The sequence below is a fragment of the Rattus rattus genome, chromosome 14 (assembly GCF_011064425.1).
Source record: "Rattus rattus isolate New Zealand chromosome 14, Rrattus_CSIRO_v1, whole genome shotgun sequence".
In the NCBI taxonomy this organism is placed as follows: domain Eukaryota; kingdom Metazoa; phylum Chordata; class Mammalia; order Rodentia; family Muridae; genus Rattus; species Rattus rattus.
Genome location: NC_046167.1, coordinates 17,597,817 through 17,669,441, shown reverse-complemented (window position 1 = coordinate 17,669,441; position 71,625 = coordinate 17,597,817). Strand labels below are relative to the sequence as shown.

General features: G+C 44.8%; 1 protein-coding gene and 1 pseudogene across 2 annotated transcripts; both read left to right on the top strand.

Moving 5' to 3' along the window:
- Positions 1-29,049: 29,049 nt before the first annotated feature.
- Positions 29,050-30,151, top strand: LOC116883948 (annotated as a pseudogene).
- A 3,746-nt stretch (positions 30,152-33,897) lies between these two features.
- Rbm17 (RNA binding motif protein 17) lies at positions 33,898-51,362 on the top strand. Of its 2 annotated transcripts, none has more exons than XM_032884808.1 (12): positions 33,898-34,051; positions 36,079-36,216; positions 38,282-38,398; positions 39,856-40,022; positions 41,029-41,126; positions 43,766-43,822; positions 45,719-45,860; positions 47,389-47,552; positions 48,961-49,034; positions 49,792-49,890; positions 50,901-50,973; positions 51,077-51,362. In XM_032884808.1, the coding sequence occupies exons 2-12, from the start codon at positions 36,094-36,096 to the stop codon at positions 51,178-51,180; spliced, it is 1,218 nt and encodes a 405-aa protein (XP_032740699.1). In that variant the 5' UTR covers positions 33,898-34,051; positions 36,079-36,093; the 3' UTR covers positions 51,181-51,362. The 2 variants fall into 2 exon arrangements, with proteins under 2 accessions (XP_032740699.1, XP_032740700.1); XM_032884809.1 differs by lacking the exon at positions 33,898-34,051 and adding an exon at positions 34,086-34,107.
- Positions 51,363-71,625: the final 20,263 nt, after the last annotated feature.

The window sequence follows — 71,625 nt, the reverse complement described above, 5'->3', positions numbered from 1 at the left end:
GCCTTGGTTGTCTCAGAACTTCTTTTGTTTTTGTTTTTGTTTTTTTTTAAGATTTATTTTATTTATATACATACTCTGTCGCTGTCTTCAGACACACCAGAAGAGGGCATCAGATCTCATTACAGATGGTTGTGAGGCACCGAGTGTGGTTCCTGGGAATTGAACTCAGGACCTCTAGAAGTGCATTTAGTGTTCTTAACTGCGGAGCCATCTCTCCAGCTTGTCCGGAACTTCTTATGTAGACCAGGCTGGCCCTTGAACTCACAGAGATCTACTGCCTCTGCCTCCCGAGTGCTGGGACTAAAGGCATGAACTGCCATGCCCAGATTACATCTCTCTCTCTCTCTCTCTCTCTCTCTCTCTCTCTCTCTCTCTCTCTCTCTCTCTCTCTCTCTTTCTCTCTCTGAAATATTCATACAAACGGTTTTGACACAGGTATTTTGTAGACTAGTCATCTTCCTCTGGTTCTGGGAGGCCCAATATCCCATTTTTAAAAAGCTGAAAACTGTTCTAATATTTTTCTTTAACATTTTCAAAAAGTTGGTCCTTTTGTTCCTGTTTGCTTGGGCTGGGGTTGGAACCTAGGGTCTCACATGTCCCATCAATGTTAGGTCCCTGCTCCATCACTAAGCCAAACACCTCCAGACCCAAAGCACTCTTGTTTGTTTTTGTTTTTGTTTTTTTTTAAAAACATTGAAAGACGTTTACACTCACTTATGAGGGGCAGCGTCACACATCAGTACGTGTGTGCAGTGTGTCATGCGATAGTCTGGTGATCTCATCTCCATCTTCTTTAGTTTTTTATTCCTGCTAATTGGGAGCACTCAGTTCTTTCTCTCATAAAGCTGAGGTAGACGACAGTTATTCCTACCATGCCACAGAAGGGTAGAACTACTTTCCTCCCCCTAGCTATGTTTTGGTACCCATTATCCACCATTCAAAGGCACCTCCTGAGGGACTGGAAAGATGGCTCAGGAGCTAAGAACACTAGTGGCTCTTCTTGGGGACTTGTGTTTGGTTTCCAGTACCCATGTAGCAGCTTACACCCTAACTGTAGTTCTGGGGCATCTGTCTCCCTCCTCTTTCCACCAAGGATAGTGTGCGTGCACACACTGCATATATATATATATATATATATATATATATATATATATATATATATATATATATGGCTGGAGAGATGGCTCAGTGGTTAAAAGCACTGGCTGCTCTTCCAGAGGACCAAGGTTCAATCCCCAGCACCTACATGGCAACTGACAAATATCCGTAATTTCAGTCCCAGCGGTTCTGACACACTCACTCAGACTCACATACAGGCAAAACACCATAGGTCATAAAATAAAAATAAGTAGGTCAGAATAAAGAATTACCTTTTAAAACAGGTATCAGAGGGATTATTTTATCACTGCTTTCAGTTGTTCAGACGAGGTTCAGGATGGGGCATCGGTCAGTAGTAGCGTACTTGGTTAGCACGGATGAGGCTGTGACGCCCAGCGTTTCTCTGTCTCTTTGCCTCGCTCACATGTGTAACCTGTCAGGGAAGGCTTCACCAATTAGAGATGTGGGTTTCTCTGTGTAGCCTTGGCTGTCCTGGAACCCATTTCTTTTTTCAAGAGTAAGAATATTTCTGTTACAGAAAAGGTGCTGAAGGGCTGGGAGGTGGCTCAACGGATAAAGCACTGGCCACAGAAGTGTGAAGACTGGACCACAAACCTCCGAAACCCAAGGAAAAAGGCAGCACAGTGGCTGCTTGTAACTCCAACACTTGGTGGATGGGAAAGGCATCCCCAGAACAAGCAGGCTAGCTAGACTCTATGCATCAGAGGAACTCTGGGTTCAGCAAGAGACTTGGCTCAGAAAATGAAGTAGAAAGTGACCAAGGAGGATACTGAATGTTAAACATGCATGTGCACGTGTGCACACACCTAGAAACTCAGATACACACACGGAGCAATATATACATTTGTGCACTCCAGATAGATAGATAGATAGATAGATAGATAGATAGATAGATAGAGATAGAGATATGCGTAGAAAGTCAATTAAGAAAAAGAAAAAGAAATGTGGTGGGTGGACAGTGTTGAGATGGAGTAGAAAGCCTAGGGCAATTTTGGGGGCACAATCAAGAGAGTAAAAGAAATCCAGAAAAAAAATGGTTTGGTGGTGACATGTGCCTTTAATCCCAGGGGCAGAGGCAGGTGGATCTCTGAGTTCTGCGTTCAAGGCTAGCCTGGTCTACAGAATGAGTTCCAGGTCAGCCAAGGCTACACATACACAGAGAAACCCTGTCTCAATAAAGTAAATAAGTAAATAAATAATCTTAAAAATCATTTGACAGTAATTGTTTATAGTTCCTTTTGTGGTAGTAACCCTTTTCCTTGACACTTGGAAGATGTTCTTTTTAAATTAAATTATTTTTTCTTATACATTCTGGAGTTGAGTCGGTTTCTGAGGGTGAATTAGAATTCTGAGCACAGCTCTCTTTGTGTACCAGGCATAAGAGGGAGATGTGTAGCTCAGAGTCTCTTGATATCTCTCCCCCTCCTCCTCCCCCTATCTTTCCCTCTCCCTCTCCTCTCTCCTCCCCATTACTCCCATCTATTAATCATCTATCGATGTCTTGAGAAGAAGTCTAAAGAAAGGAAGAACTGAAACGCAGGTCAAAGCATTTCATTTCTGTCAAGCAGGCCACGAGCTCGTGTGGACTGAGTACCTGCAACTGAGCAAGTGGTTACACTGGGTTCTGAAGTGAAGAAGTTAAGGCCTCATCACTGTCCATAACCTACTCAAGGAGAAGAAGAAAGCAGCCCTTGAAAAGGGAAGCAGTGGCTCACGGGTCCCTTGGCACTGTTGGACTTGCTGTCCTACCTGAGTGACACCACATGAAAGCTCCCTCACTGTCATTCCACTCCCCTCTCTGAAGGGTCCCGTGCTCGCTCATTTGTGGTCTCAGAATTAGACAAGGAGGGGGGAGAGGAGAGAAGGGGGTTAGTGTGGAGGGGGAGAGAGGGAAAGCAGAGAGGAGGGGAAGAAACCAGAGAGGGGAAGGAAGAGGAACAGAAAGGAGGGAAGGGGAGAAGAGAGGAGAAGAAAGAAGAGGAGGGAGAAGGGAGAGGAGAAAGGGAGGAAGAATAGGGAGGGGAGGGGTAGGAGAAAGGACTGGGAAGGGTAGGTACGAAGGGAGGAGAGGAAAATGGAGGGGAGGAGAAGAAAGTTGAAAAGGAGAGACCCGAGGAGGAAGGGGCCTTCATTTTCTTGGAGGATGGCTAGTAAGTAGCTCAGGGAACCCATAATTTATATATTCATTGTGTTTCTGGGTAAATTAGAAGTGGTTTTCATTCTATGGGGCACTGAGTCTTTACTGCTTAGACACAGGTTTGGGTGCCACCTTTACACAGTTCATGTGCTCCTGGGTACATCTTTTTCTTTTTTAATTCAATTCCATAAAATGCTAGTTGAGGATCTGGAAAGTGGGTCCTATGCCAGAGTGTATAACCAAACATGAATAGAAGAGGATCCCTGCACTCAAAGCGCTGGCAGTCTCACCATGGAGATGGGAAGGCAGGGCCAGACAAGTCCCTGTTAACGGTAGCACATTCCAAATGGGAAAGTCCCCAGGAGCCAACGAGAGGGAGCGTGGTGGAGGAGGAAGGCAAGCAAGTCTCAGTCTTTGTCAGGTGACCTAGGAAGACCGCGCCACTGTGGTTGATGGCTTCCACCATTTGCAGATATATAGGAACACTTTAGATTCTGCCCTATTTGGCAGCAGACAAACAGCCTTCTTTCTCTCAAACTGGCGTGAAGAGAAGACAGCAGCTAATTCTGTGAAATCTGCAGGTGCATCCTGTTATTGTGGCCCAGGGCTGACTTTCTTAGCTTGTAATTTCCACTAGGTTTTACCAGACAGGGTCCTGTGGAAAACCAGAATCCACTGTGCACAAAGGAACTGTCCTCTGTGCATTAAATGCTAAGCTCCAGAGGGGGCTATTGGACTGGTGAGTTACTGCCCTAATAACGAACTGGGAGACCAATAGCTTGTCAGACTCACAAACTCAGTCCCCACGCTGAAAACCAAGCCCCAACTTGGCTGTCATTTGCAGCTTTTGTTAACTAGTAGATAGATTCCTAATGTGTGCATGTGTGTGTGTGTGTGTGTGTGTGTGTGTGTGTACATGACTGTGTATGTGTGTGTGACTGTGTGTGTATGTGTGCGTGTGTGTACATGACTGTATATGTGTGTGTGACTGTGTGTGTATGTGTGCATGTGTGTGTGAGACTGTGTGTATGTGTTTGTGCATGTGTGTACGTGTGTGACTGTGTGTGACTGTGTGTGCATGTGTGTGTGACTGTGTGTTTATGTGTGTGTACATGTATGTGTGTGAGCGTGCGAGTGCCTTGAATGTGTGTATGTGTGACTGCTTTTGTGTGTATGTATATGTATGTATGTGTGTATGTATGGTTATGTGTGTATATATATGAACATATGCACGTACTTGTGTGTGTGCATACATGTACCTGTACATGCGTATGTGTGCATGTGTGTCTGTGTGTATCAACATGTGTGACTGTGTTCATGTGTGACTGTGTATGTATGTGTATGTATGACTCTGTGTGTGTGTGTGTGTGTGTGTGTGTGTGTGTGCATGAGTGTGGGTGTTTGCAGGTGTCTGTGGACCAGAGGAAGTTGCTATTGAGTTTCTTCCTCAATCACTCTTCATCAGAGTTTGAGACATGATCCCTTACTGAGCCTGGAACCTGCCAAGCTTTGCTCAATGACTTGGCTATCCCGTCCTGTCTGCCTTTTTGTACTAAGATTGTAGGGCACCACTAATGTTGGGGCCGGTCATCAAACCTAGGTCTTCCCGCTTCCGCTGCAAGTACTGACTGGCTAATGCACCTCCCAATCCATGGCCCCACTTTCTATTGAGTCTTTGCCATGTAGGTCTCGGGAAAGGCTCCCTGACCTCTGCTGACCTGGGTCTAGCTCAATGGCGGACAACCGTATAGCTCAGTCTCTCAATTCAGCACTGTTGAACTCCAGGGACTTCTGGAGGCAAAGATCGTGAGGTTCTGCAGCACTGGGCTGTGGGTTTGGGGAGGAAGGTGAAGTCATGTCTGGGTCACCTTTTGTCTAGACGTCTATGTAACTATAGCTTCCAGACTGACTTCATTGACTCAAACATTCTGCACCCTCTATGGTTTTTTCCAGTGCTAGGAAAAAGCAGGGCCTGGCACATGCTAAGCAAGTGCCACTGGGTTTGCCCTAACATCCTCTCTAGTCTCATCCATTACCTCCAGGCAAGTCTTCCCAAAGAACACATTTCTCCCTCTTTTTCCAGGTTAATCTTAGAAATGGCCAAAATCGCACTGGAATTAATCCTGGCTTCTTTGGCTTGATATTTACAAGTTTTCATGCCTCAGCCCTCCCTCTTCAGCACTGCTTCCCCATTCTTTCCTCTACACTTCCTGCTCTATCACTATTCCCTCCTCTACACTTCCTGCTCTATCGCTATTCCCTCCTCTACACTTCCTGCTCTATCGCTATTCCCTCCTCTACACATCCTGCTCTATCGCTATTCCCTCCTCTACACATCCTGCTCTATCGCTATTCCCTCCTCTACACTTCCTTCTCTATCGCTATTCCCTCCTCTACATCCTGCTCTATCGCTATTCCCTCCTCTACACTTCCTGCTCTATCGCTATTCCCTCCTCTACACTTCCTGCTCTATCGCTATTCCCTCCTCTACACATCCTGCTCTATCGCTATTCCCTCCTCTACACTTCCTGCTCTATCGCTATTCCCTCCTCTACACTTCCTGCTCTATCGCTATTCCCTCCTCTACACATCCTGCTCTATCGCTATTCCCTCCTCTACACTTCCTGCTCTATCGCTATTCCCTCCTCTACACATCCTGCTCTATCGCTATTCCCTCCTCTACACATCCTGCTCTATCGCTATTCCCTCCTCTACACTTCCTGCTCTATTCCTGCTCTATCGCTATTCCCTCCTCCTGCTCTATCGCTATTCCCTCCTCTACACTTCCTGCTCTATCGCTATTCCCTCCTCTACACATCCTGCTCTATCGCTATTCCCCACAATGGCCTCCTCCTTTATTGGTTGTCTTTGAAGAATCTGTAATCCCAAGATCACGCTTTTTTTTTTTAAAGTTAGTGTGCAGTAACGATACAAAGAACTGTATTTAACTATGACTTTTTCAGACATTCGTGTAATACACTTGATCATATTTACTCCAATTACTTTTCCTTCAAAAAAATTGTTCCTTTTATTAAAAATAGACTTTTTCATCATGTAATATTTCCTGATTATGGTTTTCCCTCCCTCTACTCCTCCCAGTTCCCCTTGCCTTCCCATCCCTTCCACATCCACTCCTTTTTTGTCTCTCATTAGAAAACAGTTGTCTGAAAGATGACAGTGTGTGCTAGGCTCTGCTGTGCTCTGCTGTGCTGTGCTATGCTATGCTATGCTATGCTATGCTATGCTATGCTATGCTATGCTATGCTATGCTATACTATACTATATGATACTATACTATATACTATACTATAACAAAAACTAACACATTGGATTTGGACAAAACAATGGAAGGAAAAGAGTCCAAGAGAAGGTACAAGAATCAGAGTCTGTCATCTGTGCTTTCTGGAATCCTATAAAAACACGCAACTGGAAGCCATAATATACCTGCAAAGGACCTGGTGCAGACCCATGCAGGCCTGTGCATGTTGTTTCACTCTTCGTATGTGCTTTGCTCATGCCGATTTAGACGACCTTGTTGTCTTGGTGACCTCCATCCCCTCTGGCTCCTACACTCTTTCTGCCTCTTCTACTGGGTTCTCTGAGCTCCAAGGGAACAGACTTGATGGAAAATAAGTCCATTGATATCCCATTTAGGGCTGAGTGTTCCAAAGCCTCTCATTCTTTTTTTTATTACTACTACTAATATTATATTTGTTAACATTTCAAATGATATCCCCCCTTCCTGATCACCCCTCCACAAACCCCCTATCACATCCCATCCTCTCTCTCCTCCTTCCCCTTTGCCTCTATGAGGGAGCTCCTCCACCCACTTACCCACTCCCACCTCACCCCTCTAGCATCCCCCTATATTGGGGCATCAAGCCTCCCTTCCCTCCCATTGATATCAGATCAGCCCATCCTCTGCTGCATATGTATCTGGAGTCATGGCTCCCTCCATGTATTTTCTTTGGTTGATGGTTTAGTCCCCGGGAGCTCTTGGGGTCCAGTTAGTTGATATTCTTCTTCCTGTGGGGTTGCCACTCCTTCAGCTCCTTCAGTCCTTCCCCTAGACCTTCCATTGGGGTCCCTGGGCTCAGTACAATGGTTGGCTGCAAGTATCTGTATCTTTATTGGTCAGGTGCTGGTAGAACCTCTCAGGGAAAAACCATACCAGGCTCCTGTCAGCAAGCGCTTCTTGGCATCAGCAGTAGTGTAGGGGGTTGGTGTCTGCAGATGGGATGAACAGAGACAAGAAAATGGAACAGAGACTGAAGGAAAGGCCATCCAGAAACCGCCCGTCCTAAGGATCCAAGGTCTCCCACTCTCTGCATAATGTCTGACTGTGGGTCTCTGTATTTGTTCCCCCCTGCTGCAGGAGGAAGCCTCTCTGGTGATGGCTGAGCGAGGCACTGATCTATGAGTACAGCAGGCATCACGTTTGGAGTTGTTTCATCAACACATTGTTGCGTTTGTGGTTGTTGTTTTGTCTTGTTTTAGAACAGTAGTATTTGGCTTTACCCCGTGCAGTCTCGTCTTAGACTCTTGGTCACCCAAGCAGTGTTGTGCACGGGTTCCATCTCGTGGGGTGGGCATTGAGACAAATGGGACGTTGGTTGGTCACTCCCACAAGCTTTGTGACACCATTGCACTGTCATGTCTTGCAGGCAGGGCGGCGTTGTCTATCCAAGGGTTTGTGGCTGAGTTGGTATTTGCCTTTAGGTAGTGTCTTAGTTAGGGTTTTATCGCCATGAACAGACACCATGACCAAGGCAACTCTTATAAGGATGACAGTTAATTAGGGCTGACTGATAGGTTCAGAGGTTCAGTTCATTATCGTCAAGGCAGGAGCATGGCAGCATCCAGGCAGATGGGGCTGGAAGAGCTAAGAGTTTCATGTCTTGTTCTGAAGGTAGCCAGGAGGAGACTGGCTTCTAGAGTAGGACAAGGGTATTAAAGCCCAAGCCCACAGTGACAAACTTACTCCAACACGGCCATACCTCCTACTAGTGCCACTCCCTGGGCCGAGCATATACAAACCATCACAAGGTATCATTTATTAATCTGATCTTAGTGCCTCTGCTCTCTGTGTTCCCTTCAGAAAGTCTTATCCTGTGTCAATTCATTCAAGGCTATTGCCCACTTTCCCGTCTATCAGGTTCAGTGTATCTATCTGGTTTTATGTTAATGTCTTTGATTCATTTGGACTTGAATACTGAACAGGGTCAAAAGTATGGGTCTGTATGAATTCTTCTGCATCCAGATATCCAATTTGACCAGCACCATTTGTTGAGGAAAGTCTTTTTCCCCACCTAGTTTTTCTTGTTTCTTTATCACAAAATCTGGTGTCTATAGGTGTGTAGGTTTGTGTCCAGGTCTTCAATTTCATCAATCGATATGTCTGATTTTTGGGCCAATACCATGTTGTACTTTATCACTATAGTTCTTCAGCAGTACATACACCTCAGTATTTCTCTTATTATTCAGGGTGGTTTTTACTATATTTTTGGCATGCATGTATTTCCATATGAAGCTGGAAATTATCTTTTTAAGATCTGTGAATAATTGTGTTGGATGTTTGATGGGGGTTGCACTGAATCTGTAGATTACTTTTGGCAGAATAGACACCTTTACTATATTATTCCTACTGGTCTGACCCTCAGAGATCCTTCCATATTCTGATACCTTCAATTTCTTTCTCTAGTGCCTTAAAGTTTGTACTGTGTAAGTCTTTCATGTACTTGGTGAGAGCTACCCCGAGATAGTTTATGTTATTTGAAGCTATTGTGAAAGGTAGTATTTCCCTGATTTCTTTCTCGATCCATTTGTATATACCAGGGCTGCTGGGTTTTGTGAGATAATTTTGTATCCAGCTATCTTGCTGAAAGTGTTTATCAGCTATAGAAGTTCCCAGTAGATTGTCTCTTTGGAGTCACACCATCTACACATAAAGATGATTTGACTTCTTTCTTCCCTTCCAATCTGTATCCTCTTGATCTCCTTTTGTTGTCTTTTTGCTCTAGTAAGACTTACTTATATTGAATGGGTATGGAAGAAGGGAATGTTGCCTTCTTTGTTTCTGATTTTAACGGAATTGCTTTGAGTTCCTCCTCATTAAAGTTGGCATTGGCTATGGGCTTGATGTAAACTGCTTTACCGTGATGAGATAGTTCCCTTGTATCCCCAATCCCTCCAGGACTTTTATCATGAAGGGGTGTTGAATTTTGACAAAAAAAAAAACCTTTTTCTGTATCTAATAAGATGCTGACATAGTCTTTCTTTTTCTTTCAATTTGTTTATATATGGTAGATTATGCTTAACAATTTATGTATTGGGGTTGGGGATTTAGCTCAGGGGTAGAGCGCTTGCCTAGGAAGCGCAAGGCCCTGGGTTCGGTCCCCAGCTCCGAAAAAAAGAACCAAAAAAAAAAAAAAAACAAAAACAATTTATGTATGTTGAACCACCTGTGCACCTCTAAGAAGAAGCCTAGAAGCCTACTTGATCATGGGGGGTGATATTTCAATGTGTTCTTGGCTTCAGATTGCAATTATTTTACTGAGAATTTTTGCATTTATGTTCAGAAGGGAAATTGGTATGTAATTCTCTTTCTTTGCTGAGTCTTTATTTGGTATGAGGATCAACTCCCCTATTAACCTTTAATTACCAATCCATATACTAGATTATATACATATACATATATATATATATGTGTGTGTGTGTGTGTATATATATATATATAAACAGATCCCATTATCTAAAGGTGTTCTCTGAGCTGTTGCCTTAGCATATCTGCAGTACTGAAATAACCCCTAGCATTGAATAAATAGTTATTATGTAGCAGGCTCTGTGCCATGCATTTTGAATGTGTTACCTTACTGACTTTCACACAGCAACCATGTCTGACTGACACATTGTCACGATTTCTAAGACATTACATTTTACTGTGGTTGTGGAATGCCCACTCTCACCCAGCTTGTGAGGAGTGGTGTCTGCAAACATCACCCTCAAACAGGCTATCATGTCATCACTCTCATGACATTTACCAACTTAAAACTGTGCCCTCCATCAATCTGTGTGTGCCCAAGAATTCCAGCTGCGCTCCGTCTTTAGAAAAAGAATCTGTCTTCTATTGTTACCATTTTAGTCTCAGTTCTGAGCGTAGGGTCTAGCACATGGTATCTGTTGAATTAATGATTCTTTGGAGAACCACTTAAAAGGGCTTCTGTATAAACGTTTGGTTTCTTCACAAGATGTGTTAGACAACTTTCTGTCACTATGATAAAATCATCATAAAAGAATGATTCATTTGGCTCACAACCATCTGTAACTTGACTCAAAAGGTATCCCTCTTCTGGCTAGCATAGGCACAAGGTACTCATGTCATACACAGATATACTTGCAGACAAAACATCCGGATATGTGAAGTTTTAAAGGAAATTAATGCTCTTTATTTTTTTAATTAAAAAACAAAACAAAGATTTGGTAGAAAACTTCAATCAAGTTGGATAGGCATAGGCTCAACCATAAATCAGCAGTTGGGCCCACAGATGTAAGTACTTCTTCTTATAGGGAAATGGCTCCCGTTGCCTCTGGACCTTCCTCTCCTGCAGAGCAGATGGGGTACAGCAGTGGAGCACATTAGCCTTGTGTTTTGAACACACGAGACTTCTTGAAAAGGGGGGACAGGCGAGGGCGGTCGCAGAATCTCTTGTTCTTTCTAGGTTCTAAGTAACTTTGTCCCTCTCTGTTGGTCTGTGTCTGTACCCTCAATGTTCCTCCTATTTCTGATGTTAAATCTTGAGGAAACGAGCCAAAATCAAGAACAAACCATGGAGTTTTTCTCAGTAACGCCAGAGGATTGCCTCCTAACAACACCTAGAAGATTAAAGGCAGAGGAGAAGCCATCTCTCAGAAACTCTGCTAAGCCCAGTGGCAACATGGCGGGCGGACGGGTGCAGGGTTCAGTTCTCAGAATCTCCTATCTTTCATCTCTCATGGCAGGATGGCATATGAAAAATATCCTCGATCGATGACACTCATTTTTTTTTCTGAGAAACTGAAAACTTTTATGGTTGGATAACCGCATTTTCCCTGCCCAACCCACTATGAGATATTTTTTTTATTTAATACACAAAAGACTGGGCTGGAGAGATGGCTCAGTGGTTAAGAGCACTGGCTGCTCTTCCAGAGGTCCTGAGTTCAATTCCCAGCAACCACATGGTGGCTCACAACCATCTGTAATGGGATCCAATGCCTTCTTCTGGTGCGTCTGAGGACAACTAGTGTTTCATATACCTAAAATAAATAAATATTTGTAAAAAAAAATACATAAAAGACTGAGCTTGGGTGAATTTATCTATGGTAAAGAAAAGACTGCTTCTTTCCTCCCTTCCTTTCTCTTTTCCTCTCTTTCTATCTTTCTTTTTTGTTTGTTTTCTTTCATGGTAGATTTTAATGTGGATAGGTGTCTTAGTCAGGGTTTCTATTCCTTCACAAAAAATCAGGACCAAGAAGCAAGTTGGGGAGGAAAGGGTTTATTCAGCTTATACTTCCACATTGCTGTTCATCACCAAAGGAAGTCAGAACTGGAACTCAAACAGACCAGGAGGTAGGAGCTGATGCAGAGGCCACGGAGAGATGTTACTTACTGGCTTGCTTCCCCTGGCTTGTTCAGTTTGCTCTTTTATAGAACCCAGGACCACCAGCCCAGGGACAGCACCACCCACAATCGGCTGGGCCCTCCCACCTGGATCACTAATGGAGAAAATGCCTTACAGCTGGATCTCATGGAGGCATTTCCTCAAGGGAGGCTCCTTTCTCTAAGATAACCCCAGCTTGTGTCAAGTTGACACACAAAACCAGCCAGTACAATAGGCTAGCCTTGAACTTGCTACCTAGCTGCAGATAACCTTGAATTCTTGATCCTCTTGAACCCCAAAAGACCACCCACCAAGGAGCCGATTGTGATGATGCAATCACACTAGGGTCTTTTAACTCAAGCTCAAGTTTAGGATCACCACGGACCCTGATGCAGCAAGACGGAAAGGTGAAGGCCAGAGGCCAGCTTCAAGCAAGCATTTATAGAGGCAAGCAAACAAGCAAGGGGGTATTCTAGCCTTGTAGACATCTGATTGGGGGAGGGGCTGTTATAAAACTTTGTTGCCCTTTAAAAGAATTGGCTGGTGACGGGAGCCAAACCATAAACTTAACTTCTTCTTTCCTCCTGATTGGAGGTTGTTAGGAAGTGAAGCGCCAGGGTCAGACTTGTTTGAGAGTGACCTGGAAACTAGTGCTAGATCCAGGTTTGTTGGAGAGTGACCTGGAAATGGGTGCGGGTGCTGATTTGTTGGTTAACTCAAGTTCAACCTTAGGTCAAGTTCTCTAAGATGGCGTCTGAACCCAAGATCTGGTCTCTCAGCATTAGAGCTCAGAAAGAACACCTTTCTTTCTTTCTTTCTTTCTTTCTTTCTTTCAGACATGGTTTCCCTGTTTAACCAGCCCTGGCTGCCCTGGAACTCGTATTGTAGATCAGGCTGGCCTCCTACTCTCAGAGATCCCCCTGCCTCTGCCTCCCGAGTGCTGGTATTAAAGTTGTGTGCCACCACACTTGGCTGAAAGGACACACGTAATTAATCGTCCCATCTGTCATTTACTGAAATTAATCCCTGTTTTCCCGACCTCCATTTCCCCTGTTTTATATAGAATATTTTCTGCTCATTTTTTAGAAACTTGTGACACCCTACTATTTATCAAGTAGCTACTATGTGACAGGTGCACATTACGTGCTGGCAAAAGAGGGGGGAAATGCACACCAACTCCTTGATGTTATCACTGTGGCGTTTCAGTTGGTGGGAGGCTAACAGACAAGACAAAATGAAACGAATGGGCAGCATAGTGTTCCATGGTGATACAGATCACAAAAAATGTAATGAAAGTAGGCAAACCATGCCAGAGACAGGGTGGAGAGGACGCCCTTGTACGTGGAGATGTCACTCAGAGAAGGTGTCAGGGTAGAGACAAAAGACATTACTGATTGCTAAGCTGGAGGGTAGCGGGATTGTAAGACCCCATATTGGCCTTACCTCAGGACCGCAACCCACAGAGCACAGATTGACAAAGTGACCGCTGCAATAGCGAGAGGGTGTAAGGTTTTTAATCCACGTAAGTGGGGTTGCTCATCCATGCAGGGAGAGGCAACCCTGAACCCAAAAAGCACACAACTTTTATTGGTTACAGAGGGCAGACTTCAGCAACAGGGTTAGGTGGCCCATTCTCATTGGTGGTACACAGGACAAAGGATCTGGTCAGGTATTGGCTGGCCTGCTTAATGGGCTGTTCTTGGCTCAATTAGTCACTTTCCTCGTCCAGCCCTGCACCTGACCTTGGAGAATCTCTGGGAAAGGTCTAAGTTGGCACATCCCTTGGGGGGAGGGGTGTTGAACTGGGTGGTCAGGCAGGGTCAGGATGACATCTTGCGGTTGTTCTCTGAATTTACCACAGGGAGGGGCGGGGGGGGGGTCTTTCCGAGAACAGTTGTTATTGTTTTGTCTTAATTAGCTTAGTCAGAATCTTGATCACCAAAACTTATTTCATATCACTGGACATCCTGACCACCAGATGTATTTCTCAAAACCTTGTTTTTACAACTTTGTTTCTCATATCTGTGAAACTATGAAACTTTATTTCTTCAGTGGAAGCCGGGCTGGGTTTATGAGAAAGACATGCAACCAAGAGTTCTGTTTTTGGTATTGGCGCTTGGCATTCTGGGACAGAATGCCCAGTTCACATGCACAAAGCCCTGGATTCCATCGCCAGCACTTGGTAAAACTAGGCATGAAGGGCTGGAGAGATGGCTCAGCGGTTAAGGGCACTGACTACTCTTCCAGAGGTCCTGAATTCAATTCCCAGCAACCACACGGTGGCTCACAACTATCTGTAATGGCATCCTATGCCCTCTTCTGGTGTGTCTGAAGACAGCGACACACAAAAAATAAAAAATAAAAATCAAACTAGGCATGGTAGGACAATCCTGTAATCCCAGAAATCTGGAGATAGAAACTCTTTGAGAGAGACCTGAGTAAAAGTTGGCCTAGGTCTAGGATTATGAAGACGATGTTGACCCAGTCTGTCCCCCTGTGCATAATGAGTTCAAGGCCAGCCTGGGATACACGAGACCCTTCTTAAAAACAAAATGGAAATACTGTGTGTATGCTGGACACTCACTGGAGACATTGTACTCTGAGATAGAACAAAGAATATTCTTCTCTGAGGGAAGAGCAGCTCCAAGCCAAAGAGATCACTGCAACTAATGTTGCAAGAACAGGCCAGTGGGGTAGAGAAGCCAGGCACGAGGGTGAGAGATGCAGGTTGGGAATTCACATAGGACTACACTGTTTCAAGGCTCACAGGCAGGTCAGGAGTCTGGGTTTTACTCTGTGTTGCGAAGCTGCAGGTGGAAGAAAGCCCTGGAAGAATGCAGTCGGGCTATTGCCGTTGCCTAACTACAAGAGTCACATAGAGTCTGACAGCTGGGAGATGCTAAGTGGAAGCCGTTTGAGGCTCTGTTTTTACAGTACAACCAGTAAGGGTTGGGGGTACAACTCAGGGATGGAGTGCTTACCTAGCGTTTTGGAGGCCCAGACTCTTTTGTTTTTTCTTTCTTCCTTTTTTTTTATTGGCTATTTTATAATTTACATTTCACCAGTCCATAATCCCCCTATTACCATTCCCCCCACCCCATTTCTATGAGGATGTTTCTCCACCCATCCACCCACCCCTTCCCGAACCACCTCTGACATTCCCTACACTGGGGCATCGAGCCGTTGCAGGACCTAGAGCTTTTCCTCCCATTGATGCCAACAAGGCCATCCTTTGCTACATATGCAGCTGGAGCCATGGGTCCCTCCATGTGTACTCTTTGGATGGTGGTTTAGTCCCTGGGAGCTCTGGTTGGTTGATATTGTTGTTCTTATGGGGTTGCAAACCCCTTCAGCTCCTTCAATCCTTTCTCTAACTTCTCCATTGGGAAACCCCATTCTCAGTTCAACGGTTTGCTGCTAGCATTCACCTCTGTATTTTTCATGCTCTGGCTGAGACTCTCAGGAGACAGTTGTATCACGCTCCTGTCAGCATGCACTTCTTGGCATCAGCAATAGTGTCTGGGTTTGGTGGCTGTATGTACATGGGCTGGATCCCCAGGTGGGGCAGTCTCTGCTCCAAACTTTGTCTCCGTATTTCCTCCTATGGATATTTTTGTTCCCCCTTACACACACACACACACACACACACACACACACACACACACACACACTATATTCCACAGATGCTTGCTTTGCTGATCAGAGGGGGTGTTCGTGTAAGGAAAACAGGAGAACCAATTGTGACTCAGTTTCTTTGCCTGACTTACAAATGAAAGATGCTGTGGGGCTGGAGCGCTTTCTGCTCTTCCATAGGACCCAAGTTCAGATTCCAGTACTCATGTAGGGAAGCTCACAACTGCCTGTAACTCAAGCTCCATGGAGACCTGACACCACTGGTTTCCATAGGTACCAAAACTCAAAGGCACATCCCACATGTATACACATAATTAAAATTCTTTTTTGCATGTTTCATGTGTATGAGTGTTTTCCCTGCATGTATGTCTATAAACCACATGTCTTCAGAGGCTGGAAAAGGGTGTGGATTCCCTGGAACTGGAGCTACAGAGGTTGGGAGCTGCCAAGTGGGTGCTGAGAATGGAACTTGCATCCTCCTGAAAACAGCCAGTGTTCTTAAGTGCTGAGCCATCTCCCCAGCCCATGAGGATTTTTTTTTTTGAATGGGTGCTACTTCCCTAGTAAGAGCTGAGTAGAAGCTGGTCTCTGGTTGTGAGGGGGCTACAGAACCAGGATTTCTGTTCGGGGCCACAGCATCTGAATGGAGATGTTGTATGTATTGACTGACTACCTCAGAGGAGACATTGTGTCTATGGTGGAGCAGAGATTATATAAACGGGAAGAGAAAGGAGTGAAAGAACTAGAGAGGCTTTGAAAGCTAGAGTCTATAGTCAGGTGGGTCTTGCTCACACTTCTAATCCCAGCACGTGGGACGCAGCAAAGTGTGAATCTCTTGAGTTCAAGACCAGCCTGGTCTATAGAGCAAGTTCCAGGACAGCCAAAGCTATACAGAGAAGCCCTGTCTCAGGAGGGAAAAAAAATGTACTTTTCAGAGTAGATTCTGATGAACAGCAAACTTGAGGTAGAGATTACACAGCTATCACATAGATAGACAGACAGATAGACAGATATGTATGTATACATATAATCATATATATCACAGCCTTCCCAATTAGAGTGGGACATCACCACCACATCATCACGTTTCTGCGATATTCCTGAAGCTGAAACCATTGGCAGGGAAGGTATATGGCAAAGGATGGATTTTGCCTTACGTGATTGAGTATTCCAGGGCATGAAGTGTGTCACGTGCTGGGTTTTGTTTTTTTTTTTTCTTTTCAGTTGTGGGTAATTCTTAGAATTTTTCTGGGTTACCTTAGTTTCTTTTTACACGAAGCTCTGTACACGGAGTTTCTGACTCAATCCACATGACCCAGAGCTGGGACACCATTAAGTTGTAGATAATTTTAAGATGAGTCTACATTGGATGGATGGCTCGAGTCTTACTTACCAACTGACATTTGCAGTGAAGAAACGAGAGTAGAGAAATGGCTCAGTTGGTAAAGTTCTCGATGTACAGGTTCATGAGGACCTGAGTTGGGTCGCCAGAATCCGTGTGACCTGCCAACCTAACCTCCTTGGTGAGCTTCAGGTCAACGAGAGACCCCGTATTAAAAATCAAGGTGGATGACACATCCCAGAGGATGGTACCTGAGATTGTCTTCTGGTCTCTACGGGCATGTATACACACACACAAAGACACACACACACATACAGACTCACACACACAGACAGACCCCCCCACACACACACACACCGCGCCCCCCCCAGAATGTGAGAGTAGCGGACACATATGGTTTGACTTTTAGAACATCAAGTTGGAGCTGCTAATTAAGCCTTCTCAAAGATAAGACATGTTAAATTATGCTGTTCTATTTAACACAGATCCACTTAAAGGAGGGGGAGATTTATGGAAGGATATAGGAGTTTTTCATAAGACCCAAGGAAATCATTAGGTATGGTAGCTTAAACGAGTCGCAGGATAAGAAGTAGAGGCTTCTTTTTTTTTTTTTTTTTTTTCTTTTTTTTTTTTTTTTTTTTTTTTTTTTTTTCGAAGCTGGGGACCAAACCCAGGGCCTTGCGCTTGCTAGGCAAGCGCTCTACCACTGAGCTAAATCCCCAACCCTGAAGTAGAGGCTTTTAATGAATCAACATTCCAAGGCTCTACCCGTAACTCTTACTCATTCATGTTCTCAATGAGTGTGCGATTGGCCAATGAATCTGGATTTCCCCAAACCAGAGTCCTATTGCTGTTGCTTTCTGGTGCAGTCGAAATTGCCACTGTGCCATCCTGAATACAACCAAGCAGTCAGCAATGCCAAAAGCACCGACCTCTCCCCTAAAGGACCCAGGTTTAATTTCCAGCACCCACACGGAAGCTCGCAATCATTTGTAGCTCTAATCCCAGAGGATTGAAGCCCTCTTCGGACCTCCATGGGGACTGCACACACATGGTGCGCAGAGTTATGCACGGGCAAAACACCAATACACATTAAAAATAATAAAATAAAATGTAAAGATATTAATGTAAAATTCAGAATGGATTTAAAGAATGAAACCGTGCATGTTGCTGTTGTATGCCCATAATCCTAACATCTAGGAGTCATAGTCAGGAGGACCATAGCAACTTTGAAGCTAGCTTGGTCTACATAGTAAACACCAGGCTAACCAGGGCTGCCTAGGGAGGCCTCCCTCTCCCAGTACCAAGGAAAAGAAAAAAAACAATTAGAATATGTGGCTGCCCTTCTCCTGTTTTTGTTGTGGTAGGATCATGACAGAAAGCCCGAGCTGGTATTGAACTCAAGATCCCTCCTGCCTCAGGCTCTCTAATTGTAGAATTACAAGCATAGGCCTAGCCCCAAGCTGGTATAGAACTCAGGGCCTTGTAAATGCTTGGCAAGTGTTCTTCCAGAACTGAGCCATGTCCACAGCCCTCAATAACTCCTACTTCCAGATTCCGAGGAATCGTTTGTAGCAATTTTATCATCTCAGCTCTTCAAGCACAATTCTTTAAAGCCACATTCCTAGCAAGCAACTATTTCAAGCAAGAAATGTAAATCTAGGTATAGACAACATCTGCATGCTGAATTCTTGCTGCTGGGAATATTAAATAGAAACTGTCATCTTCTCTACCCTCTTTCTAGTCTTCCTCCAAGAAGAAGCAGTTGATGGGCCAAGTCTAGTGGGCACTGGCCTATATTTCTGCTCTTGAGAGAATGAATATACAGAGGGTGGTGTGGGCTCTCCACTCTGAAGTAGGTCAAGACAAGCCTCTTCCTCCATAGAGTAGCTGGACAAGAGTCCCTTCCCTACCCCCAACTCCCCACATGTAAGTCACAGCCTCTAGTCATTTATGCATCAGATCCACCATGCATTCCAATCTATATTTACCACCAGTATGGATGATACTTTAATCCTCATGTTCTTTTTATTTCCCAAAAGGCTCAGAAGTCAGAAAGGAGTGAGAAGAAATTAACTAGTGAGATGAAACTAACGAGCACCCTGTCTTCTCCAATTTTCTGTTGCTATAACAACAACAACATCAAAATCCCTGAAAATAGAGCAGAGGTTACGCCATGAGTCATGGTGCATGCCTGTTATTCCAGCACTTAAGAGCCGTAGGCAGAAGGTTGCCTATGCTACTTGAGACCCTGTCTCAACATCCTGCTCTCCACCATCCCACGTTGAAAATCTTTTTTCTAAATCGTTTTAGATTTAGGAGACGGGAAAATTCCAAACAGAGGTGGCAGTGTGTTTTAAGCTTCTCATGAACACTTCATGTTGCTTCAACTCGTGGAAGAAAAAGGGAGGGCAAGCAGATACTTTTGGAACTGGCACAAAGAGAGGGGTGGCCTGCTTTATGACAACCTGTTCCCATGAGAATGGCATTAGTCACAATTAACGGTCTAACCACCTCTTAAAGGTTCCCATCTCCCAGCACCACCACCACCACCACCACCAAGATGACAACCAAATTTCGACTTGAGTTTTGGGGAGGACAAACCACATTAAAGAAAAGCACAGTGAAGTTCCAGTACCATGGGTATAATAGACATGATCTCACACTGAATAAGACAGTAGGGCCTACAGTCGCTTCCCACCATAACACCGCATGACTCTATGGGGGCTGCTCCATTCCAAGACCTTTTCTTCTCAAGGGCACAGACAGAGTCAAGCCACCATTTCAGACAGCCAGCATCAGAATGTGAAGAAGATGTTTCAGGCTCCCTTTCTTTGCTGCAACAATGTTTATGTCTTGAGAAACAAAATGTCCTCTCCGGAACACAGAAAAACCAACCCTCCAAGAGAGACAAATATTAAATTCTGATCTTCCACTTTTCTTTGTAATAGAAGTGACCTTTATTTTTGTTCAAGGAAAATCTCTCAATAGAAAGGAAATGAGAGGTAGGAAGTGAAGAAGGGGAAAGAAAATATCTGTTAAGGGGAAAAGTCGAGAAATTCACCCGTGCTCACTGTGTCTCTGAAGGTCACACTGACAGATGCTCTGATAAGGCCGTCCTCTCTGGTGCATGATGGGTAGATGTTGCTGTCAGTAAGGCCTTCGCGCTCCTGCCTTGCACTTCACTGGCAAGAGGAGGTGAGAGAAACCAAAACAAAGCCTTTCCCTTTGTCCTGATGATACCACTTTGCCAGACATCAATTTTTCTGAACTCAGGGCTCTTCATCCTGACTCTCAGTTCACACTACAGGACAGTCTGGTGTTTTTTGCTTTTTGTTCTTTTTTTTCTTTTTTTCGGAGCTGGGGACCGAACCCAGGGCCTTGCGCTTGCTCGGCAAGCGCTCTACCACTGAGCTAAATCCCCAACCCAACAGTCTGGTTTTATAAAGTGTTTCAAAGCCCATGGTTGGGGAAGTTACAGAACCCTGGTGTGGAAGCTACTGCGTCTCCTTAGGTGGATATCAAGCAACTTCTAAATATCGTATTTGTATTTATATTTGCTCAGAGGAGAGGCGCTCTTCCTCGGAAGTGGGAACTGTTAACTCCAGAGACTCAGCCTGTCAAAGCCCTGAGAATAAGTAACTGTTGGGTGCCCAGCCAAAAATGGAATAGCTACGTCACTTCCCGTAAAGCACAGGGAAAATCAGCCTGTGGGAAACGGGACAGCAGGAAGAATGTGAGAGCTGGAAGGAGGGTGTTGTGGAATTCTGCCTTCTGTGCGTGACCTGGATGTTATACCCTTGAACTCATAGCAGCTATGTTTTCCTATGTAAGATTAGAAGAGTCAACATCCTGTCATGGAGAGGGGCCCTTGGGGCTCTGGTCTTTCTGGGCATGTATAGGCAATTCATCGTTGCTGCGGAATTAAGAAGCATTTTCTTCAGTAGTATAAGGTATATGGGCTCCTGTAGATATGTAGATAGCCGTTCACCCATTCTCCTGAGAACATACTAATGAAACTCACGACATCACACACAAAAAGATATGAAGGTAGAGATGGGCTTGGGGGGGGGAGAGAAAGGGTGTTAGCCTAAGAGGAATAGGACGTGAGATCAAAATATATGCGATATACATATGAACATATAAAGAGGTCTGTCATATACATAACTGATATGGTTTAAGAAGCTTTAAAACCTCTAAAATTAAAATGGAACCTTTTTCAAAATTGGAAGAAAATATGTTTTCAAATATAAAAGTGCCCTGCAAGGAGTAGTCGTTTAGAAAATGTAGCCTAGACAAAAGGACTGAGATTGCATTCTTCATTTCCACGACATCATAAAAATTTCTCAGCAATGAACCTGTAACTTGGCCTATGGCAAATAACAAGCGATGACTTCAGTCAGTCTGTTATACAGAAGACATTTTTGTAAGAGTCTAAACTCAACGCGTGCATGTGTCCGACACACAAAATTCTATACCTTGGACATAAATGACTTTCTGCAATAAAAATGCAGAGTGGAAAATGAGCTTCCAAAGTAGCGAAATAAGACATGTTTAATGTTGGCATGAGTGCTAGAGGAAACCTTCGGACGCGTGCCCAGTGAAGATCATGTGTGTGAGCGAGGGACAGAGCTACAAGGTAAATCCCATGAGTTGTCTGTAGCTTGTGAGAAGAAAGCAAAGCTGAAAGGACAGCTACCTCCAGGTGGATCTGAAAGGCGTTTTCAAGGTCAAGTCAGCTGTCCAAGGGAGAGAATGCTCTGCCCATCCAACATGGGGTCACCAATGTTTTGTTGCTGAATGAGTCTTGATACAAACGTCTTGTGTTCAGCACAAGATAATTTGACTACTGACTGACCTTGTCTTACACTCCTAGATGCCTAGTGATTCTCTCCTAAACCCTCCTCTTGTTCCTCGTTCCTTTGTAAATTGGGAGCCCAAAAGTAGACAGGCTCTTAGGGAATCTAGCCCACGATGAAAGGGTCTATGCTGGACCACTGAGGGGTCTTTACCAGGATTGACAGATGTGGCAAGTTTTAGTCACAAATGTCCTAGCATTGGCCAGTTTCACAATTTAAGACTAAGTTATGCGTTGCATGACATTTGGTTCTGATTCGTGGAAAACCTGTTAGCAAAACAGGAACGCCTAGAAAGATATTGATTTGGGTGTGCCTCTAACGGTCTCCTTCAATAAGAAGGCTAAAGAATGCCTTCTTTATTTTAAGGTAAATTGCTTTCGAGACGTCTTGTGGGCTTTGCTCTATGACCAAAGCAAAGTCAGCTGGATGAATTTGAGCTGTCCTACTGTAAAGGTGAAATGGTTGGTGGAGGGAACGTCTACTAACTTGGCTTGGGGACCTCCACCATGATGGTGACCTACTCAGCCTCCTAAGGGTATAGGGGAGGAGCTAGACACTCCTTCTATAGCAACTGGACCTTTGAGAGCTCTCTTTGGATCACTCTTAGGACTGGCTCTCACGTTGGGTGTTCTTTTGGCTTGGAAGAACTTCATTAAAGAAGCTCCGGATAAGAGATTCTCTCTCTCTCTCTCTCTCTCTCTCTCTCTCTCTCTCTCTCTCTCTCTCTCTCTCTCTCTCTCTCTCTCCCTCTCGGCTTCCAGGAACCACAGAGAAGCAGCTGGCAGGACGCAGGTGAAACAGAATTCTGGGAAAGAGGAGCCCTCCTGAGTTTGGAGGAGCTCAAGAAAAAGCTAGACTAGCTCACAGATAAAAAGATCAGCTGCAAATCAGGCTTGTAAACAGATACTTTGTAAATAGTAAAGAAGATAAAATGACCTCACTGAGCAAGCAGGCCTCTACATCAGTTCCCAAATCACACATCTTTATGGGTACAAATATTAGTTAAATTAAAAAAGATTTCTATTGGGGCTGGAGAGATGGCTCAGCGGTTAAGAGCACTAACTGCTCTTCCTGAGGTCCTGAGTTCAAATCCCAGCAACCGCATGGTGGCTCACAACCATCTGTAATGAGATCTGATGTGCTCTTCTAGTGTGTCTGAAGACATCAACAGTGTAGTCACATACAATAAATAAATAAATCTTTAAAAAAAAAGATTTCTATTACAGTTAGGTTCAATCAGGGAAACGGAGGAGGGAAGTGGATCTGAGGGAGTAGGAAGGTGGGGGAGGAACTGGGAGTAGAAGAGGGAGGGGAAACTGCCATCAGGATGTAAAATATGAGAGAAGAATAAAAGTTATGTTCATATGTTCATTCTAAATGATCTTCATATAGCGATTGATTTTTTAGAATAAAAAAAAAAGAAGTAAAATTGCAGCTGGTGGCCATCCCTGAAGATATTTGTGGTGTAAGCTTTGGTGTCTCTCAGTGTGCTAGACATACCCACTTCAATCACTTATTCGGGGTTCCTGCAGCCCACAGAGTCCTTTGTGTGCCTCGTGCCCATTTGCATAGACCATTTTATACTAAAAAACCCCAGCAATTTAACGACTTGTACCTGACTACCAGGATAGTGCAGAAAATGAGAGCCCCCATCTCTCTTCTCTTCAGTCTTATTTATTTTCAAATCCTCTACCTTTGGCATTAAAAAAACAAAACAAAACAAGACAAAAACAAAAATCCCAGCCTTGCTAATGAGGCTGGGGTTGGAGTTCAGTTAGTAACACATTTGCATAACCATGCAGACCTGAGTTTGGGTCCCCAGCATTCACATAAAAAGCTGGGAGTAGGGGTTGGGGATTTAGCTCAGTGGTAGAGCACTTGCCTAGCAAGCGCAAGGCCCTGGGTTCCGTCCCCAGCTCCGGAAAAAAAGAAAAAAGAAAAAAGAAAAAAAAAGCTGGGAGTCGTAGTGTGTCCCTGTGATACCAGTGCTTGGGAGGCAGTGACAGGTGACTCTAGAGCCATGGGATAGCCAGACTAGCTGACTCAGAGAGCACATACACACACACACACACACATACACACATGCACACACCCACAAACACACACATACACATACAAACACACATGTACACACATGCACGTGCACACACACAAACACACATATGCAAACACATACACACAAGAACACACTCCACATAATAACTAGCTAACCAAATGTAAAAGTTTAAAGTGTCATGCTGCCAATATGGAACAACACAGAGGGCAAAATAAAAAAAAAAAAAAAAAAATTTATTCTAAAAGGGAGGAATGAGGTCGATCACGGAACGGTTAGCTAAAGCAAGACTGAAACCACAGGCAGATACCAAATGCAAAGCTCTGTGTCTAGTCTCTCGAATATATCAGGCTTGGGTAGCCATGCCCCTGTGACCCTGTCACCTGCAGAATCCATAAGACAATACTACACAGGGTCACTTCTCAGTTGGCATTGTAATGACGTCTCTGGCAAACCATTCTCGCTCCCTTTGTCCGGGGGCTGCTAAGTGGTATGGGATGAGGCCCACTCAGCCTCCATAAGTGGGACTGTGTCCCTGGCTCCTGGGTGACCTTCATGTCCTCCTCCTTGCTTATCCTTTCCCTCAGTGACTACACTTTGGGGAGTCACAGCCATGACTGATGTGTTTTCTGCTGAATTTTTTTTAATATCTCTTTCGTGGTGGAAGCTTTCTGGAATCAAAGGCATGAACCACAAAGGTGTTCACGCTTCCTGTCCACGAGACCTATTCATCCCCAGTCTTCCAATAATTTTTTTCGTATCCCTAACCAGTCAGTCAGGTCTTCTACACTGGTGAGTAGGAGTCTGTTCTAGCCTCAGCCCATGTCTCCTGTCCACACAAAGTGCAGCTTCTTTCAATCTACCCGTGTGAAGGACTTCCCTCATTGCCCTGCAAGGCCATCCTGGGTGCAGCTGTAAGGACCCCTGCTGTCTATTTCCAGCAAGCATCCACATAGCACGCTTGCTTCTCTGGGGGAAGCTGGGTCGTTTCCTCCTCTGAAGCAAAAGGATCCCTTAGTTGCCTACCGGGAATCATGGCAAAAGGACAGACAGCGTTAGCTCATTTTCCTGTTGCCGTGACAACCCGCCTGACGAAAGCACCATAGAAGGGAAAAGAAGTGATTGTGAGGAATGATTTCAAAGGGTATGTAGAATTATCTGGGCATGGCGGTGCACACCTTTAACCCCAGCACCTGGGTAGCAGAGGCAGGTGGATCTCTGAGAGTTCAAAGCCAGCCTGGTCTATGAAGTGAGCTCCAGAAGAACCATGATTACAAAGAGAGACCTTAGGCCAAAATCAATCAATCAATCAACCAATCAATCAATCAATTACCACAACCGCCTTAGTTAATTGCAAAGCTTTGGATATGAAAAGCTAAACCAAGTTTTTAATTTCCGAATTTTAATTCTAGTCTATTTTGGGTTCCTAAGAATTCTAAGAATTCAATAAGAACCTAAGAAATCATCCTTTTTTTGCGTGTGTGTGTGTGTGTGTGTGTGTGTGTGTGTGTGTGTGTGTGTGTGTGTGTGTGTGTGATATGAGCATGTGATTGATGGTGGGTGGCATGCGTGGGTGGAATGTGGTTTTGAGAGGTTGACTGTATTGCATGATTGTAATCCTTTTTAATTATTAAGTCTTTCGCTGAGCCTGATGCTGTTGATCAGTATAGTCCAACTAGCTGGCTTATCCTACAGATGCCCCATCTCCTCCCCAGTGCTAGGACTATATATAGGAAGAGACCACCACACTCCGTGGGCCTCTACCTGGGTAAGGTCTGGTAAGTAATGTCTCACTACACCTCCACAGCGCTAGAGCCTGCCAGCCGTGAGCCAAGATCTTCGACACTAACCCAAAGCAAACCTTTTGTCTTTTATAGCTTGTCACCTCAGGTATTTGCTTATAGTAACAGAAAAGCAGACATCGCCATCTCTCATTGGCGGGGAGTCAAACAAACTCAGGACCTGTGGGTTTGGTCATTTATGAACTTTGACCAAAACTTCCCAAAGTTGTCCTTTCTTCATTTGTGAGTAACAGTCCTTGGAAGAAATTAGAGTAAATAAGAAACTCATTCCCTTCTGGGCTTTGGGCTTGATAGATGGCCTCATTTGTTAAACAGGGGATAAGGAGAGAGTTTCAGTGAGACCCTAAACTGAAAACTAACCTTGTAAGATCAGAAATACACCTGAGAGAGCAGCACTGCCATGTTCCTCATTAAACCGTCTTCCCATGAGGCTGCTGAATGTACAGACAGAGCACACCGACTTCTGCCAGGCAGAGCTCAGCTCTCATTACAACTCAGTACTCACCATTTGTATAACCTCAGGGAGTTCTCTAACTTCTATGAGCCTCACTTCTCCATTATGAAAAGTGGGCCTAATTCCCATGCGATTGGGAATAAATATGGCGGCTGATGCTAAGGTTTCTAGCTGCAATCCCCTGCCATTATCCTAACCGTGTTTTAACGTCTGAGCCAAGCCATGCCACCTTGCATCACCTCAGAGAGTGAGAAGTGTGTGACTCAAAGGGTTACTAATCCCTCGAAACCCTCAGATTACAGATAAACCCATTTCCCGACCGTGCCCCATCTTGGCTTACATGACTTTGATGACCTGATCACATACTCTGGGGACCACATGAAGGTCGACACTCAGAGCTGTACTCCCCATCAAAGACTCGCTTCTGCTCATGTGCATGGTGGATGAAGTAAAGGACACTACGGCAAGGATGATAGGCCAAGTGCTGTCTCAGGCTGTTTGAGGGGTGGGAGCCTCCTGACTGGAAGGATAAAGACATTTATTGTGTCACTTTGGGTGTATGCACACAGAAACTTAGAATCAAAGATAGCCTCACATAAGGCACAGAACGTGTAGGGCTGGCCAAACAATGACTGGTCCAGTTTGAGACCCATACCATGAGAGGAAGCCCAACCCTGACACCGTCTGTATGGCCAGGACCCAGAGGCTGGATAACCCAGAGACCTAGGATAGAAGTAAACATAGGAGAGAGAGAGAGAGAGAGAGAGAGAGAGAGAGAGAGAGAGAGAGAGAGAGAGATTCCCAATGGCATTCTACTGTACTCCTAGACCTGAACCTAGCACAATCCTTCTCAGAGAGGCGTTGCCCAGCAAGAGATGAGAGCCGATGCAGGGATCCACAGTCAAACATTAGGCAGACCTCACAGAATCCTACAGAAGAGAGGAAGGAAGGGTTGGAAGTGCCACAAGAACTCAGCCCACAGAATCAACTAAGCGGGGCTCCCAGGTGCTCACAGAGACTGAAGCACCAATCAGGAAGCCTGCATGGGTTAGAGGACTGAGCTAGGTCCTCTACATACATATGGTTGGGTGGCTTGGTGTTCTTGTGGGACTCCTAACAGTGGGATGGGGGCTGTCTCTGACTCTTTTGCCTGTTTGGGGGACCCTTTTCCTCCTCCTGGGTTACCACATCGAGCCTTGATGTGAGGGTATGTGCTTAGTCTTACTACTCGTTATGAGGTGTTCAGTTGATAAACCTGGGAGGCTTCTTCCTGTCTAAAGGGAAACTGAGGTGGTGTGGATCTGAGGGAGAGAGGGGTTGGAGGGGAGGGACTTGGAAGGGAAACTGTGGTCAGGATGTAATTTATGTAATTTATGAGAGAATAGTAATTCTTTTTTTTTAAAGGGAAAGAAAAGAACAATAGCACAGGAAAGCCATCAAGCCTGCACACGAATTACATTTTTGTTTCTGGGTGTTGCAGGGGAGATCCAGAGACCGGCTCCTCCTGAGCAAATGTGCTATCACTGAGCAGTGCTCTCTGCTAGCCGCATGTCTTTGACTAGGGTGTAGGTGGTGGGCTCTCCTAGGCTCTCAGCTTCAAAACCATAAGGGGAAACCTGCAGCTAGAGCGGGGGACTTGAGAAGACTAAATTTCAACCAATCCGTGTAATTAAAAATTGATGGAAATTATTTTTTTCTTTTTTCTTTTTTTCAGAGTTGGGGACCGAACCCAGGGCCTTGCGCTTGCTAGGCAAGCACTCTTCTGCTAGGTAAGCGCTCCACCACTGAGCCAAATCCCCAACCTGGAAATTTTTTTAAAAAGATTTATTTACTTTATGTATATGAGTACACTATCACTGTCTTCAGACACACCAGAAGAGGGCATCGGATCCCATTACAGATGGTTGTGAGCCACCATGTGGTTGCTGGGAATTGAACTCAGGACCTCAACAAGAGCAGTCAGTGCTCTTAACCGCTGAGCCATCTCTCCAGCCTGATGGCACTATTGTTAAACAAGCAAAAGAGGCATTAACGAACAGATAAATTTAATTCCAGAGAGTCCTACATCTTTAAAAGTTGATCATTTCATTATTTTTGTTTGAAAATAATAAAGGCAAGTAAAAAGTTTTAAAAAAAAAAACCTGATAAAGTCATCTAGCTAGAAAAGAAACAAAATTGGCAAATATATTTTAGCTATATTTTCTGTAGTTTTAGAACCAAAGCAGGATCCCTCAATTAAATTATTTTCGTCCAACAAAATTAGATTTTGTGAGTCTTCATTGTTGGGTTATCGGTTAGCTTTTACTTTTTTTTTTTGGCTATTATAAACATCTCAGATGGGTCGTGAGTGTATAAACTGACTTGGAAGGGAGCTGGGGAAGTGGCTCGGTGGTTAAGCGCACTGGTTGCCCTTCTAGAGGACCTGGGCTCCATCTCATTCCAGAAATTCTGTTGCCCTCTTCTGGCTTCCCTGGTCACTAGGCCTCCGCAAGGTGCACAGACAGACACGCACACCAGCAAAACACTCATACACATAAAGTCTAAAAATAACAACACACACACACACACACACACACACACACACACACGAAAAATAGTATAGCAAAAGCACTTTGAAAAATGCTGGAAAATGGACAAACGTGTTTGAAGGAATCGGAGAGAAGGGGCTGGGGAAGTGGATCTGTGGGTGGAACACTTGATGCGCAAGCCTTGGGGCCTAGGTTTGGATCCAGGTCCTCATGAGAAAATCTGGGCGTGACCACACATGTCCAACCCTAGTCCAGGAACTGGCCATCTGACTTAGCCAAACCGTGAGCTCCGGGTTCAGTGAGAGACCCTGTCTCAAAATAAAAGCAAGAAGTCTTCCCTTTTCTGAAAAGAAATGTACTGGGAGGGAGCTGGGGCGGGGGGGGGGGGGCCGGGACGGGGATGCTGGGAGAGGGGGGGGGGGGGAAACTAAAGTCCCGGTGTAAAAAATAATTTAAAAAAAAAAAAAAAAACAGGAGGGGTGATGGCTTCTCATCACTGCAGACCGGAAACTCAAGGCGCTTCAGGACTCCGCAAGAAGAGGCCAGAGCACAAGGAGATCGATGACCGGCTTACCGAGCTAAGGAACAATTAGAATTTAGCAAGCAGCGTGGAAGTCTGAAAGCGATCTGAAGGCACTAGCAAGGGTAGGGCAGATTGTGGATGAAGTACTTAAACAGTTAGCAGAAGAAAACCTCATTGTTAGAGCAATGGGCCAAGACTTGTTGCCGGTTGTCGTGGGCGGCATTGATAGAAGCCGGCTGATACCAGGAAGGAGAGTGGCTTTGAACATGACTACCCTAACCATCGGGGGGAGAGGTGGCTTCGTTGATGTATATGTCTCATGAGAATACCAGAAATGTTTCTTATTCCAAGATTGGAGGGCTGTCAGAACAGATTTGGGAATTAATAGAAGTAATCCAAGGTATTACTCCAGGACATAATACTCCAAAGGGCTGTATAGACCCCCAGGCACTGGGGAAACACTCTTGGCTTGACCTGTTGCCTGCCAGCTGTTGCACCTAGTTCTGTTGCAGACTAGTAGTTAATTGGTGAAAATGCCTGTTTGACTAGAGAAATGGTTAATCATGTCAGGGATCGGCAGCCATATACAGTTTTTATGGATGAAATCGGGGCTGTTGGTGGCTGTTGGTTTTCTGAGGGTACATCAGCTGACAGCGATTTAGAGAAGTTCGGTGAAGTTCCTAAATCCAATGGGTGGATTTGGTACTCTGCGTAGAGTTAAAATGGTCATGGCTACAAACAGACCAGATCCTGCTTTGCTGCATCCAGGAAGACTGGGTAGAAAAATACATATTGATTTTCCAAATGAACAAGCACAATTAGATATATTGAAAATAATCCACGCCCTGTTACAAAGCACGGCGAGGTAGATTCCGAGGTAATTGGAAAGCTTTCAGATGGTTCTGCAGAGCATACCAGAGAAATTTGTGCACAGCCGCGGGTATGTTTGCAATTCCTGCGGATCATGATTTTGGAGTTCAGGAAGACCGGAAGTTTAGGAAGCAGTCACAAAGGGGGCTGATATGTATGAGCAGCAACACACTACGTTTGTTATATACACAATAGTATATAATTCAATAATGTTGATTCAGAAGAAAGTTGTACGTTTGCTAATGTTGCGTTTGCTGCAACGGAATTTATAAAAGACACGTTGAAGCTCTTCATTGTTGTTGTAAAAATACAAAAAATAAAAAAGTATTGTTATCTTTTACCTCGTTAGGTATAGCACCGCGGTGTCCCAAGATATCTGCTAGATATCTTGGTGGAAACACATCCCAACAGCCGTCCAGTGTCTCCAGCCGCCGCACACTTACCTACACTCAAACCATCACATAAAAGAACACACAACACAATAATCTTTGGCCCAATTGGTAAGATATAATTGCCCACATAAACATATAAAGCCTAGTACCATCCTTCCCTTAAAAACATTAATAACCTGTAAATACATAGAGCAGAATCTTAATATCGGCTTCCATTGTCCTGCCACAGCTTCTCTCTCTCTCTCTCTCTCTCTCTCTCTCTCTCTCTCTCTCTCTGTCTCTCTCTCTCTCTCTCTCTCTCTCTCTCTCTCTCCTCTCCTCTCTCTCTCTCTCTCTCTCTCTCTCTCTCTCTCTCCCTCCTCCCTCCTGTGTCTGCTTTCCTTTCTCCTCTTCCTTCAAACTTCTCTCCCCCTCACCTGTATTTTACAAATTCAAAGGGGAGGTTCTGGTGAAGTCACCTGATTCCTGAGTATGTGACTAGGCAACTGTCCTTGGGGCAGTGGAATTAGCATCAAAATACGGATAACTCCAGGGCAAACCACAACACTTCTTATATTTTGAAAATGCTTTTCATACGCTTTGTGAGCATTTTGTACATCATTCAAGACAGTTTGAGATAATAGATAGTATTTCTTAGGACTTATTTTATATTTTGTTTTCTTTGTCATTAAAAAAAAAGTGGGATAAGGGGGCTGGAGAGATGGCTGAGTGGTTAACAGCACTGACTGCTCTTCCAGAGGTCCTGAGTTCAATTCCCAGCGACCACATGGTGGCTCTCAACCATCTGTAATGAGATCTGGTGCCCTCTTCTGGTGTGTCTGAAGACAGGGACAGTGTATACGACACACACCTTTAATCCCAGCTCTTGGGAGACAGGCAAGAGGATCTCCTTGAGTTCAAGGCCAGCCTCGTCTAGGTAGTGAGTTCTGGGACAGCCAGGACTACATAGAAAAACCCTGTCTCAAAACAACAGCAAAAGCATTACTATACACACTACACACAGCTGCAATCAAATTACAAGTTATGCAAATCATGCTAATTGAAAACCGATTTGTTTTCCTCTGAGAGCACCCAGCACTCTTCCACGCCAGCCTCCAGTTTCTGTCCATTGTTCTTGCCAGGGTATTTGAGCTACCCACTGTCCTGGCTTCAAATGTCCCTTCGTCTTGCTTTCTTCTAGAACATCTGCCCTCCTAATAGTCTGGCTACGATTAACCAATGTCGTATTTTTGGTCAATGCTACCTTTTGCTTCCTGCTGTCCCCACTCCAGGCTGCTGAAATTGCTGGGAAAATTCACAGAACTTATTTGTGTTGGAGTTCCCATGTATGCTGGTTCTGTAGCTCCCCTTTCTCATACTGTTCCTCTTCCTAGTGGGAAGAAGAAAATTCTCGTATATAAACATTGTGTTCACTGAAAGTTTAGAACAAGTGCGTTGAGCTAAGAAGTTATGTAACTAGAAATATTAAATATTATGAAACTAGAAATAGAACAAACAAAAGGTTGTTTTTTTTTTTTTTTTTTTTAAGCCAGGCACATTCCTTTATCCCAACACTCAAGAGGCAGAGGCAAGGGGATCTCTGAGTTTGAGACAAACCGGGTCTACAGAGTGAGTTTCAAGATGGCCAGGGCTACACAGAGAAACCCTGTCTCAAGAAACCAAAACCAAACCCAAGCAACACCCCACAGAAACCAGTAAAAACCAAACAAAACAAAAACACAAAAGGACGCCTATAATAGTAGACCTACCAAATTGATTTTATTTTAAAACCCCGGTTTTCTTTTTCTTAATGTGTTTTATTTTTCGAGTACAGGTGCTTGGTCTGCATATAAGTCTTGGATGCTGGATAGTGAACAAAGGTCCTCAGGTCCTCGGAAAGAGCAGCCAGTGATCTTAGCTATTCCCTTCTGTCTCACAAAAACAAAATCCCAGTGTGTGTGTGTGTGTGTGTGTGTGTGTGTGTGTGTGTGTGTGTGTGTATTCCTCTTCCCTATTTATTATTCCCTATCGTGTTTACTATGAATAATAAGATTGTGTTATTTGATGCATAGACTTCTCTTATTTTTTTTCCTGCAATCGGGACTGTGTTATAAAATGTCATTTTAAACTTTTGTTCAGAAATCAACCCGCACACATTGTTGCTATTTGATTTCTTTGTGTTTATCTGCCATAAACAGGTGCATTTCCCCAGTCTTGCATTTTCGGACTTTCAGAATTACTTAAATGGGTTCTTATAAATCAGATTATAATGTTGGCATGTTCGCTCGTGCCAGGATTCACCTAATCCTCCACAGTTTCTGTGATGGCTGTTCCAGGTTGTCAACTTGACTACATCTGGAATGAACCACAACCCAGAAATGGAGGACACACCTGTGATCTGGATCTTGAGACTGGAAGACACAGGCTTCTGACTTGGATCTTGGCATGGAGATCATGAGACAGTGTCTATGAAAAGCTTAGGCCCAGGCAAGATAGTACAGGCCTTTAATCCCAGGAGACTGAGGCAAGCAGTCCTGAGTTCAAGGCCAGTCTGGGACAAAGCAAGTTTTAGATCCAGGTGTAGAGCTTGAGGATATAAGACAGTGGAAGAAGGAAGACTCAGTCTTCTTCTTCGCCTGCTTGCACTTACTTGCCAGTACCTTTGTTGGGACCTCCTTCTTCAGATTGCAGCTTATAGAGAAGAACAGCTTAAACGAACTACCTCGTGGGACTGAGCAACTACTAGATTCTTGGACTTCCCATTCACAGCTGCCCGTTGTTTGGTTAGTTGGACTACATACTGTCTGTCATTGCAATAAATTCATTTAATACATGGAGACATTCCATAAACTCTCTGATTATAGAAAAACTTGACTAATACAGTTTTATTAGCTTGATCTTCCTTCCTTTCTTCCTTTCTTTCTTTCTTTCTTTCTTTCTTTCTTTCTTTCTTTCTTTCTTTCTTTCTTTTCTTCTTCTCCTTCTCCTCCTTCTCCTTTTTCTTTTTCTTTGTGGTTGTTGTTATTTTTCAAAACAGGGTTTCTGTGTAGTCCTGGCTGCTCTGGAACTCACTGTGTAGACACCAGGCTGTCTTCGAACTTAAAGACCAGTCTGTCTGCCTCTGCCTCCCGAGTGCGAGACTAAAGGCGTGGGTCATGACCACCCAGTTATAGGTTGAAATAAATTTTACCCGCAACTAATGACGTGGGAAAAAAACACGTTTACACAGAGCCCTGGTTTTTCTATAGTGTTACATTCTTTCTGTGAAGACCCAGCTTCAATGCTATTCTGCAACATCTGGCCTTCAGAGTTGTATTTCCACCGTTTAGTATATAAAGGAGTGGTTGAGAATGAATAACTAGAGCTTAGGAGGGGATTCTCTTGGCTCCTGAACTCAAAGGTCTGAAGGCACATGAATCTCGAAACCTTGTGCCAACGGCGCCATCTCTTGGCCGGCAGAGACGGGATGCAGTGTAGTCCTCCGGTCAGCAGGGTGCAGTGCGAGCTGGGCAGTGCAGCTTTGCTTCCGCGAGTCGCACGCAGGCGCAGACGTGTACTCCCGGCAGCCTCCGCTCTCCTACCCCGCGCGGTGCATCACTTTGCGGACTCCGTGGAGGCTCGGTTCTGCGGCGGGCTCCGGCGGTGGGCGGGCTTCCGCGCAGGGCGGCCGGGCTCGGCGCTGCCGCCGCCGTGGCCCATGGGCACAATCGTCTCGGAAGGCCGGGTGAGTGGCGCCGCGGCGGCCGTGGCAGGCGGTTCCGATGCGGAACGGAGACTCGGGTGAGCGCGCCTTCACGGATGCGCTGGACGCGAGGCCGCGGCTCTAGGCCGCGCCGTAAGGGGCGCGGGGATGCGGGCGCGGCACCCCGAGCTACCCGGGGGTTCCCAGCCCTCCACGGTAGGCTCCTTCAGCCTGCCATGCTCCCCTGGGCCGCCTAGATCTCCCCTCCACCTGTCGCGGTCCTCTTGACAGGAAAGAACGTTCCTTTCTCCTCTTCATGGCTCATGTCCAGACCAAGGTGTTGAGTCGCTAGACCCCAGTAACCCAAAGTGCCTCGGGCCTCATGAACGGAGAGGCCAAAACCCAAAACAAACCCCCAAACTTGTTTCCTCCAGAGCACCTTAAGTGAGGGTAGAGGACGTTGTCTCACCTGGCTAGAGAGAGACAGTTGTAACCCCCGGCATGCTCAGGTCTGTGTTAAGGGGAGTTCATGTCCCTCCGCTAGCTTTTGAACTTCTTCGACTTGGATCAGTTGCACTATGACTGCGTGCTTCAAGCTCAGTGCTTCTCCAGGGGTTAGATCTCTTAAGAAGCGTGTTCGAAAACCCAGGGCTGGATTTGATCCGAAGAACCAGAGTACAAGCTGGAAAGACCTGGAAGAGGAGCCGATGTTTTTTCAGTTTAGAGGAGTTTTCTTACAAGGGCAGATAGGGAAAGGCTGCACCAATGAGGAAGTGGGGAAGCAACAGCCGAGGAGCGCTGTCGAGTATTCTGCAGTTTTAGACGGTGACAGGGAATGAAGAGGGATTTAGAGGGGTGATCATCCTGACCATCCATTGAGAAGTCAGGAAGGGAGGACCGTTGACATAAATTCTTATTGGTAAGGGTATATAAGGATGGAAAGTGTGGTTTTCTAGATGATTCCGCTTGTTCTCAGCGTAGGTGAGGCCTGTCTCTCTGCAACAGGTGTCTTTTTTAGATCACGTGAGCACATTTATACTGGAATAAGCTGTAAGCATTTCGAGATAACAAAGTTTAGTAAATAAAAGTAACCTAGCCCAGGGTAGCATATGCCTGGAACTTCCGTGCTTAGAAGGTGCAGGCAGATCAGGAGTTTTAGGACAAGTCACATGTGGAAAATACAGGAGTCATTTTTCTCCTACCGTATGGGTTCTCATTGACACCCCCCCTATTTGTTATTACAAACCTCCCCTCCCCCCAACGTGAATTTTTCACATATCCTTCCAACAGGGAACAGTTCACTCCAGTAGGTAATTCTACAAGTCAGAACAGTACAGAAATCTGCTCTGCAGTTGGCTTCAGTTACGAATTGCTCTGCTTTTGATGGGCTGTGGTCTATGGTATCTTGGTAATGTGGATGGGGAATTTAAACTGTTAGAGATAGTTACATGTGGAGGGGAATAAATGATTCTGTAAAACGTCATCCTTTTTTTAAGCCCTAAGTATAAGATAGAAATTGTGTTGTGGATCAAGCTAACAGGGGTAGACTTGTGGTTGTGGTAGCTGTCGGCTTGGCTACCTCCGGAATTTACTAAAACCCAGTGGCTGGCCACACTGGTGAGGGATTTTTTTGTGTGGTTGGTTGGTTTTGTTTGTTTGTTTGTTTGTTTGTTTTGAAACAAGGTTTCTTTTTGTAACAATCTTGGCCCTCATGGGACTCAGAGATGGTTGTGAGCCACCATTACAGTTCAGTTGTTGGGAACTGAACTCAGCACCTCTGGAAAAGCAACCTGTACTCTTAACCACGGAGCCATCTCTCTAGCACCTGGTTAATAACCATTAATAATGCCCCAAACAGAGAGTGTCCATCTTACTTCATTATCTATTCTGTAACTGAAGGTTTTACTCTAGAGGACTGTTTTTAAAATAGTGCCTAGGAATAGTTTTGCAGGTTAGAAAGGACCTTGCACTTGTGACAGCAGGGACCATGGTACAGCTATTTTAACAGAGATGTTCATAACTTGCTTCTGTTTTGCATTATTTAGTCTCTGCCCTTGCTTGTCTTTCAGTATTAAACCAAAAAGATGTCCCTATATGATGACCTGGGAGTGGAGACCAGTGACTCAAAAACTGAAGGCTGGTCCAAAAACTTCAAGCTTCTGCAGTCCCAGCTCCAGGTGAAGAAGGCAGCTCTCACTCAAGCCAAGGTAAAAGCAGGTCCAAGCAGGAGTGGGAAAGTCCACGGAGCTCCTTGAGAACAGCTTAGTTTAAGCTTGCCCTTGTTGGATAAATGCATCCTTGTGGATAGGGAGAGGGGTGGAGAGTTGATTACTTTACTTCTCTTGGCTCTTGGAACTAACAGGGCAGTTTCATGGAGTAGGAATGAAACTCAGTCTCAAGACTGGCTTTAGACCGGAGTATGTCGGAGACTGACTGCGAACTGTTTTCAGATGCCGCTTTCATACCCGTGGTCCTAATATCCTCTGGCACTTCTGGTCTAGGCTGGGTCCCCCTAGTTTGTTGTAGGAAGCTTGGAATTGAGCTTTGCAGGATTATCAGCGCCACAGTGTGCACCATGAAAGGCTCTGGTGTTTGTGAACATACCCAGCATGTGTAGTCATAGGTGGGAATTGCTCATCTGTGTTAGACATGGCATTGTCTTTAAAATAGTGCGGCCTTTTCTTTGTTTCTATATTTCTTTTTGACACAAGATCTCAATATTTGTCCTTGAGCTGTCTGTGTTGACCAAGGTGGCCTCAAATTCAGAGACGTGCCTGCCTCTGCCTCCCAAACTCTGGGATCCAAGGTGTGCACCACCACACCCAGCTGTGCAGATATTTTAATGTCAGCTATTAGCAACTGTCTTGAGATTGCACATAGATTTTAATCAGTCAGAATGGAACATTACTTTAAATCATCTGCTAACCTTCTGACATGAGTTTTGAGGACTATCATCTGTGTGGTTGATTTCTTATGAGGAAGTGAAGTTACATTGTATTGTTTCTCTTGGGCTCTTTGGTGAATTTCTCAGAGTACTAACCAAACTTTTAAAAATACTTGGTATGGAAAAATTTACCTGTATCTGAAAGGTGAAGGTTTGGTTTCATTTGTATTTCATTTTTGAAAAATTAAATTTTAAAATGACTAAATAAGTGATTGACATAACGCCCATTATGGAAAGTTAGGGTTTATATTGTGGTTTTGTATATAAACCTTGATGATATGCTGTTTGCCTAGAGCACCATTAAAATCCAGAGAGCTCAGACTTTCTGATAAGAATGAAAGTTCGTACCACTTTAAATTTTAAAACCGAGAAGTTAAACTTTGGTGATCACCGTCAGTCCGTCTGCATGATCTGCCATGGCATCCTGGCAACCTGAGGATTTGGTGGTGTTCACCAGCTTGCTGTACGATATTCTTATCTACTACCTTTAACCTCAACCTGAACAGGTTTTAGATCTGCTAGAACTTAGAGCTGTAAGTTAGGGAGACATATGTAGCAGCACTTGTAATAACAGTGTCCCAGAGAAAAACAAAGAAGATGGAGGTGGTGTCTGCTGAAGATTTGGAAATCAAAAGCACGTGTAGGAAACAGGCAGGGGTGGTGAGGCGGCTCGGTGAGTGACGACGCCTGATGACCCAAGTTGGATCCCTAGAACCCTATGGTGTAAGAAGAGACCCGGCCCTCACACATGTATGCACACCCAAGTATGCATGCATACAAACATACATATAGACAGGCAGACAGACAGATTGAATAATTGTTGTCTGGTTGGTGTAGTCATTCTAAAAGAAGTAGGATAGGGCTTGCCCTCTGGAGACAGACAGGTAGGTCTGTAAGTTTAAGGCCAGCCATAAAGTGGCCACATTTACTATAAACTGTATAGATAGAGGAAATCTGCTTTTAAAAAAGAGCAAAAGGGGATGAAGCTGTAGCTCAGTTGGGAGTGTTTGCCTAGTTTCCAGGAAGTCCTGTGTTGATCCCCTGTGTATAAACTGGGTCTGCTGCTCAATCAGCACTCAGCGTGTGGAGGGAGGAGAGCAGGAGTCCGGGTTCATCATCGGCTGCAGAGGGCACCAGAGGCAGCCTGGGCTCCCTAAGACCCCTCAGCAAACAGTAAGCACACTGGTTGTGTTAGACTCTTAACTGCTTTAAGGATGATTCTATCTCAGCCAAAGGTTTGTTACAGAGACCAGAAAAGGTGTCTTTGTTGCAAGTACCATGAATTTTAATTTGGATGTTTGGTGCATTTTTCTTGTTTCTGGTGTCAGAGCCAAAGGACAAAGCAAAGTACAGTCCTCGCTCCGGTCATCGACCTGAAGCGAGGAGGCTCCTCAGATGACCGACAGATTGTAGACACGCCACCTCATGTGGCAGCTGGGCTGAAGGTAAGCCGTACCCACCTGTGGTTTGAAGCATTTTCCACTTTTCTTTATTTTACATGTATGTTCCTCTCTTTATGAGATTTATCTCGTGTGTGTGTGTGTGTGTGTGTGTGTGTGTGTGTGTGTGTGTGTGTGTGTGTGCTTGAGCGTGCTCGCTCGCTCATGCGCACACCCATGGAGGTCAGAGGAGGCCTTAGATCTCTTAGGGCTGGAGTTAGGCATTTGTGAACCTTGTGTGGGTGCTGATAACCGAGTTCCCAGCCATCCTCTGATAGAGCAGTAAGCACTACCTCTGTCCATCTCCAGCCCCCACAAGGGTCTCTTCAGTAGGCCACTGAAAGCTAGTATTATTTTCACCTCAAGGTTTACTTTATCACCCAAACGTTTATTACCTAAAATAGTTTATTATGGAAACGTCAGGAATGAAAGATGGGTAAAAATGAAAAGTCTATCTTTTTAATCATACATACCTTCCATGCATTACAAAATTACATAATTTTAGAATATCTTTCTGTAACTTCTCTGCCTTCTGCTCTCTAATTTGTGTTTAGTGATTGTCCATTTCTCCTTTTCAAAACAGTAGAACTACACGGTCATTTAAACATACTTTTATGAGTGTGTGAGTGTGTTGTCCTCATGTTTCAGTACACTGCATGTGTTCCTCTTGCCTGTGCGGATGCATCCCTAGGATGGGGGTGGGACAGTTGGGGGCCACTGTACGTGTGATGGGAGTGAGACCCGAGTCCTCTAGAAAGCCAGGCAGTGACTTTATTAACGCCTGTCTCCAGTCCCTGTGTGGCCAGTGTTAATGGTTTCAGTGGATTGCCTCCAGTGGATTAGCTCTAACTTCATTCTTCTAGTGTAAACCGTAAGGTTATTTCTAACTGTCTGTTACCAGTGTTAGAAGTCATTTTAAAGAAAGGCAAAGGGGGGGGGCGTAATGCTGCATGTTGTTAATAGAACGGGCTCCTATTATGAAGCCGAAGGCTTGGGAGTTGTTCATGTCATCCTTGGCTCTGTGTCTGTAGCACTGTGAGACTCTGGAGGGAGCATGGGAAGTCTGGAAAATGGTAATCCATTTTCACATGTACAGATGTCACTCAGAGGCCAGTTTAAACCTCACTTAAGACTTACTGTGGGGGTTGGGGATTTGGCTCAGTGGTGGCGCTTGCCTAGGAGGCGCAAGGCCCTGGGTTCGGTCCCCAGCTCCGAAAAAAAAAACAAAAAAAAAAAAAAAAAAAAAAAGACTTACTGTGCTTGTCAGTGCTTTTCCCAACATAAGCTTTTGCCTAACTGCCAGGTTGTGCTGCCATCTGGTGAGGGGAGGCCTCAACTCACCAGGAAATAAAGGATCCTTAGATAATCTGGAAGGCCTCTCTTGCCTCATCCTGTGACCTTTGCTTCTTTGATAACCCTGCAGGATGTGATACGGCACTCACTCAGGTGTTCTTGTTCCCCAGGACCCTGTGCCCAGTGGGTTCTCTGCAGGGGAAGTCCTGATCCCCTTGGCTGATGAATATGACCCAATGTTTCCTAACGACTATGAGAAAGTGGTGAAGCGCCAGAGAGAAGAGCGGCAGAGGCAGCGGGAGCTGGAAAGACAGAAGGAAATAGAAGAAAGAGAAAAGTAAGCTTCATCTTGATCTGGAAACAAGTGTGCATTAGAATCTGAGTGAGTTCTAGTATGGTCTCTGGGCCTGAGGTCATGGCTTCAGTCACCAAGAGTTTCCTTGTTTTCGTTCCATCCCACATTGATAGCACACTTGAGGAAATGTATGTGTAGACGCTGAAGACCTAAAGCGTAGACTTTGCGTGGATTAGAAAAAGAACTTAGAAAGCCCACTGGTATCCAGGTGTGGTGGTTCATGGCTGTAATCCCACCCACATAGTGTTCAAGGCCAGCCTGTTTCAAAATCAAAACAGCAGAAACCATTGTTGAAAGTTTTCCAGGGTTCCTGATTGCTAGAACCACAGTATTTACAGTATTTCAGTGCTATTCCTTTACTGTATTTTGGCTTTGGTTTGTTGAGACAGGGCTTCTCTGTAACTCTGGCTATTCTGGAAATCATTCTGTAGACCTCAAATGTAGAGATCCCCCTGCCTCTGTCTCCTGAGTGCTGGGACTAAAGGCTGGGCCGCTACGCCTGGCTTCCTTTCCTGTTTTTGAGCCAGGTGAAGTTACATGTGTTTTTTAATTGACTTATAATTGACTTATAATACTTATAATTTAAAACTACAGGTAATAGGACCTAATTAATTTTTTATTTAATTTAATTTATACTCTCATTTATTAGATCCTGACTCTAGTTTTTTCTCCCTCTCCCCTCCCAGTTCCTGAAATCATATGCTGTAATATCAAAAGTTAGATGTCAAATTTTTTTCCTATGAATTATACCCATGTATCAGTTAAAGCTGTTAATTTTTTTTCTTTTAAATTTTTCTGTTGTATCCATTCCTGGAATATATATAAAAATTAACAGTTCATACTCTAAGAACATTTTTCTTTTTCTCCTCTTTGGGTTTGTTTTTTTGTTTGTTTGTGTGTTTGTTTTGCCAAGAGGCAACCAGAGGGACATTTAAGCTTACAGTCTATCCTAATCTGTCTGTGACGAGCATTTATTATTTTGTCATAGGAGGCGTAAAGACAGACATGAAGCCAGTGGGTTTTCAAGACGCCCAGACCCGGACTCGGATGAGGATGAAGATTATGAGCGAGAGCGGAGGAAAAGAAGTAAGGCGTGAGCAGAGACTAGCTTGCCCTAAACTCAGCGCAAGCTTTGCTATCCCTTTCCTTTGAACACGGATCATTTCATGTTGGTTTGGGTAATTGGGGGCCTGGGCTGACACCCTAGCTTCCTACCAGTCTACATTCCATAGCTGCTTTGGTTTATGCTGTTTAATATATTCCCACTCTGAACTTTATAAATACAGCAAGACAACTGCTGTCCACTTGAAAGCAGCGTTAGTTCTACTTCTGCCCTTTTCCTTACTTGGCCTGTTTATCTTGCCTCTTCACAAACGCAGGGCATTTCCGGTCAGCCCTGGGTGGAGGGGGAGACACCACATCCAGAACACATTTGCCACTAACTCGGCTGCATCTGAGTATCCATCAGGCCTTTCCTGTTCACCTGCTACCTGAGAGAGCAGGGAGATCAAAGTCTGCACTGGGGGCTTTGGACCATCCTGCCTACCTACAGTTTTAGGAGAAGGGGTTTAGTTGTATTTAAAATACATTCTTTTTTTTTTTTTTTTTTTTGGTTCTTTTTTTGGAGCTGGGGACCAAACCCAGAGCCTTCGCTTGCTAAACAAGCGCTCTAACACTGAGCTAAATCCCCAGCCCCTTAAAATACATTCTTAGCAGCAATTAGAAGCAGTAGCTAATGACACTGAAAGAACAGAATAATCTTTTGGCTTCATTGTGGTGTGGTTGCTGGGGTTACTTGGCTGGCTTAATTGGCAGGATCCTCTACTTGTCTCCTACCAATTGGCCACTGACTGAGCATCTCAGACCTTCACCACTCTGACAGAATCTGTTAGCTTACAGTGAGTCTCACAGACAGTACATTCTGGGTATTACAGGCCCACGTTGATCTTACCTTTGATTTTTACTTGCCTAAAGCCCTCATTGTAATTTGTTGTCTCAAACACAAAAACTAAAGATTATGTGCTGTAGTACTTGGTAACTGCTGTATGTGTAACTGTGTTTTATGACAGTAATAGTCTCCCAGCCATGTGCTAAAGCCTGTGTGGGGTGTAATTTAAATTTTGAAAATATCTGCTAAGTGGGAAAGAATGTTATGATTTAAAAATCTTAGTACTTAGGTGGACGAGGGAGTTAAATGTAGTTGTATTGTTATTTTTTGGTTGTTGGCTTTTTAGTTTGGTGGTGGAGTTGGTAGTGGTAGTGTTTGAGACAGTCTTCTTATAGAGCCCTGAAACTAACCCAGTCATACCTTAAACTCACGACCCTCATCCTGCCTCAGCCCTCTGAATGCTAAGATTACAGTACACCATCACAGTTCCATTGCTTTTCTTACTTAAAATAATGTTAATGTTCATTGAATGCACCAAGTGTTGTATACTTGATACGTGATATCAGCCACTTGTTGATTTTGATTAACATTTTTTCTTTGTTGAATACTTTCAAGTCTCATCTTCCTAGCCCATAAAGTGACTGCTCTCTTTTTTGTAAGGTGTGCTTTCTGTATAGCAAGAAAATTTCCTCCCTTAAATAATCACAGGAAGTATGCAACTTCAGTGAGAGGCTTTGTGTTTGAACTTGTAACTGCCAGAGAACCAGCAGTATTCAACCTGTGATGTACACAGTGATCCTACCTTCTCTCAATAGCTTTAAACTTTTCAAGGTTTTAGTTGCTCATATTCTACTGAAGTCTGAAAATACAGAATAGACCAATATAATATTCTGAGAGGAGCCACATCTGCTGACTTCTTTTTTTTTTTTTTGCTTCTTTTTTCGGAGCTGGGGACCGAACTAGGCCAGCGCTCTACCACTGAGCTAAATCCCCAACCCCATCTGCTGACTTCTTATTGGCATATTGATATGATTACTAGTGATTGTCGTCATTCTCTTACTGTGCTTAATCTATGACGTGGACTCTCATTGATAGACACAGTGCTGGTGCCTGTAGTCCTTGCACTTTGTAAGTGGAAGCAGGACCACAAGCTCAAGGCCAGTCTGAACATACAAAACAGAAAATGATGTCTGTTGAGGTTCTCTCTAGGTTTATATTTCTTGTTGATGTGTGTCACCTAGTCTGTTCATCATAATTCATCTCTACTGGCTTTAATTTCTTTTGTGAAACATGTTGGGCTGATACAGCATGGTTTTATAACCAATTTCAATTGATCTTACTATTCCACTGGTAAGGTCTCAATACATCTGGGTGGGACACTTGACACAGGGTTTCCTGGTGCGACTCCCGGAGGGCTTATGCTAGGGGTATGGCCAGGACACTCTGTATTTGGGGATTCATAGAATGAAGAATTCCTTAGTCTGCTCACGATGTTCTAGTTGTCTTGTCTTTCAGTTTCTGTCCACATTACCTGGCCAGCAGACATGGCAGGAACAGAGGCACTGCCTAGCATGTTCCTAAGAGCAGGGACTCATACTCCGGAGAGGTGCCAAGCATATGCTTGGTGGAGCAGTGGCTTTGGCATCAGAACTGGATTTATTCCATTTCTTCAGATTCATTCTCTGATTGTTTTCTCAATTGGAAACAGGAAGCTGAATTACTCCCCAAGGTTTTTGAAGCCAGGATAAAGCCGTAACTGTACAGGGGCAAATTGAGTGTGCTCATTGGCTTTCTTCCTTAAACTGTACTGCTAACCACGGTCCTTATGTCTTCACAGGTATGGGGGGAGCTGCCATCGCCCCACCGACCTCTCTGGTAGAGAAAGACAAAGAGTGTATGTATACCTTTCTTTTATTACCTATTCTCACGGGTGTTTATGGACAGTGAAGACCCTCAGCTCAACTCTCTTAACGTCCTGAGTTTAGAGCAAAGTAGCCTGGCTCTCCCCCCTTACGTCACAGTGGCCCTGGCTGCCTGCTGCACTCGTGATGCTTTCTTCTGTTCACAACAAGGTCTCAGCTGGCCTGGCTGTGATCTCTGCCTCCGAATGCTGGGGTCGGAAGCATGCGGCCACCGTGCCCACCCCACCCCACGCGTGGGACTGTTTAATACCAGACTCTGAAATACAGAGCTGGCTTGGGGTTTTTGTTTTGTTTTGTTTTGTTTTTGTTGTTGTTGCTGGGTGTTTGTTTGTTTGTTTGTTTTGTTTTTTCCTTTTCAGGGTAAGGTTCAAGACAGGGTTTCTCTGTGTAGCCCTGTCTGTCCTGGAACTTAGTTTGTACACCAGGCTGGCATAGAACTTAGAGCTCTGCCTCCTGAGTCCTGGGATTAAGTGCCCAGCCTGAAGTGGAGGTTTTTATTATTCTTTTCATAAGGTTTCCTGTTTGCGATAGGTTCATTTGAAGTAAGTACAAGCAGTAGTAAAGAGTAGCACATGCCCAGCATGAAGGAATGGCAGAAAGAGCTCAAATTCAAGGATAGCCTATGCTATATAGTGGTTTTCCAGGCCAGCTTGTGCTAGAGGGATTTATGCAGGCAATACACTTACACATAAAACAAAAATAAGTAAATGAAAACTAAAAGCCATCAATAATCTTTTGAAAATATTTATTATATTCTAATTTTATGTATGTAAGTGTTTTGTCTGCATTATACCTGGCACATGTGGAGGTTAGAATAGGGGCATTGTATATCCTGGAACAGGATCTATGAAGGTTATGAGCCACCACATGGTGCTGGGAACTGAACCTGGGCCCTCTGTATGACAGCCAGTGCTCTTGACCACTGACCCACCATTTCAGCCCACATTTCTTTAATGTGCATTATACTATTTATTACGTTTTAAAGGAAGATAATTTAAGATTATGATTAAATATATATTATACAAACAAAACACCTGACAAACAATAACTGGGTCTCTGAGAGCAGGGCCTGTGTATCCGATACCTTTAAACCTTCCTGTTGATGCTAATGCACAGTGGGTTTTTAATGGTATGTGCAGCTAAGTTAGTGTCCACAGCAAGTACGCTTGAGACTTACGCTCTCCTTGGAGCACACAGAAATCTTACAGTCAGGCAAGAGTTGTCATTTAAGTGAGTGCTTTAACAGGTGAGCACATTTCAGAAAGATGTGGAAAAGGATGCTGGGAGGATATGGCCAGTAGAACTAAGAATCCTCTTCTACTTAAACCAAAAACGTTACAGGGACAGAAGGGCAGCAGAGTGCATGTGTGTTAATAAGGTAGCCCACTGTCCTGAATGCTGATTTTATAACTTCTATTATTTAATTGTTAAAATGCTGGGAGTGGAGGTTGGGGATTTAGCTCAGTGGTAGAGCGCTTGCCTAGCAAGCGCAAGGCCCTGGGTTCGGTCCCCAGCTCCGAAAAAAAGAAAAAGAAAAAGAAAAAAATGCTGGGAGTGAAGAGATGGACAGCTCACCTATGGAGAGAGCTTAATGCTTCCCAGAGGCCATGGTTACGTTTCCAGCATCAACCACCTGTCCAGCATACCTCAGGCATACACACGACCTAAGTGAGAGAATCTAAAACACTAATCTCAGAACATTTCGTGGTAGCTGTGGAGACTGAGCAGATGTGGGCAGTGTTCTTTAGGGAAGAGAGAACATAACAAAAATGTAGGTTAAGTCAGTTCAAGGTCAAAAGTGGAAGCTCGTGAAGCTTCTGGGGTTTTTGACAGAGCTGTGCTGAGCCTGCTTTACTTTTCTTCAACAGTACCCCGAGATTTCCCCTATGAAGAGGACTCAAGACCTCGATCACAGTCTTCCAAAGCTGCTATTCCTCCCCCAGTGTATGAGGAGCCGGACAGACCAAGGTCTCCAACCGGCCCCAGCAACTCCTTCCTTGCTAACATGGGGTAAGTGCTGAGTGTCCTATCTAGCTGAGAGAAGGTTGAAGTGGTTTAAGACTCAGGTTGGGGGTGTGGCTCAGTCCCAGCACCTTGAAGATGGAGGCAGAAAGGGTCAAAGTTTCAGGCTAGCCTGGGCTACACAGTGAGACTAAGATACAGTGTGAGTGTTGGCTGTTTTTCCCATAGGCAGAACTCATTTGAAAATGAAGGCACTTGGGTTTCTAGAGACATACTTGTTTGGTCACATGTTGCTCTATAAGGATTAGTGTTCATACCATGCTGAGTGTTTTCCAAACCAGTGCGAGTTTGTACAAAGCAGCCTTATAGTACAAGTCATGGATGGTTTAGACACATTTTGCTACGTAGAAGTTTCTAATAATTACATCATTTCTCTTACTAACATGCAAATAAAATAACTCATAGGAATTAGAGATGGTTTGTGTTCTCTCCAAAGGGTGAAGGGCACTGGGTTTTCCTGAAGAAATGGGTCCTTTGCGTTAGACTATGGTCTTACACCTTTGGTTTTAAGAAACTGTGTAGACTGGAGATGCAGCTCAGTGTGAAAGGTTTGTCTGCTGTGCATTAGCCCTGGGCTTTGTCCCTAACCACTCCCCTCAAAACAAGAAACATTGTTTGTCATCCTAATTATAGTATTTGCCATGGTTTGGAAAAAAAATTAAGATTGACATTTGAGTGAGACCAGTGGGTGTTGTTGTGTTCTGAGGTAGTATCTCCTGATAGCCCAGGCTGACTCTCTGTTCTCTAGCCACCTGCCTCACTCTCTGGGGTGCTGATGCTAGGATTGCAGGAGTGAGGGCCACAGTATTTGTATTCTGATGCTGTGAGAGGCCGCTTGGGTGGCATTGCCCTACATTTTTTATCCCATGCTGTTGAACAGACTGCTGCTTGCAGTATGGGTCTTGAGGACCCTCAGGAGGTTCTAAAGAAAGAGCTGGAGTAGACCTCAAACAGCAGGATGACTTTCCAAATGATGGAAGCTCTTTCTTAGTCATACTGTTTCAGCTGCTGCCAAACAGGTTGCTAGTGGAAACTGCGTTTACCAGTGCAAATGTCGGTGCAGTTCCACCACACTGTCTAGAGGGCAGTGTGTCGTGTCAGTGACAGCGCTGCACTAGAGGGGAAGAGGGCAGAGGAAGTGCTGCTGGTTCTTGTCCTTCCTGCTCACCATAAAAATTGTCACTTTGTTTGATTTTCATTTAAACAAGAATTGGATTTTTAATTTGTACTTAAGAAAGTTCCAATATAGTATAGCTTAGCATTTGTAGTCGTTTGCTTTGCTCTGGAATAGTTTGTTCTAAAGGAAACCTGACAGGAATTACAGAACATAAGCAGGGACAGATCTAATGGAAGCTGGGCTTCGTGATCCAAAGCCAAGCAGATGGTGCCTCTGGGGACACCCTTGAGACCTTTGGACACCAGGAGTAAATCGTTGCCCTCTTGCAGAAAGCAGCATAGACAAGCGTGTTCTGGGGTCGGTGGCATCAACTATACGGATCCTTTCCTTTCCTTGCAGTGGCACCGTGGCTCACAAGATCATGCAGAAGTATGGCTTCCGGGAAGGTCAGGGGCTGGGGAAACATGAGCAAGGGCTAAGCACCGCATTGTCCGTGGAGAAGACCAGCAAGCGTGGCGGCAAGATCATTGTTGGTGACGCCACAGAGAAGGGCGAGTCTCAGGGTACGTTCACAGAGCACTGTGGGTCCTTCATTCCAGAGGGCAGGTGCATCCTCCCTCGGGAGGCAGTGACTTCCAGTTATAACATGGGTTCCACTTCTGTCTTAGGACACCAAGAAGCCCTGAGACTTGTCTTTATGTTTCAGAACCAAGAAAGATGTGAGATAAGCTTGTGGGAACAAAAGTCCCAGCTGCTTTGATTGGGCAAAGACTCTCTATAGCTTGATAAAGTACTTAGTGACTGTGTTTGCTTTCCCCACATCTTCAGTGCCTTTCAGTACAGACGTGGTTTTGGTTCACTCACTGTTCATTTGGTGAGGCCCATCAGCAGGTCATCTGAATTCCCTTTTCTAAAGTATGGTGACCACTCACTAACAGTCCTGTTGGCGACCACTCACTAACAGTCCTGTTGGTGACCACTCACTAACAGTCCTGTTGGTGACCACTCACTAACAGTCCTGTTGGTGACCACTCACTAACAGTCCTGTTGGTGACCACTCACTAACAGTCCTGTTGGTGACCACTCACTAACAGTCCTGTTGGTGACCACTCACTAACAGTCCTGTTGGTGTATTGCCTCAGCAGCAGCCACCAGTCGCCTGAGCGCTAGCTGCTAGGGGAAGGTGATCCCAGTTTACAGTAGTGTCCAAAGCTATCTATCTAGTAGCTAGCTAGTTAATTGTCTAGGCCAGCAACATAAACTGTTACTCCGAGACAAGGGTTATCAGCAGATATTATATTTGGTTGTGAGCCTAGCCTTTAACGGCTGAGCCATCTCTCCAGCCCATCAGCAGATATTATAAACCGTGCTCTGCCAGCCCTCTAGGAGATGAAATGGGCAACAGATGGTAGAAGGAAGGCAGAGACTGAGAAATGCTGTGGATGCATCTATCAAAGAACGTGTTTATACCGCAGGGACTGCTTGCATAGATGCTTTTGTAGATGACTCTAGGACACCAGTGATGAAGTTGGCATTGCAGTTGACTTAGTCTCTTGTACTGGGAGTCTGTAACACTTCTTAGTTCCATTTCCTTCCCATTGCTGTGGTAAAATGACCTGACAAAAGCAGCTCACGAGAGGAGGTGTTTATTTGGCTCAATCCAAATCCAGTCTACAGTTCGTTCCCGAGGGGCAGTCAGGGCAGCTGGTCACAAGACCTGGTTGTGAGCAGAGGGTAATGAGTGAATTCACACTACCTAGTTCTTAGTTTACTTTTCCATCCTTGTATGGTCTAGGCCCCTGAACCGTGGGGATCCTCCCACTTCAGTGAATGTGACTGATACAATACCTCACAGACACTCTCATAGACCTTTCTAGACTTCTAGGCTTAATTATGTCTAGTTTTTTTTATGTCTATATTTAATTAGGACAATTAAAACTAACGATCATAGTGTCTCATGTTTTGATACAGATGCATCCAAGAAGTCGGATTCAAATCCATTAACTGAAATTCTTAAGTGCCCTACTAAAGTGGTCTTGCTGAGGGTAAGAAGTAAAAGAAACCTGTCCCTTGATTCTGTGTCACCCGTCCACCTGTCTTTACAGGCGTTCACAAAGTCCTACTGGTATCCTATAAAATACTGAAGGTATGGGCTGGAGCAGTGGCTCCGTGGTTCAGAGCCTGGGATGCTCTTGCAGAGGACCCGAGCTTGATTCCCTCACTCACATGGTGGCCCACAGCTGACTATAACTCCAGTTCCTGGGGATTTACCCTCCTCTGGCCTCTTGAGGGCACCAGGCACTCAAATGGTACACAGACATACATTCAGGCAACGCCCATACATTAAAATAAATAAGTAATTAATTTTTGGAAAGAATACTGAAATGATACTTTTGCAAGTAATACCTTTGGGTAGATCCTTACAGACGGGTTCTAGGTTGTCCTCCCAGTAAAGTATTACATTGAGACTGCAGTGACTAATTAGTTAAAATGGTTAAGATTTCTGAAGCACTCTCTTAGGTCTTCGGTGCACAGATACTCTTGTATCTTTTCAGAACTTCCTGACTGTTTACAGAAATGCTAGCTTAAGTACTTTAGAGGCAGAATTTTCCATTCTGTCTTTTGGGAGTAGAACACATCCCACTTCTGGGATGGGGCTCAGTGTTGGAGCACTTCCCAGTATGTGCAAGGTTCTAGTTCTGGTAGGGTAGAAGGGAGAGACATTTGCCTTTATAAAAGAAAGTGTTATTCTGAAGCCCATAGACATTTGTAAATTACGCTTGTATTTGTTTCTCTACATAGAACATGGTCGGTGCAGGAGAGGTCGATGAGGACTTGGAAGTTGAAACCAAGGAAGAATGTGAAAAATATGGCAAAGTTGGGAAATGTGTGATATTTGAGGTAGGAAGATTTTCTCTTGATATAATTTATAATTGGAGGGTTCTAATTTCCCTCTACAAGTGGCATCGGTCTAGTGACATTGTCTCCCTATAAAAACCAATGCATATCAGTTAGACTTCTTGTAATGCTAGGTGGTTTTTGTTTGTATATTTTGTTTTTAAGACAAGGTCTCCCTTTGTAGGCAGGCTGACCTTGAGCTCATAGAGATTTCCTGCCTCTGCCTCCTACATGCCAGGACTAAAGGAATGCATCACCACTCCTGGCTATGTGTTAGTTTTAATTGTAAAAACAAAAGTAGATTTTATTTAGTAGTATAATAACTTACATCATTTTGTAAGTATTTAATGCCTCTGGAGCCAATTCTGTACTGAGAACATTTAAGATACCAGAAATGTGTTGTGCTTTCAAGGATATGTTCAGAGGAAGAGACAGCACATAACAACCAACCAGGAAATACAAAATAGTAGACCTAACAGTGCCGGCTATGAGTACTGATCTTGAGAACAATGGAGGAGGCCTTATTACTGTCTCATGTGAGCCAGGCTTTGAATAGAGTGTGAGGCGTGGCAGAGGAAGGGGCTTTAGGCTGGGAGAGGACTCCTGGGAATTAGCTAGACTAATGTGACATGAAGCTATATTGTAGAAGGCTGGGACCCCTGAACAAAACTAGTGAAAATGCAAACCGTTTGAGTACAGCTGTGTAGCTATAGCTTTCACTGCTGCTGCTGCTGCTGTGTCTCGAGGCTGTCTGCTGACTGTATGACACTTGATTATGTGCTAGTTGCTTCCTCCAGAAAATCAGACTGCATTACTTAGCTTTAGTTATGTGTTCCCAACCCTTAACACTATGCCCTCTAAACCACATTAGAACAGTTTTTGATATGAACAGTTCATTTCCTTGATGGCTGACCACTTATGTCATGTGTGCACGGATATACCTACATATTAATAATTGAAGTTAGAGTATGTGTACAGATACAACTTTACCACTGTGTTCCTTTCCATTCTAGATTCCTGGTGCCCCTGATGATGAAGCAGTAAGGATATTTCTAGAATTTGAGAGAGTCGAATCGGCAATTAAAGGTTTGCTGTACTGTTGAAGAACTTAACAACTATGAGTTACTATTTGTTTCTATGTCTTTCAAGATTCCTGTATTAACCAATTGTCACTTTGTTTGCCTTCCAGCTGTTGTCGATCTGAATGGGAGGTATTTTGGTGGACGGGTGGTTAAAGCCTGTTTCTACAATTTGGATAAATTCAGGGTCTTGGATCTAGCAGAGCAAGTGTGATTGTAACTTAAAGTCACCTCCTTGATCCTTACATGAGCTGCAGACTGAGCAATGGCACAGGCGTCAGCCTCCATGGCTGCTGGACACTGAAACTCTCGGATGGACTGCTAAGATATATGTTGATGGATCCCTTTTTTATTTTGTGTTTTTTTAATATAGTATAAAAATCCTTTAAAAATCTGTGTGCTCTCTGGTTGTTTCTCTCCACTGCTTCTGTTGATTGTCTCCACTGGAATTTCTGGCCATGCGGCGCGTCTGGCACTACAGGGTCTAGAAAGGCTTAGAATGCAGTGTGTGCAGGAAGTGGAATCATCCTCTTCCTCGTCTTGATAAGCTCACACTGTGGAGCTCTAGCTCCATCCAGCGTATAATGAAGTCATCTTGGCGCTCTGCTTGAGGTGAAAATGCGTGCTTTCTCTAGTAGAGAAGTCTAGTGACTCCGGGCGGGGAAAACTCAGCCTGAATTACGATTGAGGAATCAAGAGCCCAAGTGATCTGGCTTGAGCTGTTTGCTGTTTAAGCCAGGCTACAGGGTTTACTGTGGGATTATGGAATACGGGTGTGGAAATCACTTTAGGGTGCATTAGAAACATCGTTAAACTCAGAAGGTGTGTTATAAGTGAGTACCAGCTATGTTGGGACTGCACTGACAGAAGCTGAAACTGTTGGTGCACACACGGGAGTGGAAGAATGCATACAAAATAATAAACCAATTAGGGTGGGGTTTGTGATCAAAGTACTTATTGTATGAGTTTGAGTTAAATAATAAAGGTGAAAGAATTCTGTAATTGGGACCTTTTGTGATTTTGTAATTGGGACAGTCAAAAGCAGCTGTGTAGTCTATGGCAGCTTTATCTTCAAATCCAGCATGCATATTAATATGTATATATACTATATATAATAATATGTATGATATATATATATATATATATATATATATATATATATATATATCCATTCCTGTGGGCTTCCAACTGCCCAGCTACTGAGCGACGGCTAATTCTGTCTCTAATGCACGGAAGGTGCAAGCTCCCATCTTGAGCGCCTGCCTTGTGCCTTCTGATACTGGTCCTTTGTACTAAGTTGCTTTTCCTGGCATTCTCAGCAGCAGCAACTAGAGGATGCCAATGACAAAAGAGGTTCCTTTTCATTAGTACGACGTAACTGCATGATCTTTCCCTGTGTTTCTCTATAATTGTATAAATCACCCCTAACTATTATCAAATGCATTCCTGTGAGAATGTTTGTTTAGATGATTAGCTTTGGTGTTTTTAAGACAGGTTCATAGAGGGGTTGGGAATTTAGCTCAGTGGTAGAGCACTTGCCTAGCAAGCGCAAGGCCCTGAGTTCGGTCCCCAGCTCCGGAAAAAAAAAAAAAAAAAGACAGGTTCATAGGTACATGAAACCTGGCTAGTCTTGAACTCATCTATATCTGAAAATGGCCTTGAGCTCCCTTGGCTCCCAAGAGCCAGGATTACAGTTAGGTTCTGCTAGAGTCAGTAGGAGGCATTGTGATGAGTGACTGTGGAATGATTCAAAATTTGTACAACAGATAGGACAGTCTAACCGGTAAGGTTCAGTGTGACGCACATCTGTCGTTCTTCAGTTTACAGTGGGGGGGTTCACATGCTACAGCAGGAGCTTTGAGGCAAGAGGAGGATTTATACAAGTTGTCGCTCCTTCCTACCATGTGGGTACCAAGAATCAAACTCAGGCTCCATTTAAGTGCCTCACTTCGTGAGCATTTCACTGGCCCTGACATTTGACCTTGCTCTCCCTTTGTAATCTTTCCAAAACCCTTCCTGTGTCCAAGGGGTTTCTTTCACTCCCCCTCCCTAAGAGAGCATCTTCCCATTAGGTTAGGACTTGTGCTGAGAAAAGCACCAAGGAGTTTGTCTTTCCTGACTTTGACTTAAGAAGTGACTGACAGCTAAACTTTCAAATGACAAATCCTGAAAGGTGCGATGAGATTGGCAAGGACTCACCTTCCCTAGACTGAAAATCTTGTGACCCCAGTTAATTGGTAAAAACATTTAGCCAAGCCAGGTGCTGGTGAGGCACCCCTTTAATTCCACACACAGGAAGCAGAGCAGGTGGGTCTCTGTGAGTTCAAGGGTAGCCTGGTCTACAGAGCGAGTTCCAGGACAGTCAGGGCTACACAGAGAAACTGTCTCAAAAACCAAACCAAACCATTTAGGCAAACTTACTTTGGTCAGGAGTTCAGAACAGTGGTGTTGGGGAAATGAGACCAGAATGTTGGTGAGTATCAACCGAAGCCTGCAGGGTTCAGATCTGCTGACTGACTAGCTATCTGAAATGATAGTTATGTCAACTTAAAATTATTAGGGAAATTCAGTAAATGACGCGTTTTCTGTTTAAACAGTTTTTAAAGGTTTTTTTCCTCATGATGAGGTTGGAATATAAAGTCAAGGTGGCAGCTTGTTACCAGGTGTGACCCTGTTCTTGTTCATCTTGTGGCGTATTCATCATGGCCTACAGGATCCGTTCACTACCCTAAAAAAGTCTCTGCTTTCCCCTACCTTTTCAAACCCAGCCCCACTTCCATCCTGGTAATGACTGGCTGTTTTGCATTAAGAGTTTAATGTTTTCTAGAGTATCATGTAATTGGAATCATGTATATGCCTCTTTTCCAGACTGGCTTTTTTTACTTAGCACTGTGGGGCTTGGCACATCGGTGATCCATCCCATCATAGCATTCGAGCACAGCCTGGATTCTGTGGTGAGATTCTGCTTGTTTTAAAGAACCATCCATACCTTTTGTGGCTTGACAGCCTTTTTGTGGCTTTGGTTTTGTTTTTTGTGAGAGTCTCAGACAGCCTTCAACTCCTGATCCCCCTGCCTCTGCCTTCAGTGCTGGACTAAGTTCTTTCCATGCTCAGAGCTAATTTCTCATGAGCAGTTTTCCTTTGAGCAGCTTGCCCTGAACTCACCTGTTGAATGACATCTTGGTTTCTTCTAGTTCTTGGCAGTTAGTAAAGAAAAGGCTGTAGTTTGTTGGGACTCTGACTGTCAGGCAGTGTGGTTAAGACCGTTTATCTGTCACTGGAGAGATGACTCAGTGGTTAAGAGCACTGACTGCTCTCCCACAGGTCCTGAGTTCAAATCCCAGCAACCACATCGTGGCTCACAACCATCTGTAAAGAGATCTGATGCCCTCTCCTGACCTGCAGGCATGCATGCAGGCAGAACACGGTATGCATGGTAAATAAATAGACCTTTAAAAACAAAAAGACTGTTTATCTGTCATCACACAGGTACAGAAACATACCCAAGTGTCACTCATTTTTAGCAGAACCCATTTATGGGAAAACTCTTGAACTTTAGCTCTAGTGTCTTCCTCGACTTCTCAGAATCCTCCATTCCCTGCCTCCATCTCTCCATTTTTTTTCTTACCCCTTGTATCTTTTTTTTCAAGGTGTACCTTTAATGATGCTTCTTAAACGCTTTAACATTCCCTTTTATCCCACCACACACCAGAGGTAGTGGGAAAGGGAAGTGGACCTGATTAGAAAGGTTCTTTGGAGCAACCCTCGTCTGTGCTGTCTGGAAATCAACAGCTCAGATCACAGGTCAGCAGCCGTAGCTCAATCCACATGAAAATAATTTTTCAGATACACCAGCAGTCCAGTCCAGCAGAGTCAGACAGCAAACAGGAGTCAGCAGTGTGTACCTAGCAGAGAAAGCCAGGCCTCAGCAGAATCAGCATGAGGCAGCGGGAGGGATTTGGACCAGCAGGGACTCCAGGACAAGTTCTTGGCTGCGCCTCTCAAGGCCAACAAGCTTAAACCTACTCTCCTGACCTTCAGACCTATTTTTTCCAGTCCTCCCTACAAAAGGAGGTCTCATTACATGGTAGACCTCAACCCCTCATTACCGCTGTATGCCTCACACTTGGCTAAGTTTTCTCTAAGTTTTCTGATAAGCTCTAATTTGAGAAAAGCATCTATTCTGAGAAACCTAGGAATCTTCCCAGAATTCCCCTTTAACCTCAGTCCCAGTAGCAGTCAAGATGCATTGGTTTTCTTTCCATCTTTCCTGTTAGCCCTGGAGTGTATACCCCTCTCATTTCTGTTCTCTGGCCAGGCCTTGATCTCCCTCCCATAGATAAATCTCTCGTTCTCCATAGCCAACCCCAGGTTTACAGGAGTGGTTTTTGGTACCTTTGGCTTTTATCGATGCTCTAGGACACCCTCATGAAGGAACGTACGGGTTCTTTGGTAAGTCAGTTGTGTTGGGTTGTGTTTTTGCTAAGGTAAATACGTGAAGGAACGTTTCATTGAAGCAGACACAGGTGAAAGGTTCTACTAAAGCAAACACATGGTGAGGGACTCTTCACTAACAACGCACATGTATTGGTCCACCTTACACTGCATAGTTGAGCTATTTGTCAGGACTCCATAGAGAGAAATGCACCAGGGGACTTCTGGTAGTGTGCTGTAGTTTCTCGCCGCTTCTTGCTGACTGGCAGAGTCACGTCAGCAAACGGACTCACAGACTGAGGCAAGACATGGCGTACACATGATGTTTGGAGGGAGAATAAAAAGTACTCGGGGACAGTAGGCCCAGGTTCGTCCCCAGCTCCGAAAAAAAAGAACCGGCTTGCTGGGACAGCGGAGACTGAGCTGTGTCAAACGCTTTGTAGTCTCATGGCCTTCTCGTAGATCTTTGCTGAGAAAGGCACAGTGGAGAACTTCTGGAATCCCTGCAGGTTCATATCCCTCCTGCTGACTCATGTTAATTCTGCTGAAGCCTAGCTGTATGCCAGGTAGGGCCACCACTGCTGATTCCTGTTTGCTATCCCAACTCCATCGAACTGGACTGCTGGAGAAGTGTCTTCTCACAGATTGAGCTGCAGCTGCTGACCTGTGATCTGAGCTGCTGATTTCCTGACAACAAGGATGGGAGCTGCTCTAAAGAACCTTTCTAAACAGGTCTGCTTCCCTCATATCCCTTCTTTCCCATTACCTCTGGTGGGTGGCGGGCTAAAAGGGAGCTTAAAGCATTTAAGGACCATCATTAAACATAGGGTTTAAAAAAGTTAAAATCTCACCTTCACCTCTGGCAAGGAAAACCACTGGCTATTTTTGTTTATCCGTCCCTCAACCTAGGATATTGTCCCTAACGTTCTTCCATCCTGTGCCTAGTGAGACGCTACTCAGGCAAGGGTTGTGGTATAATGAAGAAAGCTCCCACCCTAAACTTCCCCCCTGGTAAGCACTTCTAAATTTCTGCTGGATTGCTTCTGATATCTGCCTCTGTTTCTAAATCTGTCCTCTCAGCAGATGTCTCAGATGACAGTCTGTACCTGGCCTTTCATTGCCATTCATGCTTCAACCCCCAGTGACCCAAAGAACAAATCCAGAGAGAGACATTATTGACTCAAATAGAAAAGGTAATCCCCCAGCATTACCGAGTTAATTTATTCAGTTGGGAAAGTGATCTATGAGAGTCGGTCTTTTTGAATGTATACACTTTGTGTTGAGTATACACTAGGCCAACATAAAAACATACACAATAAGTAGACAGACAGACAGACAGACAGACAGACAGACAGACAGACACACACACACACACACACACACACACACACACACACACACACACCATCAAATTCAGCACTCAAAACGCCCAGCAGAAAGTCCCAGTGGAGTCCTAGGCAGAGAAAAGCAGGAGACTCCATAGCCACAACAGAGACATTGTGTTTTCCAAGCAGTTGTGTGAAAGGCAATAAATTCTGCTCCTTTGGGGACAGATGATGCCTTCCCAGAGGTACCACCCTCTAGGATGTCAAGCACAGTAAGTTATGTTTACTTGGGAACAAAATGATACCTACACTTAAGGTCATAGCTCTCCCACCTCTTGGACCTACGCGATGCCCCACTCGAGTCCACCTCACTCATTTTTGTAGTTTTGGAATCTAGCTGCTGCTCAGACCACACCCACAGCAGCTTTTTCCCCTTCACCATACCCACAGGCATCCCCTCCTGAGTCCCTAGCTGACAGACCTCCCAGGACCAAGATCTCTCGCTTGGGAAATGAGTTTACCTCAACGTGAGTGTTGGTGGTCAGATGCACATCCTCCCCACTCCCTGTCCTGCCTCCTGCAGGGAATCTCCCTGGCTGCAGGCTCCTACAGGCCTTGGGGCCCTGACTCCTTTCCTTAGAAGGTGCCTCTGTACTTGTCTGTCTGTCTGTCTGTCTGTGACAATAACAGCTGGGGGTTTTTGTTTTGTTTTGTTTTGTTTGTTTTGAGACTGGTTTTCACTCTAGCTCTGGTTGTCCTGGAAGTTGGAGATCTGAGTGCCTCTGCTTCCTAAGTGCTCAGATTAAAGCATGTGCCACCATGCTGGGCTCATTAGTAACTCTTCCTTATCACCAACAATCTTACTCCCAGCAATCTATCTGGTGTCCCTTTGAACACCCGACCCGCCTTCCCAGCATCCAAAACCTCTCACTTTTTAAAACCCTGTTATAAGTTAGATTTCTGAGCTGGAGAGATGGTTCTGTGGCTAAGATTACTTGTTCTTACAGAAGCCCCAGGTTCAGTTCCCAGCTACACCCACAGTGGTCCCCAACCATCTATAATTCCAGCTCTAGGCAACCCAGCACCCTCTATGACCTCCCTAGGCAGCAAGCATGCATGTCGTGTACAATTATACACGTGGGCAGGAGGAGGATCTCTGAGTTCCGGGTCAGCCAGGCCTACCTAAGGAGACCCTGTCACCAGTGTGCATGCGCTGTGTGTGTGCTATGGAGTCCTGAGCCTTATTGGTGACCTACCCTGAAACTAGTATTTATTGGAGCCAGGGAGAGACTAGAGAAAAAATGTGGACACCTTGAATTGGCTGTAGTCCAGTTCCTTCCTCTATCAGTTAAATAACTGGAAGGCAGGGCAGAAGGCAGAATTACAGGAGTTTACTGGCAAGGGAAACAAACCCCTCCAACAAGGAGGGCCCCAGACTGGGGATGCCCTGACTGTAATGGGAGGTTTGGGTTTTTTAAGGTCCCACTCCTGATGACCAATAGGTCCTAAGGTATTCGGACCCTCTCTGACATGAGGATTGTGACATGAGAATTGTTCCCCGGTTTCACCACACTTGTGACTGTTTAACTTCTGGTACAGTCCCCCATCTTGGTGAATGAACATAAAGCTGCCGATTGGTTGGGGTGAGTTACCAATCAGAGTGGGCCCCCAGCCCCCCCCCATTCTGTGTGGTATGATGCTACTAAGGGAAGTGACCCCGTTTCCCTGCGGCTTATAAGAACAGAAAGGATGTCAAATTCATGCCCCTCTAAAAGTTACTGTGCTATGACTCTTAGTGTCTTTTAAGGATACAGTAAATTTTCCTCACATACTTAAGTCTCCTCTCCAAGCAGAGAATGCTTGCCATGTCAAGAAAAGCTAAGATAGGACCCACCCACGGATAGGGTTGTGGTAAATCCTCATGGGTCCCTGGATTGCTAAAACCTCATCTTACCTGAAAGCAACTAGGCTAGTAAGACTGGAATCTGTACGCTCTGTATTGCTGCTTTCTCTCAGAAAACTAAGAAGCAAACGCAGTCAAGCTCTGATACTCTGCCCCCTTCTGCCAGGGAGAAAACTGAACTAGCAAAGACACACGTCGCTATAACCCGCAACCCCAAGGGTCAGAGTCTGGGAACCAAGAAACAAAATCGTTTCAGAATTAACCTGATGACAGTTCAGGCATTGAAATCTCCTGCCTCTGCCCAGCAGTATACCTTTTGATTAACCTCTGTTTAAGGTTCAGCATATAGCCTGCAGTGGATTGAATAAGTGTGTTTCAATGATTGGCCCACAGAGAGTGACACTATTAGGAGGTGTGGCTTTATTGGAGGAAATGTGTTATGGCGGGGGTGGACTTTGTGGTCCTCTGCTTAAGCTCCACCTAGGGCAGAAGAGCCAGGGTTAGGGGGTTGGGGATTTAGCTCAGTGGTAGAGCGCTTGCCTAGCAAGTGCAAGGCCCTGGGTTCGGTCCCCAGCTCCGAAAAAAAGAAAAGAAAAAAAAAATTAGAGCCAGGGTTCTGACTGCCTTTGGGTCAAGGTGTAGAACTCTCAGCTCCTCCAGCACCATGTCTGCCCACATGCTGCTGTGATGATAAATGGCAAAGCCTCTGAGACTGTAAGCCAGCCCCAGTTAAATGTTTGCTTTCATCAGAGTTGCCTTGGTCGTGCTGTCTGTTCCCAGCAATGGAAACCTTAAGGCATAGCCCACGTTGGCCTTGAACTTGTGATCTTGCTGACTTAGTCTCCACGTTCTCTAGGACTACAGGATGTGTCCACCATGATGGATTTAGCTGAAGAAAGAGAGTCTCGGGTGGTGTCTTATGCTTGTCATCCCAACACCTGAGGCAGATAAGGGAGGCTCGAGCTAGACCAGCCTGGGCTAGTCATGAGAACATGTCTCAACTCCTTTCGCTAAAAAGCATCTCGTGGACAGATGCTTGTGATTCTCAGTTTGGGTGGTGTATGATGATTCCCGCTTCTGCTGCAGTTTACCCACCATACTATTTTTATAACAATGACTGCAGGCAAGAAGCAACACTTTGCGGTGAGCATTTGGACAAAGCCCACTTTTTAAACCAAAGTAAGCCTTCCTCCTCATGTCCTTTCAGGCTTCCCACCAGTCACCCACACAGCCCCTTATTCTGCATAGCAAGTCTCTTCCTGCTAATAACAACCTTCAGGGCAACCCAGATCCTGCATCCAAAGACGGAAACATCAGCATTTCTAATTGAGCAGTGTTACCACATTGGCTGTGCCGTTTGAGGGCCCGGAGCAAGCTTATGTGTGCTGAAATATTCCATCTCTGCAGGGTATAAAGGGGAAGAGGAGGTCACCATTAAGACCCTGAATCCGTTTTTAGACCAACTTGAAAATACCAGGTGAGAGAGTAGTCTTGTAATTTGCTTTATCTAATGTTAGAAGATGCAGGACCAAGGATATATTTCAATGGCCTAGCATGGGTATAGTCCTGGGTTCAGAAGTCTAGGAAGGATGAGGAAGAAAAAAGAAAAGAAAAGCTCAAGATTTCAATTTTGGTGCTTAGCTTAGTGAGTAAAACACTTGATGTGAAATCTTGAGGACCTGAGTTTGAATCCCCAGCACCCAAGTAAAAAATCTCCCAAGGCCTCATACGTGTGTGCACTTATAACCTTATGCTGGAGGGTAGGGGGGGATGGTCACTACATCTTGATGCCAACCAGCCTAACTCTAGGGTCAGTGAGAGACCATATCTCAAGGGAATAAGGTGGAGAGTGACAGATGGGGCACTCAATGCACACAGGCACATAAGCCACACAGACAGATAGACAGACAGTATCTCTCAGCCTATCTACAAAATACAGAGATTCAAGGTCATCCTCATTTATGTGGTGAGTTCGAGGTCAGCCTAGGCTATATGAAACTCACTCTCTCAAGCTGGGGAGATGGCTCAGTGGTTAAGAGCATTGACTGCTCTTTCAGAGGTCCTGAGTTCAAATCCCAGCAACCACATGGTGGCTTATAACCATCTGTAATGGGATCTGATGCCCTCTTCTGGTGTGTCTGAAGGCAGCTACAGTGTACTTATATAATAAATAAATCTTAAAAAAAAAAAGAAACTCTCTCAAAACACTAATAAACAAGACAAAAGTAAAAGGACAAAAAAGTAAAATTGAACAAAGTTTAAAATGGGAATTGAGTTGGATGTTTCACAACTCTACTCCTACCTAAATCTTTGTGTAGAACATTGTCTCCTCCAATACAGAAGAAACAAACAACAAAAACATAACATCCAAGGGTTGGAGAGATGGCTCAGCTTGTTAGGAGCACTGGCCGCTCTTTCAGAGGAGGCAGGTTCAAGACCCAGCAACCGCATGAAGGCTCATAATTGCCTACAGCTCCTGTTCCAGGGGATCCAACATCCTCTCCTGGCCTCCTTGGGTATCAGACATAAATCCATACAGACCTTTAAAAAGTCACAGCACAGGATGCCACTCAACCCAAACTCCTGCCTGTCTGGGGTCTGTGCCGGTCACAGCTGAGAGGCTGTTTGTCCCCATCGCAGCAAATAAAGAATGATGACCTGTCGTCTACTCTGCCCAACTGGCCCCAGAGTAGGGCATTTCAAGTGGCCTTTCTCATCCCTGCAAGTCTCCATATCAGATTGCAGACAAGCAAGCTTGGTGGTGTACAACCGGATGGCAGATAACAGCCCATAGGAGGCCGATGCAGGGTTACTATGTACTGAAGGCTAGCCTGGGCTATCTAGCAAGATGCTGTTTGAAAATATATATATATATATATATATACACATACATATATATACAGTAAAACAGCAGTGTACGTTTTCCCCATCTTTATTGTTAAACTGCAATGCCTTTGACGTCTGGGTTTTTTAGCAGGTGATAAGTCACGACTTACCATTGAGTGCCCAGGATCCCTGATTTCCCAGTTGACTGCCTCCCCTCTACCTCCTCTACATAGTAATTCCACATTTTAGGGTCTGGAGCCACTCATTCACTGCATTTATTCACTTGCTTTGTGTGCATGTGTGTATACCTGTGTGTTATGGTATGCAGGTGGAGGTCAAAGGACAACAGTGTTTTATGTGCACGGGAAGATAATGTGTGGCGTCTGGGGTTTGAACTCAGTCAATGAGGCTTGATAGCAACACCTTTACCCACTCACAGGGCTCCGCTATTCTTGGACACCAAGTTCTGTTACCAGCTAAGGATGTAACAAAGTTGCAGTTTCCTGTTACTTAACACAGAGGAGCTTCTTTTCTTGTACAGGAAATCCAAGCTGAGGCTTGTGGTTCATGCCTGTAATCCCAGCTATTTAGGAGCCCGAGATAAAGGGCAACAAGTTCGAGGGCAGGCTGAGCACCAACACAGCGAGATCCTGTCTGTCTGAGAAGGAATATTCTAGCATTTGAGGTGCTGGAGGAGGTTAGGGAGTCTCTCTCTCTCTCCCTCCCTCTCTCCATCTCCCTCCTCCCCCCTCCCCCTCCCCCTCCCTCCCCTCCCTCCCTCCTCCCTCCCTCCCTCCCCCTCCCTCCCTACTAAACCTACTGTTTCTTGACGGAGAAAGCTAGCTCCTTGTTTGGCCTATCAATGACAGGAAAGATTACAAGAGGCGTGAAGGCACTCCAGAGTCCCCTGCACACTTCTAGCTCTGATATTCATGCTCAACTTTATCTCATCTCACTGTCCAATCCCTGTTTTCTTTTCCTTTACTTTTTACTTTTCTTTTAAAGATTAATTATTTATCGTGTATTCGGGGTTCTGCCTGCATATATGGCTGTAAGCCAGAAGAGGGCACCAGATCTCATTATAGGTGGTTATGAGTGATCATGCGGTGGCTGGGAATTGAACTCCAGAACCTCCAGGACGTCCAGAAGAGCAGCCAGTGCTCTTAACTGCTGAGCCAGCTCTCCAGCCCTAATCCCTGTCTTCTAAAACCGTTGAGTATACATGGGCTTGTGTAGCCGAATGACAGAAGTGTAAAAGGGAGCAGTGATGAATGGCAGCTGAACGTGCCACAACCAAAAGTTTATTCAGAGTCAAACCTGTAACGACTCCAGGGGTTTCTAGGAGGCTCGCTGGTTTTGCAGCTCACGCTGCCCTGCAGGCTTGATTCTGAACACACAGCGTGCGTGTGCACAGCATAGGCCTGACACCATGCAAGCTGGCTAGTGCTACCTGAAACACTATGGCCTAGATTTAAGACTATTGTATGGTATGAGTTACAGTGTTTAATGTCCATGGGAAAGTTCCCCTCTTACAGTAACATAATCGTTACATTACAGCTGGGTCTTCTGCTGTAGCAGATCAGTCCTCTCACTCTCTGAGCCTCCTCTCCCAGGCCCTAAGCATTCCTCTGCCCTTTTGTAGTACACATTCATGCAGAGTAGTTTTCTCAACATGTCTAAAATCAAATCAAAATTGGTTAGCTCTGAAGAGCCTTGAAGATGCTCCAATTTCTACAGTATCAAACATTCAGATATTTAATTCTTCATGTAAAATTAAATTGAAATTAGCACCCTAGTCTTGTTAGTAGGCAAATTTATTCTCATCCTTAATAAATGTTAAATTATATCATTGTCCCCGCCAGTGGGCACCCAGTTATTCAGGGTCCCGAAGAGGCTTTCTACCTGTGGGCCAAAATGGGGGTGAAGAGAAGAAGGAGACCAAGCAAAAGTTCTGTTGTCAAGGTCTCGTTTATTGAGAGAAATGTACAGCATTCAAAGCTCTGAGGCAGGAATAGAAGCGGGAACTGAAGCTTAGGGTGGGGGTGTTTGGGAAGTGCCCAAGGATATAAGGTGAATCACTACACTGCAAGATATCCTCCAATAACAAAGAGGCAACAGTCTTCCGGGGACATGTTCTTTGAAAAGGTCGAACCCTTCTTAGGAATCTGCTCAGGGACATCCAGTGTTTTGCTCAGGCTGAAACATCCTGTCATTGCTCCCAGGGTCTTCCTGGGAGAGGCTCTTAGTTCAACAATCTCAAGTCTGTATGGCAGTCATTTCAAGGTTAAACCTCTGTGGCCATGCAACCCAGAGTCAAGTAGCCACCTTGAGCTATGCAGTCACAAAGTGGCTAGGCCCAAATCCAATACGGCTCACTACATATAATATATTATTTAATATTATGTTAAAAATACATATATATAATGTTTTAAAGGTGTTTCAAATTAAGTCTCTTATATTCATTCTCAGTAAACATTTGGTTTATATCCATACTTATATATAGCCATATTTTATTTGGAATTATGTGAAGATTTCTCAGGTAAAAAGGGGGTATGGATGGGAAAATCTAAGCAGCCCTACTCCAGTACAGTCAGTGAAGAAGGGTACTCTCCTAATTCCAGATCAGAACATGAGAATATTATTTAGACAGAATTCGGCTTACCTAGAATTTTGGCAAGGACTTAATTATGCCAGACTTGATTACAGGCCTGTAGCTACTGCAGGGAGGGTATTGGGTTTCTGATGTGCACTCACTGAAACAGTCCTGTAGTAAGTAACGTGTGCTTTCCAGAGAGCCGCTGTTAGCAGCTCATCCCCTGCCACTGTATCCAGACTCAACCACCCTGGCTCAGACCTGACCCAGTGTCTGGCGAAGTCAGCCAGCCTCGGGACATGGATGAAGGTCAGGAGGCCCTGGAAGTAGCTGGAGATCTCTGCAGTGAGTAACAAAAACTCCTTAAATAGGCTGATCCAGGCAGGGTTTTCTAATATGGAGAAATCCAGCCCTTGAGACAGATCTCCCTAGCTTAATGTGAGAATAGGATTCTTTCTTTTCTTTGTTGCTGTGTTGAGGCAACTCCAGATGCCCTTGAACTCTCAATATTTAGGGTGATTTGCCAGTACCTCCAGAATGCTGCCGTGAGCCACACCTGAATTTCCTGAATTCCTTCCCCTCCTCCTCCTCCCTCCTCCCCCTCCTCCCTTCCTCCTCCTCCTCCCTTCCTCCTCCCCCTTCCCTTTCCTCTCCTCCCCCCCCTCCCCCTCTCCTCCCCTTTTAATGTACTGAGGAATGAACCCAGGCCCAGCCATGTTAGCCACATGTTCTACCAGTGAGCTAATCCCCATCTCAGATTTTTTTTTTTTTAATTGGGCCAGGAGTTGACTTTGACCTTGGAAACATTTTCTTCAGTGAAGGAAACTCATAGTTTTGATATTTAGGGGCTGGATTTATAAAGTATGTGTGTGTGTGTGTGTGTGTGTGTGTGTGTGTGTGTGTGTGTGTGTGTGTGTGTGTGATTTTAAAAGTTGTAATTTTTAGAGCCAGACATATTGGTTCAGTTCAAAAAAAAAAAAAAAAAAGTTGTAAGCCAGACATATTGGTTCACACCTGTAATATTGGAAATTAGGAGGCTGATGCAGGAGGATTGCTATAGATTTGATGCGAGCATGGGCTATAGAGTGAGACGAGACTTTGTTGGAGAGGAGAGTGAACTTGAGGATACAGTGGAAAGCCTTATGGTTGTAATTTAAAATGTGTAGCTGGGTAACTGACATAGACTTTCGACAAATCTGGTAAGTCCAGATCAATACTATAGAAAAATAAGGAGTTAAAATTCCTGTAAATATTTAGAATGCTTTGAGAAAAGGCTTTTTTAAAAAGATTTATTTACTTATTATATGTAAGTACACTGTAGCTGTCTTCAGACACACCAGAAGAAGGCATCAGATCTCATCACAGATGATTTCCATCACCATGTGGTTGCTGGAAATTGAACTCAGGACCTTTGGAAGAGCAGTCAGTGCTCTTAACCACTGAGCCATCTCTCCAGCCCAAGAAAAAGGCATTTTAAAAATTAATTTTATAAATGTGGTCTAAATTCTTAAAGGAAGCTTGTTGACCTATCTATCTATCTATCTATCTATCTATCTATCTATCTATCTATCTATCTATCTACTTACCTATCTATCCATCCGTCCATCCATTCATCCATCCATCTATCTATCTATCCCAGTAGCCCAGGCTCATATGAACTTCCTTTGTAGCTGAGGATGACCTTGAACTCCCAATTCCCCTACCTCCACCTCCTGAGTGCTGAGGCTCTCCCTTCCCCCCCCTTTCCCCCCTCCCTCTCCCTCTCCCCATCTTTCTCTGTAGCCCAGGCTGATCTGAACTTGCTGTGTTGCTGACGATGACCTTGGGCTCCCGACGTTCCTACTGTCCTTTTCCACAAGCTGGACCTCAGGCTTGCACTACCACATGGGACTAAATAACTACCTTTCTTTTTTTTTTTTTTCTTTTTTTCGGAGCTGGGGACCGAACCCAGGGCCTTGCGCTTACTAGGCAAGCACTCTACCACTGAGCTAAATCCCCAACCCCAGTAACTACCTTTCTGAATAGGACCAGTCTCCAGCGTTTCTCTAACAATGACGCTAAAGTTGTTTAATGTCCCCAGGGTGGAACCCAGTGCCTCACACATGCCTACTGAGGGTACTCCCTCTGAGTGAGCCTCAAAAGGCCTCCATTTTCCAATCATGTTATAGTTACAAACGTGCGTCCCAGTCAAATCTAAAGGCTTAAAATGATCTCTGCGTTGAAATTGAATAAAGTGAATACTAATTTGATGAAAGGAATCCTGAGCAATCTTGCCTACATAAAGGCCGCCCTCCATCCTAATGGAAATTGTAATTTGACCTATTTTAGTGTTGTAAAAATAACCTGACACGAGGCCAGTAACAAATGCTCTCTGCACCTTTCAGTGAAAGACACTCGGGTAAATTCAGGAAGAGGTGACCACAGCAGTAGTCCCAGCAACGCCTCCCTGATGCTGCTACCCTATAATGCTGATTCTTATACAATTGTACTGACCTCCCAACCAGGAAGTTCTTTCTGTTGCTACTTTATAACTATACTTTTGCTACAATTATAAATCGTAATGTGTTTTCTGATGCTCTTAGATCACACCTGGGCAAAGGATATTTCAACCCCAAAGGGGTAGTGACCCACAAGCTGAGAATCACTGTCAGAGAGTATGTTATACTGGTCTTGTTACTGGCTTGGTTCCTTTGTTTTGTTTTTGAAATGGTCGAGTAGTTCAGGCTGGCCTTGAACTCCTGATCCTCCTGGTTCTGCCCCTGGAGTCCTGAGATTACATACATAGCTGGGCATGCCTGACTGGTCTGTTTTTTATCTGTCACTTAGTTTGGTCACTGAAGTCTCTTTATCTCCGGTGGAGGGAGACTTCATCATAAAGAATGTCTTTTCCTCGTGGAAGTGGTGGGCAATGCATGTGAGGCTCCAGGGCTGTTTTCCTCCCCAGCAGGCTCCATCCCTCTAGGAAGCCACACAGCAGAGTGGATCAGCAGCTCCACCCCAGAGATAGTGAGCCTGATTTCTGGGGAGAAGGCAGACAGGCTCCTTAGCTGTAAATAGGTCATTAAGACTCAATTTGCTAAGACCGAAGGCCCTGGGTTCCCAGGGGAGCTAACCCCAAAGGACCATGACGTCTTTACCTTGGCATGTGGCTGGAGGAGAGGACAAAGTGGCCCAGAGAAGGATGCTGTGGTAACAGCAAGCAAAGAGACCTAGATGTGGGACTCTGCTATGACCTTGTCTGGCTGAATATTCAGGTCAAGTCACTTCTCTAGCCGTGGCCAGCTCTGAAAACAGGATGAAGACTTGCTTCTGAATCAAAAACTGTCAGGGCCAGGCTTCATGGGGTAGACCTGTCATCCCAGGCACTTGAGAGCTAAGGCAGAAGGGTTGGGAGTTCAAAGCCTGCCTGTCTCAAAATTTAAAAAGGAAAAGAGTATAGACGGTGTATCCTAGGGTTGCAAATAAATGGGAGAACTCAGGACCCAGGGTTCTTAGAACCTTGGAAAACACACAGACACACACACGGGCATACGTGTGTGTGTGTGTGTGTGTGTGTGTGTGTGTGTGTGTGTGTGTGTGTTTAAAATAAGTGCTGGAGAAATGGCTTAGAGGTTAAGAGCACTCACTTCTCCTGCATAGGGCCAGAGTTCCCAGCACCTACATTAGTCAGCCTGTAACTCCAGCTCCAGGGATCTGATACTCTCTTATCTCTGTAGACACCAACTCTCATCTGCACTCCAGGATCAAGAAGCCAACAGATTTGCCTCTTAGCTATGAGCTTTCTCCCTGGCTAGGTGACAGCCATCTTCTATTTTGTGCTAATGTGATCATTCCTCAGTGTGTGGCTATGGAGAGCGTGGACAGGTACTGGTTGTTTTTTTCCTCTTAAGGGTGTTAAGCCCCCTTTTGAAAGTCTGCCCTTAAAACTGCTTCTTAACCTAGTTATTGCTCCAAAGTCCACACACACACACACACACACACACACACACACACACCACACACCACCACCACCACCACCAACAACAACAACAACAATAGCAATAATTTTTTAAGTTGTTGTGATTCTATGAAAGAAGCCCTATCAAGTCTCTGTGGCACATTGCACAACAAAGAAAACAGGCAAACTCGAGGCCACGCAATGGAAGGAAATGTGTGCCAATGCCATGTCATCAGGAAGTAGGCATTGTGTGTCTAAGGAGCCCCCAAACTTCAACAGCAAAGGCTAAAGCAAGCACAGTCAGCCAGCAAGGCACAGCAGAGCTAAGTAAACACTTCTCCAAAGAGAATGTAAGTGGATGGCACAAGTTCAACATCCCCTTGGGGAATGAAATCCAAAGCCACTAGGGGGCGCCACCTCACCCCAGTCTCACCAGCTGTTCCCATAAAGATGAACTATCTGTGTCGGTGAGGACACAGAGAAAAGGAGAGCCCTGTGTGCTATCAGTGGGGTTACGAGTCAGCCATTATGCAAAACAGTGTAGCGGTTTACTAAACACTAAAACAGAGCTATCGTAGGATCTGCCATTCCCAGCACCAGTGATATCTAGTCAATAAAAATGGAAGTGGTATTTAGGTACCTTGTATTTTTTTGTTTGTTATTGCCCAGCCTGGACACAACTTACTCATGCAGCTGAAGATGACTGTGAACTTCCGATCCTCCTGCCTCTACCTCCCAAATGCTGGGTTACAGGCAAGTGCTACCATGTTCCATTCGTGTAGTATTAGGGCGTCAAACCCAGGGCGAGCATTTTACCAACTAAGCTATCATCCAGACCTCCATTTATTTTTGAGACAGGCTCACACTATGAAGTACAAGCGGGGGTGGAACTCAACAAGGCAGTACAGACTAACCTCGAGTGATTCCTGCTGTCCCTGCATCAGCGTGTCAGCTGTGCTGTACCCTGTTGAAATCAGTGTTCTTGTGCTAATTTTCTTTTAGACAAGATCCTGCTCTGTAGCCCGGGCTGGCCTAGAATTCACTATGTAGACCACGTTGGTCATAAACTCACAGAGATCCACCTGTGTCTGCCTCCCAAGGGCTGGGATTAAAGGCGTGTACCAGCCAGCCACAAGGGTCTTGGTAACGGTTTGGTGAGACAGGGTCTCATGTAACCCAGGCTAGCCAAGGATGGCCTTGAACTCTTGATCCTCCTGTCTCTACCTCCAGTGCTCTGGTTACAGGCACATGCCACTACTGCTAGTTGAAATCCATGTTTTAGGTTTGTTTGCTCTCTTTTAAGATTTATTTATTTATATTTTTTGTATATTGTCTGTGAGTTACAGATAGTTGTGAGCTGGGACTAGAACTTGGGTCCTCTGGAAGAGCAGCAAATACTTTTTTTTTTTTTTTTTTTTTTTTTTTCGGCTGGGGACCGAACCCAGGGCCTTGCGCTTCCTAGGCAAGCGCTCTACCACTGAGCTAAATTCCCAACCCCGCAGCAGCAAATACTCTTAAGCATGGAGCCATCTCTCCTGCTCTTGAGTGTGCAGACGAGACAACCACGCCCGCTCGCCTGTGCTCTCTGCGGTCCTATTTCCTGTAGACATTTAAGCTTGCCAGCCGATGAGCAGATAACAAAAATGTGGGGGTGCATGTCCACAATTGAATACGTCTCAGCCTCAAATGAGGGGATGGGGAAGGTCCATCAATGTGACAATACCAGTTAGAAGCCAGAGGTTCTGCTCTGTAATTACACCCATGCAAAGACAGTGTCTACACCTTTCATAAAGCTGGAAAAAAGTTTTCACCACAAAGAAATGACAAGTGGCCAGATATACAGTCCCATGCCTTTAATCCAAGTGGGGAAGCAGGGGCAGGTAGATCTTTGCGAATTCCAGGGCAGTCTGGTCTACATAGTGAATTCCAGGCCAGCTAAGGGTACATAGCAAGACCCTGTTTTTAAAATAATGAAGGAAGGAAGGAAGGAAGGAAGGACAGAAGGAAGGAAGGAAAGAAGGAAGGAAGGAAGGAAAGAAGGAAAGAAGGAAGGAAGGAAGGAAGGAAGGAAGGAAGGAAGGAAGGAAGGAAGGAAAAAAGAAAGGAAGAGAGGGGCGGACTCAGATGTGGAAGTGGATGTCTGTAATCTTTGCACTCAGAAGGCCAAGGCAGAAGGATTGCCAGGAATTTCAAGATGGCCTGGGCTACATAGTGAAACGTTTTCTCCAAAAAGAAAACAAAATCCCAAGGAACCAGCAAATGGAAAAGGAGGCATTCGTGTCAAACCTGAGGTAAGCATCTCACACCGTATGCAGGGTCAAGACATCAGGTGACCCATTACCGTGTGCAGCTTCTATGTCCCAATTAAATGTTAATTGATAATCAATATGATTATTAATCAGTATATGATAATTAACATAAGAAAAAGAAACCGTGGTACATTCTGACCTAAGGCAGGCTTCCTAAGAATAGTCAGGGGTGCACTGTAAGACCTGTGTGTTCTACTCCTCATGATGGCCCCTTCTTTACAGTGGTCCGTCCTGTGGTCTGGAGAAGGTAAGCTCTGTAAAGAGTTCCCAAGAGCCGTCTGTAGGCGTTCTTTCTTTCTGAAGCAGGGGTGGTGGTCCAGGGGCACACATTCCCACCAGCACACGGTTGGGCTACAGCTCTCCAGGATCGGCATTCAGTCAGCTCTCAGCACCCACCTGTCATTAACTCATGACAGGCACACACACACACATACACGTAAGTAATTCTTTTTAAATCTGTCTCTAGAGACCAATCCTGACTTCTTCAACTTCGTCAGAGGGGAGGAGAAAGGATAATTAGTCACATCCCACCAGCCGGGATGTACAAAGTTGTCATGGGTGGGTGGATATAATATGGATGAATCGATTTACTGACACGGCGTCTCAAAGTGCATCCCAAACAGACTTTAACTTGCTATGTAGCCCAGGCTGCTCTGAAACCCTATGTACCTCGGCATAGGGTTTGAGTTAAACCAGAGGAATTGAGGGAGAAAGGATGTGCCCGATGCAAGGCGTTCTTAGGCCTGAGCAGGCTGACTGAAGATAATTGTGGAGAAGCCCACAAGCTCTCATTACATAAGCCCATTCCCTCCCCTGTGTGGACAGCTGCCAACTGATCGCTGATTGCTTGAATAAATCACTCTCAGAAGAAGGTAGGATTCTAATGACCTCCACATCCCCAATCCTCCATTACAGTCACCCAAAGCAGCTGACTTAAGAGTTTTGCAGATATCATTAAAGCAGTAAGCAGTTGACTTTAGGGTGGTCTGAGGCCCAGGGCTAGTGAGATAAGAGGAGAAAATGTCTGACAGTGGGCTGGGGATGTAGCTGTGTTGACAGGCTGCTTGCCTAGCATGCACAAAGTCCTGGGTTCCATCCCCGGCACGGCATAAACTAGAGAGAGTCACCGGTGCCTGTAATCTCAGCACTTAGGGTTGAGGGCGAAGGCAAGAAGATCAGAAGCCAACCTGAGTGCAGGGAGTAGCAATGAGCTGGAAGCCAGCCCGGGCTAGAGACTTTGTCTCAAAAACGGAAAAATATTGAAGGGAAGGTTGCGTCCCTTACAGCAAATTTTCTCCCCAAGCCAAAAGTGCTGAACAGTGTGTGATTTCA

What these genes read in the sequence shown, in the direction of transcription:
- Rbm17 (XM_032884808.1), top strand. Translation starts at nt 36,094, where the DNA reads ATGTCCCTATATGATGACCTGGGAGTGGAGACCAGTGACTCAAAAACT. An exon ending in GCGAGAGCGGAGGAAAAGAA is followed by an intron (nt 41,127 to 43,765) that starts GTAAGGCGTGAG and finishes ATGTCTTCACAG; the next exon opens with GTATGGGGGGAGCTGCCATC. An exon ending in AGAGAAGGGCGAGTCTCAGG is followed by an intron (nt 47,553 to 48,960) that starts GTACGTTCACAG and finishes GTTTTGATACAG; the next exon opens with ATGCATCCAAGAAGTCGGAT.